At 40.1% G+C, this 72,089-nt stretch overlaps 1 protein-coding gene across 1 annotated transcript; it reads left to right on the forward strand.

Moving 5' to 3' along the window:
- The first annotated feature begins 18,280 nt into the window (after positions 1-18,280).
- LOC130704728 (formin-2-like) lies at positions 18,281-55,870 on the forward strand. The gene is made up of 4 exons (XM_057527652.1): positions 18,281-18,388; positions 20,726-20,873; positions 33,925-33,980; positions 54,584-55,870. The coding sequence occupies exons 1-4, from the start codon at positions 18,281-18,283 to the stop codon at positions 55,868-55,870; spliced, it is 1,599 nt and encodes a 532-aa protein (XP_057383635.1).
- The last annotated feature ends 16,219 nt before the right edge of the window (positions 55,871-72,089 follow it).

A 72,089-nucleotide genomic window follows, 5' to 3' on the forward strand; every position in this document is an offset into this window, starting at 1 on the left:
AAACAGAGATCAGGGTGGAATAGTCATGCTTATTTGCCGAGCAGAACCCTTCAATGGCTTCTTTATGTTTGTGGAATTTCCCTCCTTTTGTCTCCTGTCTTGCAAGGTAGAAGTCAGAACCTCACCTTTCCAGTTTCTCTCACAGCTATGGTGCAAAGACTATCAATCAGATGCAATCATTCAACCTTTGTGGACTCCATTCTGGGGAAGCCTGAGGGAGGCCACAGTGGCAAGAGTCCCAGGGGCAGCATCCTTGGACTCTTGTCACTCTGGCCTCCCTCAGGCTTACCCAGGGGTAACGTTTCCATAATGTTACAGAAACATTAACTGCATTATGTGACGCGTGAAATTAATCCAGGTTTTTTTTTTTTAACATCTTTATTGGAGTATAATTGTTTTACAATGGTGTGTTAGTTTCTGCTTTATAACAAAGTGAATCAGCTATACATATACATATATCCCCATATCTCCTCCCTCTTGCGTCTCCATCTCCCTCCCCTTCCTCTAGGTGGTCACAAAGCACCGAGCTGGATTACTCTGCACATGGTGGTCACTTAGGGCCTCTCGGAGAAGTCAGACTTACCCTCCAAACCTGATTTTCTGACCTTCCCAGATTCTGTGAATTATCTAATATCTTTTAATACATTCCTTTTCTGCTTAAGCTAGCTAGAATTTGCAAAAAGAATCCTGACTGAAAACAGTTTATAAAAGGACACAGAAAGAGCAAGACACTTTGATATGGGGGAAGGGGGAAAGCAGGGAGTGCTCTTTGATCAGAAAAGTAGGAACAAGTTAATGTTTATATTAGATGTAGATTTGTACCGGTTTATTAAGCTATGTTACACTGGTGCTTTCTCATTCGCTGCCTTATTTGATGCTCCCTACAATTTCATGAGAATAGTATGCTCATTATTTTAATAGGAAGAGATGTAAGACTCAAAGAATTTAAGTGTGGAGACAATTGGCAGGTGAATCCAGGCCCCAGCCTTTGAGTCTCACGGTCTCCGTGCTACACACCAAAACACCATTCACTGTAGAGTTCCAGCAGAGTCACTAAAAAGAATGTTATGTTTCAATTTCAATTTTAAGGCTCCTGGGCACCAACAGGTAGGTGCTTTTGCTAGATAACTAAATAATTGGACCTTTTCTTTTTTGTTAATATGTACTTCAATTTAAAGTAGTTTCACCAAGTTTTATTCAATGTGTTTGACTACAAACAAATCTCAGCAAACCAGATGTGGGATTGTTCAAGTAATAGCTATCTGCCAGCTACTCCACACAGGCCAGAAAATCTCATCAAAAAGGAAGATCATGCTATAACAGCATTTATATTACATTCAGAACTTTTCTCAGAGAAGAATAGTAATTTAAGCCATAAAATTTTTTATCATTTTTTGGAATATAAAAATACCTGGTTGAAATCCCTAAGTCCCTGGGATTTAAACTGAAATTATTTTGTTCCATCTTCAGAAATCTTCTTTGACAAGAAGTCTGCATTCACTGAGAGCATAACAAATTTGATACTTCTCTATGTCTGCTTAAGGAATAACACATAAGAACGTACATTGATGTTTTTTAAAAAACAGGCAGCTTACCTGAAGGGAAAAGGTATAAATTAAAGTGAAAAGAGAATTGACTAGAACCTAGCACACAATGAGAGTTTTTTTTCTTTTCTTTCCTTTTTAGAGTTTTTCCTTTTAAGGTCAATATGATCAGTTGATTCCTCACCAATCATCAGGAGAATGCATAGCAAAATCACAATGAGATATCACTTCACACCTGTCAGAATGACCATTATCAAAAAGGCAACAAATAACAAATGTTGCCAAGGATACAGAGAAAAGGAAATCCTCATGCATTGTTGGCGGGAATGTAAATCGGTGCAGCTACTGTGGAAAACAATATGGAGATTCCTCAATAAATTAAGAATAGAACTACCTTATGATCCAGCAATTCCACTCTTGGGTATTTTTCCAAAGAAAATGAAAACATGAATTTGGAAAGATATATGCACCCCTATGTTCATTACAGCATTATTTGTAAATAGCTTGGCTACTTGTAAACAGCCAAGATATGGAAGCAACCTAAGTGCCCATGAATAGATGAATAGATATAGAAGATGTGGTATATATATACAATGGGATGTTACTCAGCCATAATAAAGAATGAAATCTTGCCATTTGTGACAACATGGATGGACCTAGAAGGTATAATTCTAAGTGAAAAAAATCAGACAAAGACAAATCCTGTATGATTTAACTTATATGTGAAATTTAAAAACAAAAAACAAATGAACAAACATAACTAAACAGAATCAGAGTTATAGATACAGAGAACAAAGAGATGGTGGCCAAAAGGGAGAAGAAGTGGGGGCTTGAGAGAAATAGGTGAGGGAGATTAAGAGGTACAAACTTCCAGTTGCAAAATAAATAATTCATGAGTATGAAGTGTACAGTGTAGGAGATATAATCAATAACTATTTAATATCTTAGTATGGTGACATATCATAACTAGAGTTATCATGATGATCATTCTGAAATGTACAGAAATATTGAATCACTATGTTGTGTACCTGGAACTAATGTCATGCTGTAGGTCAATTATACTTGAAAGATAAACAATGTATTAAAATACTAATAACATATGCATTTACAATCACATGGCTTACATGTGAATATATTTAAGTCAACAGATATTAAGTACAGGCTCAATATCAGTGGGGAGAGGAGAGAGGAGCATTGAAAATATATAATATTACTGACATCTATGGGTATATTCAAGAGCCTTTAGAAATATGAAACTATGGAAACATTACATGCATTATGGGATGCCTGAAATTAATCCAGGTTTTAAAAATTCTGGATTAGTCTACAATGCATTTGGAATAAATAGTCTGAAAAGGACTAAAAAAGAAATATTTACTATTTAACAAACCATGAAAGGATAAAAAAAAAATCTAGCTATAATTTTTTACTTATTTGGAGGTTTATGTAAATGAATCAGATTATAAAAACCTCTAAAACATCTAAAAATTAAATAAATTCAACAAAGAGCTAAATTTATTTCTTTATTTTTTTAACATCTTTATTGGAGTATAATTGCTTTACAATGGTGTGTTACTTTCTGCTTTATAACAAAATGAATCAGTTATACATATACATATGTCCCCATATCTCTTTCCTCTTGCGTCTCCTTCCCTCCCACCCTCCCTATCCCACCCCTCTAGGTGGTCACAAAGCGCTGAGCTGATCTCCCTGTGCTATGCGTCTGCTTCCCACTAGCTATCTATTTTACATTTGGTAGTGTATATATGTCCATACCACTCCCTCACTTTGTCCCAGTTTACCCTTCCCCTTCCCCCTGTATCCTTAAGTCCATTCTCTAGTAGGTCTGTGTCTTTATTCTCATCTTGCCCCTAGGTTCTTCATGACCCTTTTTTTTTTTTTTTTTTTAGATTCCATATATATGTGTTAGCATACGGTATTTGTTTTTCTCTTTCTGACTTACTTCACTCTGTATGACAGACTCTAACTCCATCCACCTCACTACAAATACCTCCATTTTGTTTCTTTTTATGGCTGAGTAATATTCCATTGTATGTATGTGCCACATCTTCTTTATCCATTCATCTGTCAATGGACACTTAGGTTGCTTCCATGTCTTGGCTATTGTAAAAAGAGCTGCAACGAACATTTTGGTACATGACTCTTTTTGAATTATGGTTTTCTCAGGGTATATGCCCAGTAGTGGGATTGCTGGGTCGTATGGTAGTTCTATTTGTAGTTTTTTAAGGAACCTCCATACTGTTCTCCATAGTGGCCGTATCAATTTACATTCCCACCAAGAGTGCAAAATGGTTCCCTTTTCTCCACACCCTCTCCAGCTTTTATTGTTTGTAGATTTTTTGATGATGGCCATTCTGACTGGTGTGAGATGATATCTCATTGTAGTTTTGATTTGCATTTCTCTAATGATTAATGATGTTGAGCATTCTTTCATGTGTTTGTTGGCAATCTGTATATCTTCTTAAGAGAAATGTCTATTTAGGTCTTCTGTCCATTTTTGGATTGGGTTGTTTGTTTTTTTGATATTGAGCCGCATGGGCCGCTTGTAAATTTTGGAGATTAATCCTTTGTCAGTTGCTTCATTTGCAACTATTTTCTCCCATTCTGAGGGTTGTTTTTTGTTCTTGTTTATGGTTTCCTTTGCTGTGCAAAAACTTTTAAGTTTCATTAGGTCCCATTTGTTTATTTTTGCTTTTATTTCCATTTCTCTAGGAGGTGAGTCAAAAAGGATCTTCCTGTGATTTATTTCTGAGATCACTAGGAAACATATACACCAAATCAGTTTTTATGAAGTAATCAGAAATTATTATTCTTTAGTGTCCACAGTGAAAAAGGATAGTTAGATTTTTTAAAGTTTACAAGTGCTTTTTATTTTTATTTACTTTTATTTTTTAAACGAACCTTTTATTTTAGAACAGTTTTATATTTACAGAAAAATTGCAGAGATACTGCACAGAGTACCATAAATCTCACACCCAATATCACTTATTCTTAATATCTTAGTATGTCTATTTGTTATAATTAATGAACCACTATAGATACATTATTATTAAGCAAAGTACATACTTTATACAAATTTGCTTAGTTTTTCCATAATATCCTTTTTTTAAAATGGAAATAAAATTGACCTACAACACTATGTTCGTTCCAGGTGCACAAAACAGTGCTTTGATATATCTATACATCACAAAATGATCACCATATGAGTCTAGTAACCATTTGTCATCATAAAAAGTTATTATAGTATTATTGACTCTATTCCTCATGCTGTATATTTCATTCCTGTGACTCATTTTGAAACTGGACCTCTTAATCTTTCTCACCTATTTTACTCATCCCCAACCCTCCCACTCCCACAACCACCTGTTTATTCTCTTTATCTATGATTCTGAAATTTTTCTTTCTCTGTTTGACATTTCAGTTAACATAATACCCTCTAAGTCCATCTATATTGTTGCAAATGGCAAGATTTCATCCTTTTTAAATGGCTGAGTAATATCCCATTGTGTACGTATATGCCACATCTTCTTTATCCCTTCATTTATTGATATATGCTTAGGTGGCTTCCATATCTTGGCTATTGTAAATAATGCTGCAATGAGCAATGGGGTGTATATGTCTTTTCAAATTATTGTTTTTGTTTTCTTTAGAAAAATACCCAGAGGTGGAATTGCTGGATCACATGGTAATCCTATTTTTAATTTTTTGAGGAAACTCCATAATGTTTTTCACAGTGGCTGCACCAATTTACATTCCCACCAACAGTGTATGAGGGCTCCCTTTTCTCCACCTTCTCACCAACATTTGTTATTTGTTATCTTTTTGATAACAGCCATTCTGACAGGTATGAGGTGATTTTTTGTGTGTGTTTTAAAAAAAATTATTTATTTTATTTATTTATTTTTGGCTGTGTTGGGTCATTGCTGCACACGGGCTTTCTCTAGTGGTGGTGAGCAGGAGCTAATCTTCATTGCAGTGCATAGGCTTCTCATTGCAGTGGCTTCTCTTGTTGCGGAGCACGGGCTCTAGGCACCCGGGTTTCAGTGGTTGTGGGTCACGGGCTCTAGAGTGTAGGCTCAGTAGTTGTGCCACAAGGGCTTAGTTGCTCTGTGGCATGCAGGATCTTTCTGGACCAGGGCTTGAACCCATGTCCCCTGCATTGGCAGGCAGATTCTCAACCACTGAGCCACCAGCAAAGCCCCTTGTTGTGTTTTGATATGCATTTCCCTGATGATTAGTGATATTGAGTATATTTTCATGTATCTGCTGGTCATCTGTATGTCTTCTTTGGAAAAATGTGTATGCAGGTCCTCAGTTCATTTTTTAATAGGGTTATTTGGTGTTTATTTGATGTTGAGTTGTATGAGTTCTTTGTATATATTGAATTTTAACCCTCTATCATTAACCACTATTATCATTTGCAAGCATCTTTCCCCATTTATCAGTAGGCTGCCTTTTCATTTTATTGATATGTACAAAAGTTTTTTAGTTTGATGTAGTACCACTTGTTTATTTTTGCTTTTGTTGCCCTTGCCTAAGGGGACATATCCAGAAACATATTGCTAAGACTTATGTCAAAGAGTATACTACCTGTGTTTTCTTCTAGGAGATTTATGGTGTCAGGTATTACATTTAAGTTTTTAATCTATTTTGAGTTTACTTTCGTATATGATGTGAGAAAGTAGTCCAGTTTAATTCTTTTGCATGTAGCTGTCCAGTTTTTCCAACCCATTGTATAGTCTTGACTCCTTTGCCATAAGTTAGTTTAACATATAAGTGTGGGTTTATTTCTGGGTTCTCTGTTCTGCTCCATTGATCTATGTGCCTGGTTTTTTGCCAGTACCATACTGTTTTGGTTATTGTAGCTTTGTAGTATAGTTTGAAATCAGGGAGCATGATACCTGCAGCTTTGATCTTTTTCTTATCAAGATTGCTTTGGTTATTTGGGGTCTTTTTGTTTCCATTCAAATTTTAGAATTATTTGTTGTAGTTCTGTGAATACCATTGGTATTTTGATAGGGATTGCAGTGAATCTGTAGATTGCCTTGGGGAGTTTGTTCATTCTAATAATGTTAATTCTTCCAATCCATGGGACAACATATCTTTCCATTTGTTCATGTCATCTTCAATTTCTTTCATCAATGCCTTATAGTTTTCCAAGTATAAGTCTTTTAACTCCTTGGTTAGATTTATTCTTAGGTATTTTATTCTTTTTGATGTGACTGTAAATGGGATTGTTTTCTTAATTTCTTTTTCTGATAGTTCATTATTTGTATACAGAAATGTGACAGATTTATGTATATTAATTTTGTTTCCTTCAACTTTACTGAATTCCTTTGTTAGTTCTAATGTTTTTTTGGTGACATCTTTAGTATTTTCTATGTTTAGTATCATGTCATCTGCAAATAGTGACAGTTTTACTACTTCCTTTTCAATTTGAATTTTTAAATTTCTTTTCCTTGTCTGATTGCTAGGGCTTCCAATACTATGTAATAAAAGTGGCGAGAGCGGTCATGCTTGTCTTGTTCCTGATCTTAGAGAAAAGTATTTTCTGCTTGATGAGTATGATGGTCATATATGGCCTTTATTATGTTGAGGTATGTTCCCTCTCTGCTCATTTTGTTGAGAGCTTTTAGCATAAATGGATATTTAATTTTGTCAAAAGTTGTTTCTACATCTATTGAGATGATCATATGATTTTTATTATACAATTTGTTAATGAGGTGTACAACATTGATTGATCTGTGAGCACTGAAACATACTTCATCCTTTGGAAATAATCCTGCTTGATCATGGTGTATTATCCTTTTAATGAATTGTTGAATTTGGTCTGCTAATATTTTCTTGAGAATTTAAAAATCTATGTTCAAAATTGGCCTGTCGTGTGTGTGTGTGTGTGTGTGTGTGTGTGTGTGTGTGTGTGTGATATTTTTGTCCTGTTTTGGCATCAGGGTGATGCTGGCTTTGAGGACTGAGTTTGGAAGCATTCCTTCCTCTTTAATTTTTTGGAGTAGTTTGAAAGGATAGGTGTTAACTCTTCTTTAAATGTTTTGTAGAATCCTCCTTTGAAGCCATCTGTTCTTTTGTTTGTTGGGAGGTTTTTGATTACTGATTCAAGTTCATTACTAGTAATTGGTCTATTCCTATTTTCTATTTCTTCCTGATTCAGTCTTGGGAAATTGTTTGTTTCTGGGAATGTATCCATTTATTCTAGGTTGCCCTTTTCTTTGGGCATATGATTGTAGTAGTCTATTATAATCCTTTGTATTCCTATAGTGCTATTTGTAACTTCTGTTTCATCTCTGATTTTGTATTTGGGCCCTCTTTCTCTTTTGCTTGGGGAGTCTGGATAAAGTGTTACCAATATTGCTTATCTTTTCAAAGAAACACCTCTTAGTTTCATTGATCTTTTCTATTGCTTTTTTAAGTTTCTATTTCATTTATTTCTGCTCTGATCCTTATTATTTGTTTCCTTCTGCTATGTTTGGGTGTTGTTTGCTCTTCTTTTTCTAGTTCCTTTAGGTGTAAGGTTAGGTTGTTTATTTGTCATTTTCTTGTTCCCTGAGGTAGGATTGTATCGCTACAAGCTTCTCTCTTAGAACTGCTTTTGCTGCATCTCATAGATTTTGGGTCATTGTGTTTCCGTTTTCATTTGTCCCCAAGAATTTTAAATTTTCTTTTCAATATCTTCAGTGACCCATTGGTTGTTTAGTGGCATATTATTTAACCTCTATATATTTGTGGTTTTTTGCAGTTTTTTTCTTGTAATTTATTTCTAGTCTCATAGTGTTGTGGTTGGAATAGATGCTTGATATGATTTCAATTTTCTGAAATTTACTGAGATTTTTTTGTGGCCCAGCATGTGATCTATCCTGGAGAATGCTCCAGGTCCATTTGAAAGGAATGTGTATTCTGCTGCTTTTGGATGGAATGTGCTACACATACATATTATGTTCGTCTGATCTAACGTGTCATTTAAGGGCAGTGTTTCTATATTGATTTTCTGTCTGGATTACCAATTCACTGATGTAAGTAGGGTGTTAAAGCCCCTACTATCATTGTGTTACTGTGAATTTCTCCCTTAATGTCTGTTAATATTTGCTTTATGTACTTAGGTGTTCCTATGTTGGGTGCATATATATTTAGAATAGAATATCTTGTAAAATTGATCCCTTTATCATTATATAATACTTTTCTTTGTCCTTCTTACAGTCTTTGTTTTGAAGTCTATTTTGTCTAAGTATTTCTGCCTCAGCTTTCTTTTCCTTTCCATTTCTTTGAATACCATTTTCAATCTCATCACTTTCAGTCTGTGTGTGTCTTTAGTACTGAAGTGAGTCTTTTATAGGCAGCATATATATGGGTCTTGTTTTTGCATCAATTTAGCCACTCTATGTGTTATGATCAGAGCACCTAGTTCATTAATAAAGTAATTATTGATATGTACTTTTTGCCAATTTTTTAATGTTTTGGGGGATTTTGTAGTTTTTGTTTGTTTCATTCCTCCTCTTTTGTTCTCTTCCTTTTTAACTTGATGACTATATTTACTATATATTTTCCTTCAGTGATGAGATTTTTTTGTTTTGGAATTTTCACATTTCTAGTTGTGGTAATTTATTTTCTGCTCAGAGAAATCCCTTTAATATTTCTTGTAAAGCCAGTTTAGTCGTGCTGAACTCTAACTTTTTGCTTGTCTGTAAAATTTTGATCTCTTCTTCAAATCTGATTGGTCATTTTTCCAGGTAGAATACTCTTGGTTATAGGTTTTTCCCTTTCATAATTTTAAATATATCATGCCACTCCCTATTCTCTGCAAAGTTTCTGCTGAAAAGTCATCTCATGGTCTAATGGGAGCTCCCTTGTACATAACTTGTTGCTTTTCCCTTGCTAATTTTAATACTCTCTCTTTATCCTTGCTGTAGATAGTTGCTCTGTAAATAGTTTAAATTTTGGTGTACCCATGGGAGAAGGTGAATTCAGGGTCTTCTTACTCCACTAATTTAGCTGGTTAGATTTTCAATTGCTATTGATGTTAGATATCAAATAGCATTTCTATTCAATTTATTAAATATTTAGTTTTGAGAGCCATTTGTTACTGAAGAGGAAGGTACAAAGCTTTGTTGAGGATTAGTTGACCATAGGTGTGTGGGTTTATTTCTGAGCTACCTATTCTGTTCCATTGATCTATATGCCTGTTTTTGTGCCAATACCATGCTGTTTTGATTGCTGTAGATTTATAATATTGTCTGAAGTCTGGGAGGGTTCTGCCTCTAGCTTTGTTCTTTTTTTTCAGGATTGCTTTGGCAATTTTGGGCCTTTTGTAGTTCCATATAAAGTTTAAGATTATTTGCTCTAGTTCTTTGGAAAATGTCATGGGTAATTTGATAAGGATTGCATTAAATCTGCAGATTGCTTTGGGTAGTATGGCCATTTTAACAATATTAATTTTCCAATCCAAGAGCACAGGATAACTTTCCATTCTTTGAATCATCTTCAGTTTCCTTTATCTACATTTTACATTTCTCAGTGTATGTCTTTCACCTCCTTGGTTCAGTTTATTCCTTAGTTTTTGTTTTGTTTTGGTTTTTTGGATGTGATTTTTAAAGGGATTTTTTTTTTTACTTTCTCTTTCTGATATTTCATTGTTTGTGTAAAGAAATGCTACAGTTTTCTGTATATTGATTGTATATCCTGTCACCTTGCTGAATTCATTTATCAGTTCTAGTATTTTTTGTATGGAGTCTTCAAGGTTTTCTATATGTAGTATCATGTCATCTGCATATAATGGCAGCTTTACCTCTTCCTTTCCAATTTGAATACGTTTTATTTCTTTTTCTTGTCTGATTGCTGTGACTAGGACTTCCACTACAATGTTGAATAGAAGTGGTGAGAGTGGGCATCCTTGCCTTGTTCCAGATTTTAGCAGGAAGATTTACAGCCTTTTCACTGTTGAGTATTATGTTGGCTGTGGATTTGTCATAAATGGCTTTTACTATGTTGAGATATGTTCCCTCTATACCCACTTTGGTACGAAATTTTATCATGAATGGAAGTTGAATTGTATCAATATTTAAATTCTTTTGCTATTCAATTCCCTTTCAGAAAGTTTGCACAAATTTGCAGTCTCAAAAGTAGTATGTCAGTGCTTGTTTTCAACATAGTTAAGAAAACACCCATTTATATTATCATGAAACATTTTCAGAGACCTCGGATTGTCTTTAGATTTAGTCTTCTTAGTGTTACTCTAATTATTCATTTTTATGTACTCAGTTGACCCTCAAATAATGTAGGAGATAATCTCGCTGTACTTTATAGTCGGCCCCATATCTGTGGTTCCTGTGCATCTACAGATTCAATCAGCCACAGACCATGGAGCATGGCAGTATTTATAACCCCGTGTAAGTGGACCCTCTCAATTTAAACCCACATTGTTCAAGGGTCAGTGTCCTCTTCCAGGGTTGTAATTTCTTATTTAATTATGAACCAAGGGTGTTTTGGGCAGTCACATTCATGTGTTCTGTCAAGAGCTGATTAAATGGCTACAGTATAATATTAACTGTGTCATGATTGTGACAAAAATATAAATTATCTGTGTGAAAATGATGCAATAGTTTAAAAAAGTCTACAGTATGTTATTATGAAATCATGTGCAGTATGATTACAGCTGTATAATATATTAAAGGAAGGATTAGAAAATATTATATCCAGTGGATGCTGTTGTGTATAGTATTGATTAGTTATTGTTTTTTATCTTTCCTATTTCAAAGCAACTGTATATAGTTGTGCTGCTGTTTTTTAATGATTAAATGATCAATGCAAACCAAAATATCGTGAGCCCAATTCAGTCTACTCTCAGTACATCTACCGTTTATCCTTCCAGTCATAAAAAGTTCAAGGGAGTGAAAGTAGATAAATAAATAGATTTTCCATCATTTCTGTAATATTAATAATGTGTTCATCACCACCTAATTCCAAATAGTACTTACAATGATTAGTAAAAAAAGTAAAATACTGTAAAATAATAAAATTCAGCCATGAGTGCACCAAAAAAAAAAAAAAAAAAAAAAAAAGACAAAACTAAACTGCAGGGGGAACATAAATGGAGGTAGGAATGAGGCTAATCAGAAGCATACATTTTGGAACCAGAAAACACCTGGTATGCGGGCCATATACCTATTTCAGATTTTCCAATAGCCAGAACAAAAAGCACATCACATCCGTGGGATTAACAGAGCACAAATAAACTCAATACCATCCAGGTATTTAATTCTTCAAATGAAGATGTAAAGTTCCAAGATGAGACCTTTGATCCTCAGAACCCTTCTCCGGAGAGTGCTGTGGAAGGGGATGGACACACCCTCCATGTACTCTCTGAGGGCCTGGCTGTCTTGTTCTTAGTGGTCACACCCTGGTTCAGCTCGGCTAGAACAGTTCTTGAGGTCAGTGTGACCAGGTGTGGGGTGACAGCCGTCTGCTGGCTTGACACAGATATTTCTCTGTACTCCAGGGATGGATAGCGTGCATGTAAAGAAAAGGTTGCATGCCGTACTTTGTGGCAATTTTTTACTTTTGTTACCCTCAGTCAAACAGTCGATGTTTGTTAGGAGAATGCACTTCCTGGGATGTCTGGAATACACAGACTATATTTACCACTTAAATAGAGACCCTTTGGCCTTGAAAGACAGACACTGGAGCTGGGGCAGTGATGAGAGCTGAGGAGGTGTGGAGCCCAGACTAGGATTGTTCCCACAGGCAGGGCAGCCCATGTCCACGTGCTGACAAGTCCTAGGAGTGTCGATGGGAAGGGCAGCCATGCCTCTCAGGGAGTAATTTAGATCCTCCCTCAGGCACAGAGTGAAGGGGATGAAATCTCCTGTATACTGCACCATCAACAGAAACGTTACCAAGCATTGTCTTAAGGTGACAACCAAACCCTCATCTTGACTACAGCAGTTTCAACAAAGCACTCTTAGAATGCCTCACTTCAGTTGTTACAATCTTCTAGTGGGCCCTCTAAAATAAACTATTTGTGAATTACAGCTCTGAGTTATTAGGGTGGTTATTATTTATAGTCCAGTTAAAAGATGGGGAAGTATCTGCTAAAAGAAACTGTTTTCTTTTTTGAGATTTCTAGCTTGTGGCCTACTTATGCCACTTTCAGATTGTGATTTTAAATCTTCTGATCTGCCTAAGGTTGAAAGCTTGTATCTGTTTTCTTTAATAGGAAAAAATGATCCATTTCAACAAAAATCAAAACAGACTTTAAGAATTTAAGGCAGTGGAGTAGTGCCAGGGAGAAGTGTTCCTGTTTTAACTCATATAAAACTATGGTGTAATTTGTTAAAAGACAACTTTTTTTTTTTGACAACTTTTATTGGTATTGACCTTTGTAGTTCCTTAATACTCATTGTGTGTCTGTTACATATACAGAATAAAACTGGGGGAAAACAAGGTGTATAGGATGTGGTTGGTGACTGGTGGCAGGAAGCTTGCACATCTTACTTGGGAAAATAATAAATACATTTCAGAAATGTTAAACAGAAATACAACAGGGAAAAAGACATACATGGGTGGTTGAGGAAATGCGACAGGGCAGTTGTTAATTGAATTCAAAACTTAGTGACAATCAGCACAAATGTCAAGGGAACTATGCCTGCTACAGTTTGCTCACCTAGCTTCTCAAAATAAAGCTAATATTTAGTGCTGGTTCTATGGAGGTGTTCTGTACATATGATGACAATATTTAATTCCTCTAAAAAGGAGTTTTCAAAATAAAGGAAATGTGTGATTATTCTAATCAAACATAGATTAAATAAATCAAAACAAGTAGTAGTCGTGGTGGTTATACTTGAATCACAGTATGTAGTTTTCATAGCTCTTTCCACATAGTGTTTGCCCCGCCTCACTCCAGTCCTGTGAAAAACACAAGAGAAGCCAGTTTTCCTGAATTATCGGTGAGAACACTGAGGCCTCATAAAGTTATGAGATTTGTCTGCAGTAGAGCACTGATTATATCCTAGGAGTTTTGTCTGCTCCATATTTTTCTTTATATGGTATAGTTGTGAATAGGTTTAGATATAATGGATCACTTGATGCATTTGTTTTCCATTTGAGGCACAAAAAGTACCCCTCTGGTACCTTGTTAATAAGCAAATGAAGAACGCATTAATAGTAGGGGATGTTAACACCCCACTTTCAACAATGGACAGATCATTCAAAATGAAAATAAATAAGGAAACACAAACTTTAAATGATACATTAAACAAAATAGAATTAATTGATATCTATAGGACATTCCATCTAAAAACAACAGAATACACTTTCTTCTCAAGTGCTTATGGAACATTCTCCAGGATATATCATATCCTGGGTCACAAATCAAGCCTTGATAAATTTAAGAAAATTGAAATCATATCAAGTATCTTTTCTGACCACAATGCTATGAGACTAGAAATCAATTACAGGAAAAAATCAGTAAAAACACAAATACATGGAGGCTAAACAATACACTATTTAAATAAAGGAAATGCGTGATCACTGAAGAAATCAAAGAGGAAATCAAAAAATATCTAGAAACAAATGACAGTGAAAACATGATGACCCGAAACCTATGGGATGCAGCAAAAGCAGTTCTAAGAGGGAAGTTTACAGCAATACCACCTTACCTCAAGAAACAAGAAACATCTCAAATAAACAACCTAACCTTACACCTAAAGTAATTAGAGAAAGGAGAAAAAAACAAAGAAACCCAAAGTTAGCCAAAGGAAAGATCATAAAGGTCAGATCAGAAATAAATGAAAAAGAAATGAGGGAAATGATAGCAAAGATCAATACAACTAAAAGCTGGTTCTTTGAGAAGATAAACAAAATCGATAAACCATTAGCCAAACTCATCAAGAAAAAAAGGGAGAAGACTCAAATCAATAGAATTAGAAATGAAAAGGAGAAGTAACAACTGATATTGCAGAAGTACAAAGGATCATGAGGGATTACTACAAGCAACTATATGCCAATAAAATGGACAACCTGGAAGAAATGGACAAATTCTTAGAAAGGAACAATGTTCTGAGACTGAACCAGGAAGAAATAGAAAATATAAACAGACCAATCACAAACACTGAAGTTGAAACTGTGATTAAAAATCTTCCAACAAAAAGCCCAGGACCAGAGGGCTTCACAGGTGAATTCTATCAAACATTTAGAAAAGACCTAACACTTATCCTTCTCAAACTCTTCCAAAATATTGCAGAGGGAGGAACACTCCCCAACTCGTTCTGAGGCCACCATCATCCTGATATCAAAACCAGAGAAAGATGTCACAAAGAAAGAAAACAACAGGCCAATATCACTGGTGGACATAGATGCAAAAATCCTCAACAAAATACTAGCAAACAGAATCCAACAGCACATTAAAAGGATCATACACCATGTTCAAGTGGGGTTTATCCCAGGAAAGCAAGGATTCTTCAATACACAAAAATCAATCAATGTGATACACCATATTAACAAATTGAAGAATAAAAATCATATGATCATCTCAATAGATGCAGGAAAAGCTTTTGACAAAATTCAACACCCATTTATGATAAAACCCTCCAGAAAATAGACATAGAAGGAACTTATCTCAACATAATAAAGTCCATATATGACAAACCCACAGCCAATATTGTTCTCAATGGTGAAAAACTGAAACCATTTCCACTAAGATCAGGAACAAGACAAGGTTGCCCACTCTCACCACTATTATTCAACATAGTTTTGGAAGTTTTAGCCACAGCAATCAGAGAAGAAAAAGAAATAAAAGGAAACCAAATTGGAAAAGAAGAAGTAAAGCTGTCACTCTTTGCAGATGACATAATATTATACATAGAGAATTCTAAAGATGCTACCAGAAAACTACTAGAGCTAATCAATTTATTTGGTAAGGCAGCAGGATACAAAATTAATGCACAGAAATCTCTTGCATTCCTATACACAAATGATGAAAATTCTGAAAGAGAAATTATGGAAACACTTCCATTGACCACTGCAACAAAAAGAATAAAATACCTAGGAATAAACCTACCTAGGGAGACAAAAGACCTGTATGCAGAAAACTATAAGACACTGATGAAAGAAAGATGATACAAACAGTTGGAGAGATATACCATGTTCTTGGATTGGAAGAATCAACATTGTGAAAATGACTATACTACCCAAAGTAATCTACAGATTCAATTCAATCCCTATCGAACTACCAATGGCATTTGTCACAGAAGTAGAACAAAAAATTTCACCATTTGTATGGAAACACAAAAGACCCTGAATAGCCAAAGCAATCTTGAGAAAGAAAAATGGAGCTGGAGGAATCAGGCTCCCTGACTTCAGACTATACTACAAAGCTACAGTAATCAAGACAGTATGGTCCTGGCACAAAAACAGAAATATAGATCAATGGAACAGGATAGAAAGCCCAGAGGTAAACCCACGCACATATCATCACCTTATTTTTGATAAAAGAAGCAAGAATATACAGTGGAGAAAAGACAGCCTCTTCAATAAGTGGTGCTGGGAAAACTGGACAGCTACACATGAAAGAATGAAATTAGAACACTCCCTAACACCATGCACAAAAATACACTCAAAATGAATTAAACACCTAATTATAAGGCCAGACAGGATAAAACGCTAGAGCAAAACATAGGCAGAACACTCTATTACATAAATCACAGCAAGATCCTTTTTGACCCACCTCCTAGAGAAATGGAAATAAAAACAAAAATAACAAATGAGACTTAATGAAGTTTAAAAGCTTTTGCAGAGCAAAGAAACCGTAAACAAGACAAAAAGACAACCCTTGGAATGGGAAAAAATATTTGCAAAGGAAGCAACTGACCAACGTTTAATCTCCAAAATTTACAAGCAGCACATCAGCTCAATATCAAAAAACAAGCAACCCAATCCAAAAACAGGCAGAAGACCTAAATAGACATTTGTCCAAAGAAGATATACAGATTGCCAACAAACACATGAAAGGATGCTCAACATCAGTAATCATTAGAGAAATGCTAATCAGAACTACAATGGGGTATCACCTCACACCAGTCAGAATGGCCATCATCAGAAAGTCTACAAGCAATAAATGCTGGAGAGGGTGTGGAGAAAAGGGAACCCTCTTGCACTGTGGGTGGGAATGTAAATTGATACAGCCACTATGGAGAACGGTATGGAGGTTCCTTAAAAAACTAAGAAGTACTATCATACGACCCAGTAATCCCACTACTGGACATATACCCCGAGAAAACCATAATTCAAAGAGTCATGTACCACAATGTTCATTGCAGCATTATTTACAATAGCCAGGCCATGGAAGCAACCTAAGTGTCCATCAACAGACGAATGGGTAAAGAAGATGTGGCACATATATACAATGGAATATTACTTAGCCATAAAGAGAAACGAAATTGAGTTATTTGCAGTGAGGTGGATGGAGTTAGAGTCTGTCATACAGAGTGAAGTAAGTCAGGAGGAGAAAAACAAATTCCAATATATATGCTAACACATATATATGGAATCTAAAAATAAAAAAAAATGGTTATGAAGAACCTTGGGGCAGGACGGCAATAAAGATTCAGACCTACTAGAGAATGGACTTGGTGACACGGGGAGGGGGATGGGTAAGCTGGGACGAAGTGAGAGAGTGGCATGGACTTATATATATTACCAAATTAAAATATATATCTTGTGGGAAGCAGCCGCATAGCACAGGTAGATCAGCTCCGTGCTTTGTGAGCACATAGAGGGGTGGGATAGGGAGGGTGGGAGAGAGACGCAAGAGGGAAGAGATATGGGGACATATGTATAGCTGATTCACTTTGTTATAAAGCAAAAACTAACACATCATTGTAAAGCAATTATACTGCAATAAAGATGTTAAAAAAAAAGCAAGTGTAGAAAATGAGATTCCCCAGCTCCAGTTGCTGTTCATGTTGACAAACCAACTCTTTTGTTTTTTCTTTTTATGTGACAAATGCGTCGGTTCAGTAGATATTAAGTGGCTTTTATGGAGTCTTAACATTGTGAAGTGCTCAGGGAGATTTACAGGACTTGTGTACACACCTCATATCCTGAAGGAGTTCAAGCAGTTGAGGGGTGACAAGCTACACTCAGGACCATGTTCAGCCACTGATTTGGATCATGTGCTGGTAGCTGTCAACATGAGGGGTGGCCAGCCTGTCAGCGCTGTGACTTTGGAGTGGGGAGGGGACACCCCAGCTAGACTTAATCATCGGTTAGATTCCATGGGTGGGGAGGTGAAGTGGGGCCTTCTAGTGGAGTGGAGCTTGATTTAGGAAACTCGGGGAGATGAATCTGGGGGGCTGAATGGGAGGAATATAGAAAAACTTAAGCGACAGTTCAAAGAGTTGACATCTGATTCTGTAGATGTTAAAGAGCCACGAAAAAGCTTTGTGGTTGCTTTTCTGCTCGTGGAGCCACACGGTGAAGGAGAGGTTTTGTCATCACAGGGCTGTAACGTATTCCAGTCCTGGGGTGGGGCTGATAGACTGCAGGACTGGCCAGGCTGTTCTGGCTTTTGCAGAGTGCTTGTGGCAAACTTCGTTTTTCAGTGAGTGATGAAATCCTGAGTGCAACCATTTATCCCCTTAGCTGCTGGTGCTGCCTCTTTTATATGGAGCAGATGAAGTCCGAGGCTGAATGGGTTTACTATTAGGATGATGACGCTAAGTCAGAGTTCCCCTTTTAGGGAACATACATCTCGCTCCCCTGGCAGCGAGTGCTTGACTGCTCCTTACGTGGAAGGTTCAGGTGATGTGGACATGAGGGCGACAGGATTCTGTGCTGAGTGGTTGCCGACAGCCTGGGAGTTGCTTCCTAGACCAGCACTGGATGCAGCACCATCAGGGCATTGAGCCTTGACATCGCCACTTGCTCACGTCTTACCTTGTTCTTTTAAGAATGAGGATATTCTCTGATGTTTTTGCTGGTCCACATTCATTGAATTCCTTTACTTTTACCAATGAGAGCTCATTTCTAATATCATGCCAATTAAACCACTTATTTTGCCAATGAAAAGCTACTTTTTTTTTATTGAAGTAGATTTGATTTACAATGTTGTGCCACTCTGCTGTACAGCAAAGTGTATCAGTTATACACATAGAGACTTTTTAAAATATTTTTTTCCATTATGGTTTATAACAGGATATTCAATATAGTTCCCTGTGCTATACAGTAAGACCTTGTTGTTTATCCATTCTAAGTGTAATAGTTTGCATCTACCAACCCTAAACTCCCAATCCATCCCTCCCCCACTCCCCTCCCCCTTGGCAACCACAAGTTTGTTCTCTATGTCTATGAGTCTGCTTCTGTTTCATAGATAAGTTCATTTGTGTCATATTTTAGATTTTACATATAAGTGATATCATATGATATTTGTCTTTCTCTTTCTGACTTACTTCACTTAGTATGATAATCTCTAGGTCCGTCCATGTTGCTGCAAATGGCATTATTTCATTCCTTTTTATGGTTGAGTAATATTCCATTGTATATATGTACCACATCTTCTTTATCCATTTATCTGTTGATGGATATTTAGGTTGATCCCATGTTTTGGCTATTGTCAACAGTGCTGGAAAAGCTACTTTTAATATTCAGCAGCACAAATAGCAAAGCCGCTGGTGTCAATCAAGGTATGAATACTTGGGGGCTTCGCTGGTGGCGCAGTGGTTGAGAATTTGCCTGCTAACGCAGGGGACACGGGTTTGAGCCCTGGTCTGGGAAGATCCCACATGCCACGGAGCAATTAGGCCCGTGAGTCACAACTACTGAGCCTGCACGTCTGGATCCTGTGCTCCGCAACAAGAGGGGTCACGATAGTGAGAGGCCCATGCACCGCAATGAAGAGTGGCCCCCGCTTGCCGCAACTAGAGAAAGCCCTAGCACAGAAACGAAGACCCAACATAGCAATCAATCAATTAAAAAAAAAAAGGTATGAATACTTGAAAGATGTGACTGACTGAAATGCTGGCCAGGTCTGCATTGGGACACTTCCAATTCAATAACACTGACCCGGGAATCTGAGTTCTCAGTTAGGGTCAGTGACTGTCCCTAAAGGTGTAGCTTAAACTAACTGATCTATACATTGTATTTTACTGTTGACACTGAAGAATATTTTATGAAGTTCTTAAATTAACTTGTTAAACAAATTACGGAACTATCAGTGCCTCTCCATCGGTTCAGTCAAGTTCACAATCTCAGCATGGTGGTTACAGCATGTTTTTCTGTTATTCTCTCTGCTTTACTTTTTATGTTGGTCAAAAGGTTTAGGGAAATACACCTGTAAGGAGGGAAGACGTCACGAAGAGAACCCAGGGCTTGTGTACATTGAGCACCTGCGTCCTGAAGCAACTGCTAACCTGCAGTCCTAGCGGGCAGTTTCCCAAGTTGTTCACAGGCCTCAGTGTGGCCTGCTTTGTGAGGTTCCCTCTTGGCTTCCTGGCACGAGGTGTAGTTACAAGCCTGCTTCTCATTCTGTCTGGATTCTGTAGGTCTGCAGCTTGGAAGAGCTTTCTCTGCCAGATCCCTGCACAGTTCTTTTTTTCTTGGCAGGTTCATTTATTTTATTTTCATAGTTTGTCTCCCAAACAGTCCTCAACCTGGACGCACGATAATCAGTTTCCTGGGCTTTCTGCTGTTGAAGGTGAGGAAGCTTTTATTATCCTGGGTGCCAAGCGCTGCCTGTCCTCTGACTTTGCCACAAGTGTTTAAACAGATTTCAAAGGGACAGCATATTCCAGTGCATTGAAGATGCCTCATCAGGGGGCTCTGTGACTGAGTGGATTTTCTGAATTTGTAATTATCTGCAGGCCCACATGGCCTCCTACCACCAAAGAAAGAGACTTACATCTTACCATAGAATAGAAGTTGAAACACGTATGGTTATGAAAATGAAAAGACTGTGTGAAGGAATGTTTATGTGATGAATCTACATTGACTAGTATAAAATGCTGTTTAATGTTTTATGCATATTTGCTTGTATATATATGCACACCACACGTATGTTTATGATAGAAATGATGTTGCAAATATCAATCAAGAAGACTCCAGTTTTTTCATGATTGAATTTAAATAGCTTAATTTTTTTTTTTTTTTTGGAAATATAGCAAGATCAACTTTACACCTGGGATGCAGTTAGTCAACCCACACACTCACTGGATTATATAGAAGGTCAGTTCCCCAGGAGAGTCCCAGCTGCTTGGCCACCATCTAAACCTCCTGATGAAGAACACAGGCCCAAGGATACGGACACAGGTAGGCCCCTGGGAAGAGTGAATATTCTGAAAGTAACATCGAATACCTCTGAAACACCTACTGCATACTGAGTCTGGGTTTCTCTTCCAAGTATTTCTTAGATTATAATCTGCATATAACTCAGGCTAAATCACTGTGAAGCTTGTTAAATTGAAAATTCTTATGCCCCATCTTCAAGGCTGCTGAGTTCTGGGGAAGAGGGCACTGGGTTGTCCAGTTACTACAGTGTATATGAAGTCCGAGAACCACTGCTTCAGGGTCCAGCTGTGGCCACCACCCGGGGGGAAGCTGCGCACCTTGCATGGGCTGAGAGCTCATAAGAAATTTCTGCCTACTGGCTTCAAGGGTGGCAGCCACCATACCTCTTTCCCCTGTCTCTTCCCTCACTGCTTTCTTTGAAATTTTCTTCGTTTTTTCCTTTGCCTTCAGAGATAACTGACAGAGGCAAAATAGAGATACACGTTTTACTAAATTAAAATTTTAAGTAATTAAAAAATTATTCAGTGTTCAGATGTAATATTTTTCTAAAAAATATTTCTTTTTGGTTGCTTTTTCTCTTTGTCCTTGTGTCATACTAAAGTATTTTGTGTTATTTTTGAAGTATTTTGAAGGTAACATGAGATTAATGTCACCTTTATATGGAGCCTGAAACTAGGAAAGCACTTTATATTTACTGTATTGAATTAAGAATCCTATTTCTGTAAAAACGTTTTTATGGAATTTGGTTTATTACTTGCTTCTTTTTTCATTTCAGCATAATAAATTCCCAGCTTCTTGGTGGATTGATTAGGAATATTGACATGTGATCCATAAGTGAAGAGTAAATAGAAGGGCATTATTACAATTCAGAAATGTCTCCCTCACCCCATTTTCATAAATGGTAGCATGGGTGTTATGAATTTGATATTTCCAAACCCGCATTGGCTTATTGAGAGAAAGATGCTGGGTAGAAGCCTAATCGGGACTTGTAGTGAAGAGTTTAGCTTAAGAGCAGGGAGCTTGGGCTCTGCCACACTTCAGCTTTGTGACCTTGGGCAAGGTTCCTAACCGCTGTACTTGGTTTCTTCCCCTGTACAGTGTAGTGAGGTTAACACCTACCACACAGGGATACTTTAAGAACTGTCTGAGTGTGTTAAAGTGTAGACTGGCATTCAGAATGCACTCATTATCTAACTCATGAGTTTCCTTTAAAGCCAACAATGACCCACACTGTCAGGGACTTTATTCTAGGCTCCTGCCCAAAGGTCTGCAGAGGGGCCTAGTGCTTATAACCTCTGTTTTTCTCCCAGTCCTGGAGCGATGCATTTACCTGTTTCTTCTCTGCACTGAGGCACTGAATGGGGGCCCACACCCAACCCTGCATGTCCCTCTTTTACTGTCCAATGCTTTTGAAACACTGCTTAGTATTTACTTGGTGGACTATACTCTCTGAAATGAACCACATACAAGAGATACAATGTAGGACACGTGTTCTGTGTAGGGCTCTGAGTTTCCTGTGTTACAGAGAACAGTTGATCAAGGGCCAAGGTAGACATTCAGAGACGAGGGGGTGCTGACATAATAACACCTGAAAAAAACAAACACATAAAATCATATTTAGTTTTAAAAGGAAAAGCATATAACTAAAAGTATTGATCCCATTAAATACACTATTTTATTGTTTACGTTAAAAATTACTTACTGGTTAAGCAATCCCACTACTGGGTATAAACCCTGAGAAAACCATAATTCACAGAGACTTGTACCACAATGTTTATTGCAGCACTATTTACAACAGCCAGGACATGGAAGCAACCTAAGTGTCCATTGACAGATGAATGGATAAAGAAGATGTGGCACATATATACAATGGAATATTACTCAGCCATAGAAAGAAACAAAATTGAGTTATCTGTAGTGAGGTGGATGGACCTAGAGTCTGTCATACAGAGTGAAGTAAGTCAGAAAGAGAAAAACAAATACCATATGCTAACACATATATATGAAATCTAAAAAAAAAAAAAAAAAAAAAAAACAGGTTCTGAAGAACCTAGGGGCAGGACAGGAATAAAGATGTAGATGTAGAGCATGGACTTGAGGACATGGAGAGGGGGAAGGGTAAGCTGAGACAAAGTGAGAGAGTGGCATGGACATATATACATCAGCAAATGTAGAATAGATAGCTAGTGGGAAGCAGTCACATAGCACAGGGAGATCAGCTCGGTGCTTTGTGTCCACCTAGAGGGAGGGGATAGGGAGGGTGGGAGGGAGATGCAAGTGGGAGGAGATATGGGGATATATGTTTATCTATAGCTGATTCACTTTGTTATACAGCAGAAACTAACACCATTGTAAAGCAATTATACTCCAATAAAGATGTTTTTTTAAAAAAGAAATAAACCCTAGCAAAAAAAAAAATTACTTACTGGTTAGGAAATAGCTAGGAGTAGATATAGTAGAATCGATCAATTTCAATGTTATTTTTTTAAATTTAATTTTATTTTTTTATACAGCAGGTTCTTATTAGTTATCCATTTTACACATATCAGTGTATACATGTCAATCCCAATCTCCCACTTCATCACACTACCTCTCCCCCCTCCACTTTCCCCCCTTGGTGTCCATATGCTTGTTCTCTACATCTGTGTCTCCATTTCTGCCCTGCAAACCAGTTCATCTGTACCATTTTTCTATGTTCCACATATATGTGTTAATATACGATATTTGTTTTTCTCCTTCTGACTTACTTCAGTCTGTATGACAGTCTCTAGATCCATCCATGTCTCTAAAAATGACCCAATTTCATTCCTTTTTATGGCTGAGTAATATTCCATTGTATATATGTGCCACATCTTCTTTATCCATTCATCTGTCAGTGGACACTTAGGTTGCTTCCATGTCCTGGCTATTGTAAATAGTGCTGCAGTGAACATTGTGGTACATGACTCTTTTTGAATTATGGTTTTCTCAGGGTATATGCCCAGTACTGGGATTGCTGGGTCGTATGGTAGTTCTATTTTTAACTTTTTAAGGAACCTCCATACTGTTCTCCATAGTGGCTGTATCAATTTACATTCCCACCAAGAGTGCAAGAGGGTTCCCTTTTCTCCACACCCTCTCCAGCATTTATTGTTTGTAGATTTTCTGATGATGCCCATTCTAACTGGTGTGAGGTGATACCTCATTGTAGTTTTGAATTGCATTTCTCTAATAATTAGTGATGTTGAGAAGTTTTTCATGTGCTTCTTGGCCATTTGTATGTCTTCTTTGGAGAAATGTCTATTTAGGTCTTCTGCCCATTTTTGGATTGGGTTGTTTGTTTTTTTAATATTGAGCTGCATGTGCTGTTTATATATTTTGGAGATTGATCCTTTGTTCGATGATTCATTTGCAAATATTATCTCCCATTCTGAGGGTTACCTTTTCGTCTTGTTTATGGTTTCCTTTGTTGTGCAAAAGCTTTGAAGTTTCATTAGGTCCCATTTGTTTACTTTTCTTTTTATTTCTATTACTTTAGGAGGTGGATCAAAAAAGATCTTGCTGTGATTTATGTCAAAGAGTGTTCTTCCTATGTTTTCCTCTAAGAGTTTGATAGTGTCCAGTCTTAGATTTAGGTCTCTAAACCATTTTGAGTTTATTTTTGTGTATGGTGTTAGGGAGTGTTCTAATTTCATTCTTTTTTTTTTTAACATCTTTATTGGAGTATAATTGCTTTACAATGGTGTGTTAGTTTCTGTTTATAGTTTCTGTTTATAACAAAGTGAATCAGTTATACATACACATATGTTTCCATATCTCTTCCCTCTTGTATCTCCCTCCCTCCCACCCTCCCTATCGCACCCCTCTAGGTGGTCACAAAGCACAGAGCTGATCTCCCTGTGCTATGCGGTTGCTTCCCACTAGCTATCTATTTTACATTTGGTAGTGTATATATGTCCATGCCACTCTCTCACATTGTCACATCTTACCCTTCCTGCTCCCTATATCCTCAAGTCCATTCTCTAGTAGGTCTGTGTCTTTATTCCCATCTTGCCACTAGGTTCTTCATGACCCCTTTTATTTTTCCTTAGATTCCATATATATGTGTTAGCATACTGTATTTGTTTTTCTTTTTCTGACTTACTTCACCCTGTATGACAGACTCTAACTCCATCCACCTCACTGCAAATAACTCCATTTCGTTTCTTTTTATGGCTGAGTAATATTCCATTGTATATATGTGCCACACCTTCTTTATCCATTCATCTGATGAAGGACACTTAGGTTGCTCCCATGTCCTGGCTATTGTAAATAGAGCTGCAATGAACATTTTGGTACATGACTCTTTTTGAACAATGGTTTTCTCAGGGTATACGCCCGGTAGTGGGATTGCTGGGTCATATGGTAGTTCTATTTTTAGTTTTTAAAGGAACCTCCATAGTTTTCTCCATAGTGGCTGTATCAATTTACATTCCTACCAACAGTGCAAGAGTGTTCCCTTTCCTCCACACCCTCTCCAGCATTTATTGTTTGTAGAATTTTTGATGATGGCCATTCTGACTGGTGTGAGACGATATCTCATTGTAGTTTTGTTTTGCATTTCTCTAACGATTAATGATGTTGAGCATTCTTTCCTGTGTTTGTTGGCAATCTGTATATCTTCTTTAGAGAAATGTCTATTTAGGTCTTCTGCCCATTTTTGGATTGGGTTGTTTGTTTTTTTTGTTATTGAGCTGAATGAGCTGCTTGTAAATTTTGGAGATTAATCCTTTGTCAGTTCCTTCATTTGCAAATATTTTCTCCTATTCTGAGTCTTGTCTTTTGTTCTTGTTTATGGTTTCCTTTGCTGTGCAAAAGCTTTTAAGTTTCATTAGGTCCCATTTGTTTATTTTTGTTTTTACTTCCATTTCTTTAGGGACTGTGTCAAAAAGGATCTTGCTGTGATTTATGTCATAGAGTGCTCTGCCTATGTTTTCCCCTAAGGGTTTGACAGTATTTGGCCTTACATTTAAGTCTTTAATCCATTTTGAGTTTATTTTTGTGTATGGTGTTGGGGAATGTTCTAATTTCATACTTTTACATGTACCTGTCCAGTTTTCCCAGCTCCACTTATTGAAGAGGCTGTCTTTTCTCCACTGTATATGCTTGCCTCCTTTATCAAAGATAAGGTGACCATATGTGCTTTGGTTTATCTCTGGGCTTTCTATCTTGTTACATTGATCTATATTTCTGTTTTTGTGCCAGTACCATATTGTCTTGATTACTGTAGCTTTGTAGTATAGTCTGAAGTCAGGGAGTCTGATTCCTCCAGCTCCATTTCTTTCCCTCAAGACTGCTTTGGCTATTCTGGGTCTTTTGTGTCTCCATACATATTTTAATATTTTTTTGTTCTAGTTCCATAAAAAATGCCATTGGTAATTTGATAGCGATTGCATTGAATCTGTAGATTGTTTTGGGTAGTATAGTCATTTTCACAATATTGATTCTTCCAATGCAGGAACATGGTATATCTCTCCACCTTTTTGTACCATCTTTAATTACTTTCATCAGTGTCTTATAGTTTTCTGCATACAGGTCTTTTGTCTCCTTAGGTAGGTTTGTTCCTAGGTATTTTATTCTTTTTTTTGCAATGGTAAATGGGAGTGTTTCCTTAATTTCTCTTTCAAATATTTCATCATTACTGTATAGGAATGCAAAAGACTTCTGTGCATTAATCTTGTATCCTGATACTTTACCAAATTCATTGATTAGATTTGGTAGTTTTCTGGTGGCATCTTTAGGATTCTCTATGTATAGTATCATGTAATCTGCAAATAGTGACAGTTTTACCTCTTTTCCAATTTGTATTCCTTTTATTTCTTTTTCTTCTCTGATTGCTGTGTCTAGGACTTCCAAAACTATGTTGAATAATAGTGGTGAGAGTGGACATCCTTTTCTTGTTCTTGATCTTATAGAAAATGCTTTCAGTTTTTCACCATTGAGAATGATGTTTTCTGTGGGTTTGTCGTATATGGCCTTTATTATGTTGAGGTAGGTTCCCTCTATGTCCACTTTTTGCAGAGTTTTTATCGTAAATTGGTATTGAATTTTCTCAAAAGCTTTTTCTGAATCTACTGAGATTATCATATGATTTTTATCTTTCAATTTGTTAATATGGTGTATCATATTGATTGATTTGCACATATTGAAGCATCTTTGTATCCCTTTAATAAATTCCACTTGATCTTGGTGTATCGTCCTTTTAATGTGCTGTTGGATTCTGTTTGCCAATATTTTGTTGAGGATTTTTGCATCTATATTCATCAGTGATATTGGTGTGTAATTTTCCTTTTTTGTAGTATCTTTGTCTGGTGTTGGTATCAGGGTGATGGTCGCCTCGTAGAATGAGTTTTGGTGTGTTCCTTCCTCTGCAATTTTTTGGAAGAGTTTGAGAAGGATTGGTGTTAGCTCTTCTCTAAATGTTTGATAGAATTCACCTGTGAAGCCAGCTGGTCCTGGACTTTTGTTTGTTGGAAGATTTTTAATCACAGTTTCAATTTCATTACTTGTGATTGGTCTGTTCATATTTTCTGATTCTTCCTGGTTCAGTCTTGGAAGGTTATACCTTTCTAAGAATTTGTCCATTTCTTCCAGGTTGTCTATTTTATTGGCATAGAGTTGCTTGTAGTAGTCTCTTAGGATACTTTGTATTTCTGCGGTGTCTGTTGTAACTTCTACTTTTTCATTTCTAATTTTATTGGTTTGAGTCCTCGCTCTCTTTTTCTTGATGAGTCTGGCTAATGGTTTATTAATTTTGTTTATCTTCTCAAAGAACCAACTTTTAGTTTTATTGATCTTTGCTATTGTTTTCTTTGTTTTTATTTCATTTATTTCTGCTCTGATCATTATGATTTTTTTCCTTCTGCTAACTTTGGGTTTTGTTTGTTCTTCTTTCTCTAGTTCCTTTATGTGTAAGGTTACATTGTTTATTTGAGATTTTTCTTGTTTCTTGAGGTAGGCTTGTATAGCTACAAACTTCCCTCTTATAACTGCTTTTGCTGCATCCCATAGGTTTTGGATCATCGTGTTTTCATGGTCACTTGTCTCTGGATAATTTTTGATTTCCTCTCTGATTTCTTCAGTGATCTCTTGGTTATTTAGTAACATATTGTTTAGCTTCCATGTTTCTGATTTTTACTTTTTTCCCCTGTAATTGATTTCTATTCTCATAGCATTGTGGTCAGAAAAGATGCTTGATATGATTTCAATTTTCTTAAATTTACTGAGGCTTGATTTGTGACCCAAGATGAGATCTATCCTGGAAAATGTTCCATGTGCACTTGGGAAGAAATTGTAATCTGCTGTTTTTGGATGGAATGTCCTGTAAAAATCAATTAAATCTATCTGGTATATTTTGTCATTAAAGTTTCTATTTCCTTATTTATTTTCATTTTGGATGATCTGTCCATTGGTGTAAGTGATGTGTTAAAGTCCCCCACTATTATTGTGTTACTTTTGATTTCCCCTTTTATAGCTGTTAGCAGTTGCCTTATGTATTGAGGTGCTCCTATGTTGGGTACATATATATTTATAATTTTTATATCTTCTTCTTGGATTGATCCCTTGATCATTATGTAGTGTCCTTCCTTGTCTCCTGTAACATTCTTTATTTTAAAGTCTATTTTATCTGATATGAGTATTGCTACTCTAGCTTTCCTTTGATTTCCATTTGCATGGAATGTCTTTTTCCATCCCCACACTTTCAGTCTGTATGTGTCCCTAGGTCTAAAGTGGGTCTCTTGTAGACAGCATATATATGGGTCTTGTTTTTGTATCCATTCAGCAAGCCTGTGTCTTTTGGTTGGAGCATTTAATCCATTCACGTTTAAGGTTATTATCGATATGTATGTTCCTATGACCATTTTCTTAATTGTTTTGGGTTTGTTTTTGTAGTTCATTTTCTTCTCTTGTGTTTCCCACTTAGAGAAGTTCCTTTAGCATTTGTTGTACAGCTGGTTTGGTGGTGCTGAATTCTCTTAGCTTTTGCTTGTCTTTAAAGTTTTTGATTTCTCCATCAAATCTGAAAGAGATCCTTGCTGGGTAGAGTAATCTTGGTTGTAGGTTCTTCCCTTTCATCAATTTAAGTATATCATGCCACTCGCTTCTAGCTTGTAGAGTTTCTGCTGAGAAATCAGCTGTTAACCTTATGGGAATTCCCTTGTATGTTATTTGTCGTTTTTCCCTTGCTGCTTTCAATAATTTTTGTTTGTCTTTAATTTTTGTCAATTTTATTATGATGTGTCTCGGGGTGTTTCTCCTTGGGTTTGCCCTGTATGGGACTCTCTGCACTTCCTCCACTTGGTGGCTATTTCCTTTCCCGTATTAGGGAATTTTCGACTATAATCTCTTCAAATATTTTCTCTGGTGCTTTCTCTCTCTCTTCTCCTCCTGGGACCCCTATAATGCGAATGTTGTTGCGTTTAATGTTGTTCCAGGGGTCTCTTAGGCTGTCTTCATTTCTTTTCACTCTGTTTTCTTTAGTCTGTTGCACATCAGTGAATTCCACCATTCTGTCTTCCAGGTCACTTAAACGTTCTTCTGCCTCAGTTATTCTGCTATTGATTCCTTCTATGTAGTTTTTATTTCAGTTATTGTATTGTTCATCTCTGTTTGTTTGTTCTTTAATTCTTCTAGGTCTTTGTTAAACATTTCTTGCATCTTCTTGATCCTTGCCTCCATTTTTTTCTGAGGTCCTGGATCACCTTCACTATCATTATTCTGAATTCTTTTACTGGAAGTTTGCCTATCTCCACTTCATTTAGTTGTTTTTCTGGGGTTTTATCTTGTTCCTTCATCTGATACATAGCCCTCTGCCTTTTCATCTTGTCTATCTTTCTTTGAATGTGGTTTTTGTTCCACAGGCTGCAGGATTGTAGTTCTTCTTGCTTATGCTGTCTGCCCTCTTGTGGATGAGGTTATCTAAGAGGTCTGTGCAAGTTTCCTGATGGGAGGGACTGGCGTCCTGAATTCTTTACATTCTTTGCTCTTTATTCTGCTCTTCTGTAGTTATTTCCACTATTTTATCTTCCAGGTCACTTATCCGTTCTTCTGCCTCAGTTATTCTGTTATTGATTTGTTCTAGAGAATTTTAAATTTCATTTATTATGTTGTTCATTATTGTTTGTTTGGTCTTTAGTTTTTCTAGGTTTTGTTAAACGTTTCTTGTATTTTCTCCATTCTATTTCAAAGATTTTGGATCATCTTCACTATCATTACTCTGAATTATTTTTCAGGTAGACTGCCTATTTCCTCCTCATTTTTTTGGTCTGGTGGATTTTTCCCTTGCTCCTTCATCTGCTGTGTGTTTCTCTGTCTTCTCATTGTGCTTAACTTACTGTGTTTGGGGTCTCCTTTTCGCAGGCTGCAGGTTCGTAGTTCCTGTTGTTTTTGGTATCTGCCCCCAGTGGCTATGTGTGGTTCAGTGGGTTTTGCAGGCTTCCTGGTGGAGGGCATGGTGACTATGTTCTCATGGATGAGGCTGGATCTTGTCTTTCTGGTGGACAGGTCCGCATCTGGTGGTGTGTTTTGAGGTGTCTATGACCTTATTATGATTTTAGGCAGCCTTTCTGCTATTGGGTGGGTTTGTGTTCCTGTCTTGCCAGTTGTCTGGCATAGGGTGTCCAGCACTGTAGCTTGCTCATCATTAAGTGGAGCTGGGTCTTGGCGTTGAGATGGAGGTCTCTGGGAGATTTTCACCGTTTGATATTATGTGCAGCTGTGAGGTCTCTGGTGGACCAATATCCTGAACTCAGCTCTCCCACCTCAGAGGCACAGGCCTGATACCTGGCTGGAGCACCAAGACCCTGTCATCTACATGGCTCAGAATAAAAGGGAGAAATAAAAAAGAAGGAAAGAAAAATAAAATTAAATTAAAGTTATTAAAATAAAAATAAAAAATAATTATTAAAAATTAAAAAATAAAAAGTAATAAAAAAAAGAAAGAGGCAAAGAAAGAAGAGAGCAACCATACCAAAAAACAAATCCACCTATGATAACAAGTGCTAAAACTATACTAAAAAAAAAAAAAAAAGGACAGAAAGAACCCTAGGACAAATGGTAAAAGCCAAGCTATACTGACAAAATCACACACAGAAGCACAGACATACACACTCACAAAAAGAGAAAAAGGAAAAAAAATATATATATATTGTTGCTTCCCAAATCCACTGCCTAATTTAGGATGATTTGTTGTCTATTCAGGTATTCTACAGATGCAGGGTTCAAGTTGATTGTGGAGATTTAATCCTCTGCTCCTGAGGCTGCTGGGAGAAATTTCCCTTTCTCTTCTTTGTTTGCACAGCCCCTGTGTTCATCTTTGGATTTGGCCCCGTCTCTGCATGTAGGTCACCTGAGGGTGTCTGTTCTTCATTCAGACAGGACGGGGTTAAAGTAACAGCTGATTAGGGGGCTTTGGCTCATTCAGGCCAGGGGGAGGGATGGGTATGGAATGTAGGGTGAGCCTGCGGTGGCAGAGGCCAGCATGACATTGCAACAGCCTGAGGTGCACTGTGTTTTTTCCCGGGGAAGTTGTCTCTGGATCACGGGACCCTGGCAGTGGCGGGCTGCACAGGCTCCCAGGAGGGGAGGTGTGGATAGTGACCTGTGCTTGCACACAGGCTTCTTGGTGGCTGTAGCAGCAGCCTTAGCATCTCATGGGGTCTGCACTGATACCGCAGCTTGCTCCCGTCTCTGGAGCTCGGTTAGGTGGTTCTCTGTATCCCCTCTCCTCGTACACTGTGAAACGAAGAGACAAGAAAAAGTCTCTTGCCTGTTCGGCAGTTCCAGACTTTTTCCCGGACTCCCTCCTGGTTAGCTGTGGCACACTAGCCCCCTTCAGGCTGTTCACACAGCCAACCCCAGTCCTCTCCCTGAGATCTGACCTCTGAAGCCCGAGCCTTAGCTCCCAGCCCCCACCCTTCCTGGCAGGTGAGCAGACAATCCTCTCGGGCTGGTGAGTGCTGGTCGGCACCCATCCTCTGTGCAGGAATCTCTCCGCTTTGCCCTCTGCACCCCTGTTGCTGCACTCTCCTCTGTGACTCTGAAGCTTCCACCCCACCTACCCCCCGTCTCCGCCAGTGAAGGGGCTTCCTAGTGTGTGGAAACTTTTCCTCCTTCACAGCTCCCTCCCAGAGGTACAGGTCCCATCCCTATTATTTTGTCTCTGTTTTTTCTTTTTTCTTTTGCCCTACCCTGGTACGTGGGGAGTTTCTTGTCTTTTGGGAAGTCTGAGGTCTTCTTCCAGCATTCAGTAGGTGTTTTGTAGGAGTTGTTCCACAGGTAAATGTATATCTGATGTATTTGTGGGGAGGAAGATGATCTCCATGTCTTACTCCTCCACCATCTTGAAGGTCTCCACTGTCTTTGCTTTGATGTTAAAGCTCTTTCTTCAAAACTGGCCAACTCTGGTGTTGAGTTCAGAGTAGAAATTTGTCAGGGTAAGAGACAAATGTTTTGATTAACTTAGTGAAATGCAGTATTTGGGAAAATGCCTGCAGTGTTAATATTCTGTTGCCACAGTGACACGTGTTGGTGAGTGATTACGTCATGCTGTTCTCAGTGATTTTGTTCTGAAAGATGCTCTCTGAGCTCAGGTGCAGGCCTAATGACTGCCCAGTGCCCACTTTCCTGGGGCTGCTGCTTCGCTTCCATGGTTTCTTCATTCTTTGATCTCTCCTTTCATCCCCTCCCACAACTACTCAACACATATTTTTAACATCTGTGGTGCGCCAGGCACTGTTGTGGGTGCTGGGGACTCATTAAGGAAGAATCTACAAACTCTCTCTCTTCACAGCGTTTGACTTAGTCGAGGTGAGAGTGAGGTCAGCAAACAAGTGAGTTCTGCAGACTTTCCTTAGAGGATCCACACTGTGGAGAGAGAGAGGGAACGGGGGGCTCCCGGGAGCGGGTGGTGGCGAGGGCAGACATTCTCCCCCTGACTCCGTGGGAGATCCTGTGGCTGGAGCGGGACTGGCGTGTTACAGGGTGGCAGGAAGGCCAGTGTGGCCAGAGCCCTGTGAGCGGGTGTCTAGCCAGAGAGGTAGGGGTATGGGCAGGTGGAAGGAGGTCCGTGGGCCTAGGTGGAGACGATGCTTTAATCCAAGTGAAATGAGAACTTTCTATGTAGTTTAGCAATATGTTGTACGATTTAAACCACGAATGCCTTTTACTTTTTCTATGCATTGTCACATACATGAACTAAAATGCTGCTGAACTGGGAAGGTCTGAAGTATTCCCCAGAGCGACAGCTGTGTGCTGTCAGTTGTCTGGTCTGCATGCCAGTTGAGGGCAGGGAGCAGAGTGAAGGTCAGGAGACAGATTCGTCTTTGTATCGCCACCAGCCGCTGTGTCAGGGCCTCGGTTCCTCACCGCAGATGCCCAGGATGGGCAAGGGGAGTCGTTCTCAGACTCCCATCCACAGAGTGCTGGGGGTTCCTGGAGGTTCTCTCAGGTTTTTATGTAACTCCCGTGCAAGCTTCACTTAGAAGAAAGTATCCCCTACCTTAAAAAACAAAAGAAAACATGGCCTTGGTTATCCCTTAGGTTTTCCAGCATGAAGAATTTTCAGTCCTGTAGGTTCTCAAGTGACAATTACTCATTGCCTCTTGGTGAGCACTCATTACCTCTCACTGAAAGTGGAAGGTCAGTTGTCAATAGTCAGGTAAGGCATCCAAGATCCCACCCTTCCAGACTGGGGAGTTGGCTTCTGTCACTGTACAGACTTAAGTGAATAATATGAACTGTGAATGTCTTGGCAGATACTTCCTGGAACAAAGTAGAAACTAGCTATTGAGGCAAATTATCATGACTGATGTGTAAAGAAGGGGGTAGGGCTAATTTAAAAAATGCCTAATGACATGAGTGTGTCATTTTGTGTGTTACATGTACTCAAAAGCAATCATGTCCTCATAACACGGAGGTATAACTGAAAGGTAGCCTGGGTGTTTGTGTGCTTATTACAGCTGAAGGTATATTATAGTTAGTTTCATTTTGCAATCGAAGAAATGGGAAAATTTTATCTTTAACATATTGCCTGTCTTCTTCCTTTTCAGCCCAGAGTCTCAATCTGCTGTTTTAGAAACTCTGAAAAAATGTTCAGATACTGCTCAGCAGGTAAGAAGATTTAATTAGGATATCAGATCCCTTTCTCTCTTATTTGCCTCTGCTTTATCTTTCCATCTGCCCAGACAGCTAGGCGGCCGTGTTTCTCAGCTTGCAGGGGACTCCAGTCAGGTGGGAGGGGGTTTTCTTCCATTCAGACTTCGTGAAGGAAATCAGCCTGGAAGTGGCACTGGGCACAAACTCCTCAGCATCCATATTGTTCCATGTCCTGCTGGAGAGCTGGGCCCACAAGTGCTGGCTTCAGCAGGAAACAGCAGCCACTGTTGCACAGAATGGACCTGGTTGCACTAATAATCACGTGGATATGATTTTTTTAAAGATGTGCCAGGGCTTTTCTAAAACCAAATAATATTCTTAAGTTGCTTTGGTGGGTGAAACATTAGTTAGTGTGTGTTTAATTTCAGCAGAAACTTTCTTATTCTGTTACTAAAGAAGCCACATTAAAGCCTTTGTTTCTTGCACCAAAATGCACTTCCTGCAAAAATAGGAAACACTTATATGGAATAGTAATTGTGGTTAGCAATTGCTCTTTGGGGTATAAAACCATTTTTAAAATTTATTTATACATTCCTCAACTCTACCTTTGAAAATACCTTAGTGTTAGAAATTGCCACCAAGAAGCGTGTTTTTTGGAGTGGGGTCTGAGTAGAAAATGAGATGGCTGCTTCCTCGGTTCCAGGCCCCCCTCAGTTTCTGGTCAGTTTGTGACAACATACTCAGGCTATCTGGGACACAGTGTTCTTCTCTGAAAAATCAAAGAATATGATGATTTTTGAGAACTTTTCAAAGTATAAAATGACTTCCCTTTTCAAAATAAGCAGCCCTGCATCATACATGAAAGTTTGCTTCTCTTGGAGGATAAATAAGGAAATAAATTGGTTGAGAACTTCGTTTTATAGATTATCTGGTGCTTTTCAGAAATATAGCTAGACTGGTCACTTTCATAAGAGTAAAGTTACTCTTAAGGATAATGTCATAAAACAGGTTTTCCCAGCTTCTTCTTTTTTTGTTGTTTTTTTGTTTTTTTTTGTTTTTTGTTTTTTGTTTTGTTTTTTAGAGCAGAGACTTCCGTCAGGCTGGGGCACTTGCAGAGCCCTGGTGGACTTAGCTGGTAGTTCATTAACTGTGTCATGATTAGCCAGTAGTGAATACAATGAAGAAAAATAAAAAGAGGTTAAGAGAAATAATTAAGAAAAATAGTGCCCTCAGAATATCTTCTCATTATTTTTGCAACACATTTTTTGGCATGACTAAGTTGTGATATGGGATAATATGTTAGATTTTTCTAGTTCATATTTCCAGGGCGTATATTACTGAATTCTCTGTTATACTGATAACGCCAAAGAAAACCTGGACAAAAAGTATTCTATACTATCAACAGTGACCAAACACCAGCAACATTGCTCTGTGTATTAAGATTCCAGCTGGAATAATTCAAAGTAGATATTCATGTGTGTAAAATTATAATGATTTTCTATGTTTCTTGAGCTCTGAACCAATAATAAGTGGAAAACCTGATGAACTGGGTAATTTTAAAACACCTGAGATTACAGCTTGGAAACTCAAGGGGGAAATAGATTGATTTAAATTTCACACCTTCTCATTTCCTTGTTGCCAGTGAAGTGTCTAGAAGCTAGAAAATATAATAAATTAATTGGGTGGTAACATTATTGGGAAGCAGTTGAAGCCGAGCACTCAGTAATTACATCATGTACTCTTGGAATCAGTGACTCTTTATCAATCATAAGTTTACTTAGGGACTGGTTCGTTTCTGAGATGATGTGTGTCTCTTTCATAAGAGCCTAAAGTAACCACCATAAAAGGGATTCAGGAAACTAGAATTAATTACCTATGTACTGTGCACCTGTTCTTTTACTGCATTATCTTATGCGATTCTTATAATAACCCTTTAAAGTAACTACTATAATTCATATTTAACTGATAAGAAAATGATGTTTATAGGGGTTAACTTGCTTCAGGTCAAAAATTGATAAAGGGTAAGAGCCATGGTATGAACATAGGTCTGTTTGACTTTATACTTCCTGTTATCTCCACTATGACAAAAATTAGACTTTTGCACGTGTAATCACCCTGTGGCTATTTAATACCATCTCATGCCAAAATCATCAAATAGATGAGGTGAGAAGTTTATTTTAAGTTATTCTACTGTATTTATACCATTTATAAGAGACTGATGTCAAGATATGTTTTAGAGGCATAGATTGAAGCTGATTACATCACAGACACATGTTTAACTTTGTGTTAAATTGTGTCGATTTTACTAACTTTAGTGTTTCACTACTCTTTAAAAAAAAGTACAGTTCTGTTTTTCACAGAGTGCCTTGCTTCTTTTTTTTTATATTAAACATCTTTATTGTAGTATAATTGCTTTACAATGGTGTGTTAGTTTCTGCTATATAACAAAGTGAATCAGTTATACATATACATATGTTCCCATATCACTTGTTTCTTGCATCTCCCTCCTTCCCACCATCCCTATCCCATCCCTGAAGGTGGTCACAAAGCACTGCGCTGATCTCCCTGTGCTATGCGGCTGCTTCCCACTAGCTATCTATTTTATGTTTGGTAGTGTATGTATGTCCATGCCACTCTCTCACTTTGTCACAGCTTACCCTTCCTCTCCCCATATCCTCAAGTCCATTCTCTAGTAGGTCTGTGTCTTTATTCCCATCTTGCCCCTAGGTTCTTCATGACCGTTTTTTTTTTTTTAGATTCCATATATATGTGTTAGCATACGGTATTTGTTTTTCTCTTTCTGACTTACTTCACTCTGTATGACAGACTCTAGGCCCATCCACGTCAATACAAATAATTCAATTTCGTTTCTTTTTATGGCTGAGTAATATTCCATTGTATATACGTGCCACACCTTCTTTATCCATTCATCTGATGATGGACACTTAGGTTGCGTCCATGTCCTGGCTATTGTAAATATAGCTGCAATGAACATTTTGGTACATGACTCTTTTTGAATTATGGTTTTCTCAGGGTATATGCCCGGTAGTGGGATTGCTGGGTCGTATGGTAGTTCTATTTTTAGTTTTTTAAGGAACCTCCATAGTTTTCTCCATAGTGGCTGTATCAATTTACATTCCCACCAACAGTGCAAGAGGGTTCCCTTTTCTCCACACCCTCTCCAGCTTTCATTGTTTGTAGATTATTTGATGGTGGCCATTCTGACTGGTGTGAGATGATATCTCATTGTAGTTTTGATTTGTATTTCTCTAATGATTAATGATGTTGAGCATTCTTTCATGTGTTTGTTGGCAATCTGTATATCTTCTTAAGAGAAATGTCTATTTAGGTCTTCTGCCCATTTTTGGATTGGGTTGTTTGTTTTTTTGTTATTGAGCTAATTGACCTGCTTGTAAATTTTGGAGATTAATCCTTTGTTAGTTGCTTCATTTGCAAATATTTTCTCCCATTCTGAGGGTTGTCTTTTGTTCTTGTTTATAGTTTCCTTTGCTGTGCAAAGGATTTTAAGTTTCATTAGGTCCCATTTGTTTATTTTTGTTTTTATTTCCAGTTCTCTAGGAGCTGGGTCAAAAAGGATCTTGCTGTGATTTATATCATAGAGTGTTCTGCCTATGTTTTCCTCTAAGAGTTTGATAGTGTCTGGCCTTACATTTAAGTCCTTAATCCATTTTGAGTTTATTTTTGTGTATGGTGTTAGGGAGTGTTTTAATTTCATACTTTTACATGTACCTGTCCAGTTTTCCCAGCACCACTTATTGAACAGGTTGTCTTTTCTCCACTGTATATTCTTGCCTCCTTTATCAAAGATAAGGTGACCATATATACGTGGGCTTATCTCTGAGCTTTCTATCCTGTTCCATTGATCTATATTTTTGTATTTGTGCCAGTACCATATTGTCTTGATTACTGTAGCTTTGTAGTATAGTCTGAAGTCAGGGAGCCTGATTCCTCCAGCTCCGTTTTTCTTTCTCAAGATTGCTTTGGCTATTCAGAGTCTTTTGTGTTTCCATACAAATAGTGAAATTTTTTGTTCTAGTTCTGTGAAAAATGCCAGTGGTAGTTTGATAGGGATTGCATTGAATCTGTAGATTGCTTTGGGTAGTATAGTCATTTTCACAATGTTGATTCTTCCCATCTAAGAACATCATATATCTCTCCATCTATTTGTATTATTTTTAATTTCTTTCATCAGTGTCTTATAATTTTCTGCATGCAGGACTTTTGTCTCCTTAGGTAGGTTTATTCCTAGATATTTTATTCTTTTTGTTGCAATGGAAAATGGGAGTGTTTTCTTAATTTCACTTTCAGATTTTTCATTATTAGTGTATAGGAATGCTAGAGATTTCTGTGCATTCATTTTGTATCCTGCTACTTTACCAAATTCATTGATTAGCTCTAGTAGTGTTCTGGTAGCATCTTTAGGATTCTCTATGAATGTCATGTCATATGCAATTCTCATGTCATCTGCAAACAGTGACAGTTTTACTTCTTATTTTCTGATCTGGATTCCTTTTATTTCTTTTTCTTCTCTGATTGCTGTGGCTAAAACTTCCAAAACTACGGTGAATAATAGTGGTAAGAGTGGGCAACCTTGTCTTCTTCCTGATCTTAGTGGAAATGGTTTCAGTTTTTCACCATTGAGGACGATGTTGGCTGTGGGTTTGTCATATATGGCCTTTACTGCGTTGAGGAAACTTCCCTCTATGCCTACTTTCTGCAGGGTTTTTATCATAAATGGATGTTGAATTTTGTTGAAAGCTTTCTCTGCATCAATTGAAATGATCATATGGTTTTTCTCCTTAATTTGTTAATATGGTGTATCACATTTGTTGATTTGCGTATATTGAAGAATCCTTGCATTCCTGGTATAAACCCCACTTGATCATGGTGTATGATCCTTTTAATGTGCTGTCAGATTCTGTTTCTTGGTATTTTGTTGAGGATTTTTGCATCTATGTTCATCAGTGATATTGGCCTGTAGTTTTCTTTCTTTGTGACATCTTTGTCTGGTTTTGGTATCAGGGTGATGGTGGCCTTGTAGAATGAGTTTGGGAGTGTTCCTCCCTCTGCTATATTTTGGAAGAGTTTGAGAAGTATAGGTGTTAGCACATCTCTAAATATTTGATAGAATTTGCCTGTGAAACCATCTGGTCCTGGGCTTTTTTGTTTGTTGGAAGATTTTTAATCACAGTTTCAATTTCAGTGCTTGTGATTGGTCTGTTTATATTTTCTATTTCTTCCTGGTTCAGTCTAGGAAAGTTGTGCATTTCTAAGAATTTGTCCATTTCTTCCAGGTTGTCCATTTTATTGGCATAGAGTTGCTTGTAATAATCTCTCATGATCCTTTGTATTTCTGCAGTGTCAATTGTTCTCCTTTTTCATTTCTAATTCTATTGATTTGAGTCTTCTCCCTTTTTTTCTTGATGAGTCTGGCTAATGGTTTATCAATTTTGTTTATCTTCGCAAAGAACCAGGTTTTAGTTTTATTGACCTTTGCTATCATTTCCCTCATTTCTTTTTCATTTATTTCTGATCTGATCTTTTTGATTTCTTTCCTTCTAATAATTTTGGGGTTATTTTGTTCTTCTTTCTCTAATTGCTTTAGGTGTAAGGTTAGGTTGTTTATTTGAGATGTTTCTTATTTCTCAAGGTAGGATTGTATTGCTATAAACTTCCCTCTTAGAACTGCTTTTGCTGCATCCCACACCTTTTGGGTCTTCGTGTTTTCATTGTCATTTGTTTCTAAGTATTTTTTTATTTCCTCTTTGATATCTTCAGTGATCTCTTGGTTATTAAGTAGTGTATTGTTTAGCGTCTGTATGCTTGTATTTTTTACAGGTTTTTTTCCTTTAATTGATATCTAGTTTCATAGCGTTGTGGTCAGAAAGGATACTTGATACGATTTCAATTTTCTTAAATTTATGAAAGCTTGATTTGTGACCCAAGATAAAATCTATCCTGGAGAATGTTTAATGAGCATGTGAGAAGAATATGTATTCTGTTGTTTTTGGATGGAATGTCCTATAAATATCAATTAAGTCCATCTATTTTAATGTAACATTTAAAGCTTGTGTTTCCTTATTTATTTTCATTTTGGATGATCTGTCCATTGGTGAAAGTGGGGTGTTAAAATCCCCTACAATGATTGTGATACTGTCGATTTCCCCTTTTATGGCTGTTAGTATTTGCCTTATGTATTGAGGTGCTCCTATATTGGGTGCATAAATATTTACAATTGTTATACCTTCTTCTTGGATCAATCCCTTGATCATTATATAGTGTCCTTCTTTGTCTCTTGTAATCGTCTTTATTTTAAAGTCTATTTTGTCTGATATGAGAATTGCTACTCCAGCTTTCTTTTGATTTCCATTTGCATGGAATATCTTTTTCCATCCCCTCACTTTCAGTCTGTATTTGTCTCTAGGTCTGAAGTGGGTCTCTTGTAGACAGCATATATACAGATTTTGCTTTTGTATCCATTTAGCCAGTCTATATCTTTTGGTTGGAGCATTTAATCCATTTACATTTAGGTGATTATCGATATGTATGTTCCTATTCCCATTTTCTTAAATGTTTTGGGTTTGTTATTGTGGTCTTTTCCTTCTCTTGTGTTTCCTGCCTAGAGAAGTTCCTTTAGCATTTGTTGTAAAGCTGGTTTGGTGGTGCTGAATTTTCTTAGCTCTTGCTTGTCAGTAAAGGTTTTAATTTCTCCATCAAATCTGAATGAGATCCTTGCTGGGTAGAGTAATCTTGGTTGTATGTTTTTCTCCTTCATCACTTTAAATATGTCCTGCCACTCCCTTCTGGCTTGCAGAGTTTCTGCTGAAAGATCAGCTGTTAACCTTATGGGGATTCCCTTGTGTGTTATTTGTGGTTTTTTCCCTTGCTGCTTTTAATATTTTTTCTTTGTATTTAATTTTTGATAGTTTGATTAATATGTGTCTTGACGTGTTGCTCCTTGGATTAATCCTGTATGGGACTCTCTGTGCTTCTTGGACTTCATTGACTATTTCCTTTCCCATATTAGGGACGTTTTCAACTATAATCTCTTCAAGTATTTTCTCAGTCCCTTTCTTTTTGTCTTTTTCTTCTGGGATTCCTATAATTCAAATGTTGGTGCATTTAATGTTGTCCCAGAGGTCTCTGAGACTCTCCTCAGTTCTTTTCATTCTTTTTTCTTTATTCTGCTCTGCAGTAGTTTCTTCCACTATTTTATCTTCCAGGTCACCTATCTGTTCTTCTGCCTCAGTTATTCTGCTATTGATCCCTTGTAGAGAATTTCTAATTTCATTTATTGTGTTGTTCATCATTGTTTGTTTGCTCTTTAGTTCTTCTAGGTCCTTGTTATACATTTCTTGTATTTTCTCTATTCTATTTCCAAGATTTTGGATCAGCTTTACTATCATTATTCTGAATTCTTTTTCAGGTAGACTGCCTATTTCCTCTTCATTTGTTAGGTCTGGTGGGTTTTCACCTTGCTCCTTCATCTGCTGTGTGTTTTTCTGTCTTCTCATTTTGCTTAACTTACTGTGTTTGGGGTCTCCTTTTCACAGGCTGCAGGTTCGTAGTTCCCTTTGTTTTTGGTGTCTGTCCCAAGTGGCTCAGGTTGGTTCAGTAGGTTGTGTAGGCTTCCTGGTGGAGGGGACTAGTGCCTGTGTTATGCTGGATGAGGCTGGATCTTGTCTTTCTGGTGCATAGGTCCACATCTGGTGGTGTGTTCTGGGGTGCCTGTGGCCTTATTATGATTTTAGGCTGCCTCTCTACTAATGGATGGGGTTATGTTCCTGTCTTGCTAGTTGTTTGGCATAGGGTGTCCAGCACTGTAGCTTGCTTGTCATTGAGTGAAGCTGGGTCTTGTTGTTGAGATGGAGATCTCTGGGAGATTTTCACCATTTGATATTATGTGGATCTGGGAGGTCTCTTGTGGACCAGTTGGCTCTCCCACCTCAGAGACACGGCCCTGACACCTGGCTTGAGCACCAAGAGCCTTTCATTCACATGGCTCAGCATAAAAGGGAGAAAAAATAGAAAGAATGAAAGAAATAAGATAAAATAAAACAGAAAAATAAAGTAAAATAAAATAGAATAAATTTATTAAAATAAAAAGTAAAAAAAAAATAATTATTAAGGAAAAAAAAATTTTTAAGTAAAAAAAAACCAAAAAATGGACGGATAGAACCCTAAGACAAATGGTAAAAGCAAAACTATACAGACAAAATCACACACAGAAGCACACACATACACACTCACAAATAGAGAAAAAGGGGAAAAAATATATATCTTTGCTCCCAAAGTCCACCTCCTAAATTTGGGATGATTTGTTGTTTATTCTGGTATTCCACAGATGCAGGGTACATCAAGTTGACTGTGGAGATTTAATCTGCTGCTCCTGAGGCTGCTGAGAGAAATTTCCCTTTCTCTTCTTTGTTCACACAGCTCCTGGGATTCAGCTTTGGATTTGGACCCGCCTCTGTGTGTAGGTGGCCTGAGGGCGTCTCTTTGCTCAGACAGGACAGGGTTAAAGGAGCAACTGATTCCAGGGCTCTGGCTCACTCAGGCCGGGGGAAGGGAGGGGCACGGATTTGGGGTGAGTCTGTGGCAGCAGAGACCAGTGTGACATTGCACCAGACTGAGGTGCACAGTGCGTTCTCCTGGGGAAGTTGTCCCTGGATCACAGGACCCTGGCAGTGGCGGGCTGCACAGGCTCCCAGGAGGGGCGGTGTGGAGAGTGACCTGTGCTTGCACATAGGCTTCTTGGTAGCGGCAGCAGCAGCCTTAGCATTTCATGCCCGTCTCTGGGGTCCGCGCTGATTGCTGCGGCTCGTGCCCATCTCTGGAGCTCATTTAGGCAGTGCTCTGAATCCCCTCTCCTCACGCACCCCGAAACAATGGTCTCTTGCCTCTTCGGCAGCTCCAGACCTTTTCCCGGACTCCCTCCTGGCTAGCCGTGGTGCACTAGCCCCTTCAGGCTGTGTTCGCGCAGCCCCCCCCAGTCCTCTCCCTGCGATCCGACCGAAGCCCGAGCCTCAGCTCCCAGCCCCCACCCGCCCCGGCGGTTGAGCAGACAAGCCTCTCGGGCTGGTGAGTGCTGGTCAGCACCGATCCTCTGTGCGGGAACCTCTCCACTTTGTCCTCCGCACCCCTGTGGCTGCGCTTTCCTCCATGGGTCCAAAGCTCCCCCACTCCGCCACCCACAGCCTCCGCCCATGAAGGGACTTCCTAGTGTGTGGACACCTTTCCTCCTTCACAGCTCCCTCCCACTGGTGCAGGTCCCATCCCTATTCTTTTGTCTCTGTTTTTTCTTTTTTCTTTTGCCCTACCCAGGTACGTGTGGAGTTTCTTGCCTTTTGTGAGGTCTGAGGTCTTCTGCCAGTGTTCAGTGGGTGTTCTGTAGGAGCCATTCTGCATGTAGATGTATTTCTGATGTATCTGTGGGGAGGAAGGTGATCTCCACGTCTTACTCTTCCGCCATCTTGAAGCTCCTCCGAATGCCTTGCTTCTTAGTTACTAAACAGCAGTCTCTCTGTCTGTAAGCTGCCCCTGCAGAGGAAGTGGGGGGGCTTCCGGGGGGTTTGCTGTGTGACTGATGAACGTGAGGCACCCAGAGGGTGGGGTCCTCCGCAGAGGTGAAGCACATCCTGCACTCTCGGTTTTCTTTAGGTACGCGTCCAGGCACCTGTTCTCTCCATCCGAGCATGCTGGAATTTATGGAATTGGTTTTGTCTTTTGTTCTCTCCCTGTAGTGAATAATTCTGAGAGCTCCATATCCCTAGACAAAACACATAATTCCTAAAGCCTTTTCTCAGCTGGGAGGAGTGGAAGGTGCGGAGATACTCTTCGCCTGTGGAGTGAGACACTTGGCCGCCCCCGAGCACTGTCACCCATGGTCCCGTGGGATCAGGAAGTTGTAAAACAAAACTGCTTTCTTTAGATCTCACTTACTGATTAATTTCAAATAATATGCTCTAAAATCTGCTCTATCTAAAGAGTTATTTCATAAAACGGAAACAGGACTGTCTAAAGTCTGTTTTTTATTCTTTGGCATTTGAAATACTATTTAAACTGTAAATCCTTTTGCATTCTACAATATATAAATAGCCAAATATCAATTACATTCTCTAGAAACGTTTACTTCTACGTTAAAGATTAATATATGGTAGCTAAACTGGTTACCACCCAGTTTTTAACTTATTTTAAAATTATATAAATTATTTTAAATTAATAATAATTAATAATTTTGAAATTATATATAAAATGTGTGCTTCGAAGTATTTTCCTAAAGCTCTCAACACCTTTCTGATGTAAATGTACTAGTTGAAAGGTAAATAGAATAGAGTTTGATCTTTGAAAACTCTAGCTTTGGGTAGGAATTGGTACATCAAGCAATTGAAAGTTGGGTCTTCCTACACATTCCGGTATGGATTAATTGAGAACAGCCACGTCTATTACAGAGTGTTGGATAATGAAAAGAAATTAATCAAGATCAACACTCTCTTACCACATATGTTGTATGCAAATAAATTCTCAAATGTCAGAAAAAAGTGTATGATTTGAGGTAAGTGGCAAAATCTTATTTCAGTCCAGTTTTAACCTCCTTCGAAATTGGCTTAAAACTCTTCCCCCAGGATCCTGCTCTGATCAGTCCTCCTGGGTCCTCTCAATGCCTAATAGGGTTATAAACTTAACTGAGGAATTGAGTATTCTTTTCTATTGGTCCTCCTTTCAGAGTATCTTTTCTAGTGCTCTTTATACAATGGCCACTCACTACAATTTATTGTTAGTTTCAGAAACATGTTTATTTAGGAGAGAATGAAAGGAATGCATATGAACGAAGTGTGGTGGCCTGGTTGACGGCACTTGAGGGTTACTCACCTGTGTCTTGGCAGAGGCAAGTTCAGAGAGTAAAACAGAATTGGTCAGATCAAAAGAGAGTTGTGGGGAACATAGTTCTGAAGGAATAGTGATGGAGACACAGAAACAAACCACTCGAATTGCATGAGAATGTATTAGACATATCAAAGGTTGGGGTAAACGTATGTTTCTTCTGAACTCTAAGACAAAATGTGATATGAATTCACATGTGAATTATAAACCCAGCACACAACAATTTCCAAGGTGAGTAAACAACTAAAATACAGACCAGAGTAAGAAAAAGAGGGATTAAAGGGGAGGGAAAAGACTTGGTTGCAGTCCAAAATTACAGGTTAGTCTTCCTTGAAGTTTGCCTCAGACTGTGAACGTTCTTAGGTACCATGACAAACACTTTGGCACAATGACGGAGGAGTAGTCGGGAAGCGGGGAGACACAGTGAAACCCCATGGAGGCACCGACTTGGGAAATGGTGACATTTTTGGAAGGTGTTCACCGTGATGCATTACGGGGAAGACAGGGTTTTTCTGAAAAATACATTTTCATTTTATGGAAACCCCACCTAGCTCAGAGGAAAAATATTAGACATTTTAATTTTAGAAGTAAAGAAAAAAGAGAAATTGGTTTGTCAGTTTTAAGAGTGAAAACCAGCAGGCATCTGGAAAGCAGTTACAGTTTGAGGTGAGAATGTCAGAAAAGCATTAGAGGTCACACATTGTTTTTGCTTTTCTCTGGGGCAGTAGGACTTGCAGGTGAAATGAAGTTGTGTCTTTGTTCTACTGAGCTTTAGCGGGTGTAAAATCCCTTTGTGCTGGGCAACATTGTTGATGACCTGTGGAGAAGGGCAAACAGTTCAAGCAGCTGCTTTAAAGCAGCGGTACCCAACCTTTTTGGTACCAGGGACCGGTTTCGTGGAAGACAATTTTTCCATGGATGGGGTGGGGGGTTTAGGCAGTAATGTGAGTGATGGGGAGCGATGGGGAGAGGAAGATGAAGCTTCGCTCGCTCGCCCACCACTCACCTCCTTCTGTGCGACCCAGTTCCTAACAGGCCGCAGACTGGTACTGGTCTGCAGCCTGGGGGTTGGGGACTCCTGCTCTAAAGGGATAGCTGAGCTGATAAAAGTTCATAGCTTATAAAGGATGCTTCTTGGACATGTGCTGACATGCCGTGTGCAAGGTATTTGTGGTAGGTATTGAAGGAAATACAAAGAATTGTACGGTCTGGGGCTCTTCTGTATACATGAAATGATCTGCAAGCTGTAATGTAATTCGGCCAAGGTATTTAGTGTATGTTGTATTACAGAATTTAAAAAAATGGGAACATTGTTGAGAACTTGTAATTAAGGACAGCTTCTTAGGAAAGGGGAAACTTAGAGCAGGTTCTCAAAGTGATCATTTTTGGACAGAAGAGGGGAGGAGAGAGAGCATTTCAGATGGAGGAGAGATTGAAGATCCAGATGCAGAAATGAGCATGCATCGCGGTGGGAGGACATAGCAAATGTGGGAGTCCTGGTGACGTGAGGGGCCGCACCCCCCATCCCTCCAGGCTCGCTGCAGCCCTGTTGGGTCCCTGCAGTGGTCTCCCAGCACGTCTGGTCACTCCAGTCTCAGTCCCTTCTGATCTGCCCTCCACAGCCTTCCAGAGCTGTCCTTCTAGGAGCCAAATGTACTCATGCCTGCTCTCTGCTCATGGTGTTTGAGAGAAGAGTCAGACCCCCGGGTGACATGCAAGGCTTTCCCTTGCCATCCTCTGCCTTTAGCCTCATCACCCACTATTTCCTACGTGTTTGGCTTCTTACAGCCTTAAAATGACACCCTTGTTTTCTAGGAGTTAGCATCCTTCATAACTGTCTTTGGTATCTTTTCCTTCTCACTCCTACTGCCACATTTTAATTCACTGAATTCCTATTTCTTAATCTAAACTCATGTCAAACTTCACTCCCTCTTCAGCACGTCCCCAGAGAGGCCTCCATCTAGAGACCCCTTTTGATGCCTCTGCTCTGGGACCCTATACTTACCTTGCTTTTCCATAATTGTTGTGTTACGCATGTCTCATAGACAGTTGACCTCCTTAAAGCTAAGACTCTCCTTATTCTACTTGTCCCTCCAATATCTAACATAGCACCTGACATTTTTGGGCAGATCAGAAAATGTTTGATGAGTGAAGAAATATATGGGGACCACACTGTCTATAGCAGAGGTGCTCGTTGGGGAGTCATAGAAATCCTTCTTCTGTTCACCCCATAGTGACTGAGGATTGGGCTTTGGACCAGTTTTCCTGGGCACAAATCCCAGTTACCCCACTGTTACCTGAGGAATCTCAGCAATGTATTCTATTCTCCGTGCCTTAATTTCCTCTTCTACAAAATGGGGATGATGATAACTCTGGTCTCATAGGGTTTTGTGAGATTTAAATGCACTAATTTTTATAAAGTGCTTAGAAGAGCTCCTGGCCCATAGTAGGGCACTTCAAATGTTAGCTGTTGCCTTGTCATTATTATCGTATGTCTGGGCAATACTCTGGCTTCCAAAGTTGCTGTCTTGATGTAGTGTTGATCCTCATTATTTATAGATTCTGTATTTGCAAACCTGACAACCAGCTAGAATTTATTTACAGCTCCCAGATCACTGCTTGCAGGGCTTTCCCTTCATTTGCAGACACGTGCATACACCCCTGAGCCACTCCACCAGACTTGCTGTGAGCTCTGTTCTTTAGAAGTTTAATGACCTTAGAGGCTAGTTGTATGTTGGTGCAGAGGGTGGTGAGAAGGTGAGATGTTTATCCACAGGTCATCACTGAAGGAAAATTGCGATAAGACTGTTTTTCTTCCTTGCACTAATTGGGAGAGTTGAGGAATATTTTGCTTTAGAGTTAGTGCAGAACCTTGCTGCAATTCAAGTAGTGAGAGAGAGCATTCAGAAGATGTGAGGGAACCAAAAAGGTTGTTTATTTCCATTTTTTCTGACCCCTTTCCCAGACATGTTGTTTATTACTTCCACTTTGGTTATTCACTAATGATGGTAACTGTACCTTCCCATCAATCAGATTATCAATCAGTGCCATAGATGTCAAAAGTTACACCATCAATGATGATTTCTAACTGAACACCCACCCCGCACCCCATATTTCTCATCTATGCAATGAAGGGGTTGGAAGACACTTGTCGTTTCCATTCAGAAATATTCCATTTTCAGTAATTCCTTATCTTTTTCATTGTAAGGATTGCAGAGATGCTATTTTAGCTCTCTGTGTGATACTCTTCTTTTCCATAATATGTTCTACTTTAAGGAGCCTGAGGTGAGTTATTTACCAGCCACCATATATTCTGATAGTTCCTTCTTTCTTGAAATTCGTTTTCAAACTTGAAATTCCGCTTTGAACTTGAAATCGATTGCACTTTATTTCTGTGCATAATATTATCGATTTAAAATCTGGGTTTCTTTTCCTATAGGATTATGTACAGCATGTGTTGCCTTATTGTAAATCTGGAATCTCATTGGCTTTCTCCAAAGCCGTAGAATGTTTTAGAACTCAGAGCATGAGACATAGAGAATTTGTAGGCTTCTGTGAAGAGTAGAATTCAAATATTAGAGATGTCTACAGTAACGTGGCCTTAGAATTTAGCAGAACTTGAAAATCTGAATATTGTAGAAAATGAATTGCATATCTCATATTAACATTTATAGAATAAACTATCACAGTGTTAGCTTACTTATAAGTGGTTTTATATTCTAGGCTCTGAAAGTATCTTGCTTACACAGTAAACATAATAACGTTTCAAAGATGAGCAAATTAAGTTTTCAGCAAAAGCTTTCCTTGAATGTATCTTGGCTTTCTTTTTGACAGTTTTAGCCTTAATACAGTAATGTTTCTTTTTCTGGGAATCAGATAATCTTGTATTTTGAAAAATACTTTGGTGAACATATTATTTTTAATGACAACTTGTCTTTTGTGATATGTAAGTATTCAAACAATTTATAAGAACTAACCAACACCACCCACATATAAAATTATACAGAAATGGAAGCATTTTGGCTGACTTATTGTATATAATTGTTCGTCCAAAGTGGATGGCAGACTCTACCACTTGTAACAATTTAGAGGTTTGAAGCAATATTTTAAAATATAAATAATCTCAAAATTAGTGATATATAAGATATATTACTGTGTTGACTAAAATAGATTTGTTATCTTTCCTCCATTTATAAGGATTCACTCATATAGATTCTGTACAGAATTGCAAAGATCACTTTTTTCCTTTTCTCTTTTAATTTTCTTTCTTTTTTTCTTTTTTTTATTTTTGGCCGTGCCATGCAGCATGTGAGATCACAGTTCCCTGACCAGGGATCGAACCCTTGACCCCTACAGTGGAAGTGCAGAGTCTTAACCACTGGAATTCCCCCCTTTTCTACCTTTAAAACTAAATTTTAGTGAGAACCTGATTTAGGATCAGTCTCTTCTCCTTCTCTTCTTCTTCCCCCTCTTCTTCTTCATGGCTTTTAAGTTTTATACATTCTTTTATTATACTTAAACCTATGATGAAAAATAGCTGGCTGTGGTAATAACGTTTAAGAATTAAGTTTGGCAGACTCACAGACATAGAGAACAGACCTGGGGTTACCAAGGCGGGGGTGGGGGAGAGATGGAGTGGGAGGTTGGGGTAAGCATATGTAAACTATTATATAGAGAATGGATAAACAACAAAGACCAACCGTACAGCACAGGGAACTATATTCAATATCCTCTGATAAACTATAATGGAAAAGAACATAAAAAAGAATGTATATATATGTATAACTGAGTTACTTTGCTCTAAAGCAGAAATTAACACAACACTGTAAATCAACTATATTTCAATTAAAAAAAAAAGTTTGGGAGAAAATGTGTAAGATGGTAGAGTAGAAAGGCCCTAAGCTCACCTCCTCTCCCTGCAGTTCACCCTGCAGACATAGACACTGGTGGCAGCTGTTTGGGGAGCTTGTTCTATCATGTGGACATGGACACTGGTGCTGGCAAGGGCCATTTTGGCTCCAGTGCTGGGACACCTCAGGCTAAGTAACTAACTGGGCATGAACACAGCCTCATCCATCAGCAGACAGGCTGCCTTAAAACCCCTTGAGCCCATAGTTGTCTCTGGACCCAGTTCCACCCACCAGGGTGCAAACACTAGCTGTAAGAAAACCACAGCACTGCAGTCTGCGGACCAGCCATCCCACTAGAGAGCAGGCCCTGCCCAGTAGCAGGTCAACACAAGTTTCAAGAAAACTCGGGACCCACAGAAATCTTTGTTAGGAACTGGCCTCCTTCACCAGTGATCCGACACCTGCTCTAGGACCCCTGGGGCCCAGCAACCAGACCTCAGGGCCTGGTTCTGCCCACCAGTAGGCTGGTACTTGCCCTAGAACCTGACTTCACCCACCAGTGGGCAGGCAACAGCCCTGGCATCACCTGGAGCATGAGTCTGCCCACCAGATAGCCAGCACTAGCCCTGGGATTCCCTGAGGTTCTGCAGTCAACTGCCTCATGACCCATTTCTGCCAACCAGTGGCCAGCAGCCTCTGCACAATGCACACCAGGTAACTAAATAGACTGGGAGCCACCAAGCCTACTGGACCATAATCAGCCTGCCACAACAGAAAGACCCAAACAGACGTCATAGGGGGGACTCCTAGAGCATATGGCTCTGGTGATGATAGGGGAGCGTGCTGCTGGAACTCTGTCTCCCACCAAAGGTCCCTTCTCTAAGGTCAGGAAATGCACCTACCAGACCCATAAAAATAAAAACAGCAAGTTGGGGAAAATGAGGTGACAGGGAAAAATGTTCCAGATGAAGGTTCAAGATAAAAACCTCAGAAGAAGAACTGAGTGAAGTGGATATAGGAAATCTACCTAGGAAATAGTTCTTGGTAATGATTGTAAAGATGATCAAAGAACTTGGGAGAAGAATAGATGCACAGAGTGGGAAGTTAGAAGTTTTTAACGAAGAGTCAGAAAATATAAAAAACAACTAAACAGATGCAGAATACAATAACTGAAATGTAAAATATACTAGAAGGAATCAATAGTAAAGTAAATGATACAGAGGAATGGATCAGCAAGCTGGAAGACAGCAGTGGAAATTGCTGATGCTGAGTAGAAAAAAGAAAAAGAATGAAAAGAAATGAGGGCAGTTTAAGAGACCCCTGGGACAACATCAAGCATACTAATATTTGCATTGTAGGGGTCCCAAAAGGAGAAGAGAGAAGAGAAAGGGGCTGAGAACATAATTGAAGACATAATAGCTGAAAACTTCCCCAACCTGGGAAAAGGAAACAGTTGCCAAGTGCAGGAAGTGCAGAGTCCTATAGAGGACAAAGCCAAAGAGGAACACACCAAGACATATTGTAATTGGCAAAAACAAAAGGCAAAGAGAGAATATTAAACGCAACAAAGGGGAGTGAATCCTGACAGAGCAGCCAAGATGGTGGAGTAGAAGAACCCTAAGCTCACCTCCTCTCAGGAGGACACCAAAATCACAAAAATATGCAGAACAACCATTGTTGAAAATGTCTGAAACCTACCAGAAAATATCTCTACATTAAAGACATAAAGAAGGAAGCACAAAAAACTGGTAGGAGGGGTGGGGTTGTGATATAATAAAATCTGACACTCTCTGGGTGGATGACCCACAGACTGGGGAATAATTATATTACAGAGGTTTTCCCACAGGAGTGAGAGTTCTGAGCCCCACGTCAGGCCCCCCAGTGTGGGGGTCTGACACTGGGAAGAGGAGATCCCAGAGCATTTGGCTTAAGCCCAGTAGGGCTTGGTTGCAGGAGCTACACGGGATTGGGGAAAACAGAGGCTTCACTCTTATAGGGCGCACACAAAATCTCATGCACACCAGAAACAAGGGCAAAACCACAATTTCATAGGATCCTGGGACAGACTTACCTGCTGGTCTTGGAGGGTCTCCTGGGGAGGCCATGGAACAGAATAGAGAGTCCAGAAACAAACCTGAGCTTATATTGTCAAATTCTTCTACAGCAGAGGAGGTAAGAGTATACAGTGGAGAAGACAGTCTCTTCAATAAGTGGTGCTGGGAAAACTGGACAGCTACATGTAATAGAATGAAATTAGAACATTCTCTATCACCCTACACAAAAACAAACTCAAAATGGATTAAAGACCTAAATATCAATGTAAGACCAGAAACCATAAAATTCCTAGAAAAAAGATATGCAGAACACTCTTTAACACAAATGATAGCAATGTTTTTTTGGATCTGTCTTCTAAAGCAAAAGAAATAAAAACATAAACAGATGGGACCTAATTAATCTTAAAACTTTTGCATGGCAAAGGAAACCATTGACAAAATGAAAAGGCAACCTACTGAATGGGAGAAAATATTTGCAAATTATGTGACTGATAAGTGTTTAATATCCAGAATATATAAACAGCTCATACAACTGAACATCAAAAAACAAAAACCCTGAGACTTCCCTGGTGGTCTAGTGACTAAGACACTGTGCTCCCAATGCAGGGGGCCTGGGTTTGATCCCTGGTCAGGGAACTAGATCCCACGTACATGCTGCAACTAAAGATCCCGCATGCCAAAACGAAGTTCTTGCATGCCACACCTAAGACCCAGTGCAACCTAAATAAATATTAAAAACAAAAACCAAAAACCCCAATTTAAAAATAGGCAAAAGACCTGAATAGGCTGTTTTCTAAAGATGACATACAGATGGCCAACAGGCACATGAAAAGATACTCAACATCATTAGTCCTCAGAGAAATGAAAATCAAAACCACAATGAGATATCACCTCACACATGTCAGAATGGCTGTCATCAAAAAGAATACAATAGGGGGCTTCCCTGGTGGCGCAGTGGTTGAGAATCTGCCTGCTAATGCAGGGGACACGGGTTCGAGCCCTGGCCTGGGAAGATCCCACATGCCGCAGAGCGGCTGGGCCCGTGAGCCACAACTGCTGAGCCTGCGCGTCTGGAGCCTGTGCTCCGCAACGAGAGAGGCCCGCGCATCGCGATGAAGAGTGGCCCCCGCTTGCCACAACTGGAGAAAGCCCTCGCACAGAAACGAAGACCCAACACAGCCAAAATCAATCAATCAATCAATCAATCAAACATACGCATCTGATTCAAGATCCTCATTAAAAAAAAAAAAAAAAAAAAAGAACACAATAACTATATATATATATATATATATATATATATATATATATATACACAAAACTGAGTCACTTTGCTGTACAGAAGAAATTAACATGTTGTAAATCAACTATACTTCAATAAAATTTTCAAAACAATAATAAAAAAGAAAATGTAAAAAAAAAAAGAACACAATAACAAACGTTGGCGAGAATGTGGAGAAAACAGACCCCACATACACTGTTGGTGGGAATGTAAATTGGTGCAGGCACTACAGATAACGGTATGGAAGTTTCTCCAAAAAACTAAAACCTACCATGTGACCCAGCAATTTCACTCCTGTGTATTTATCTGAAAAAATAAAAATGAAAACAATAATTCAAAAAGATACATGCAGCCCAATGTTCGTAGCAACATTATTTATAATTGCCAAGTTATGGAAACAACCTAGGTTTCCATCAAGAGATGAAAAATCCTGAATGAACTTTTTGGCCAACCCAGTAGGTTTTGTCATCTTTGTATTAACCTCTTAATTATTCCTTCACTGTAGATGAAAAGAGGGGAAGGTAGTAGGTGTCTGTGCCATGGATGGTGGCTCCTCTTGGTGACATCTGTTGGCGTCATCTATGAAAAGCCCTGGATGCTCTGGAGAAGCAGTTCTGAACATGGGGACCTCCCCCCTCCCCTCTCATTCCAGCATTAAGGGAGCAGTTGAACCTGTGTGAGCAAGTGTGTGAGCCTGAGCTTCAGTCAGCTGGAGTCTGTCCCTGCTTCTCTCCTACCTCCTGTCCCTGCTTTCCTCCTTTTTCTCTACCCATTCCTCTTTCTTGTCTTTTCTTCTTACTCATCTGTTATTGGTAATCAGTTTACCCAGAGGACTCCCCCCTTTTCTCTACCCAAAGCACTTTTTCCTGAAAGTGTCCCTTTGGGAGAGGAAGACACTGTGTGCGTGTGAGGGCGACCCATACGGGGTCACAGTTGCTCTCAGCCATCTTCATAAATTGTGGTGACCAAAGGCATCCCTTTCTGAAATGCCTTGGATAAAATATTTGAATTGTAGTAAACGTGATGTAAGTTGTATACATGCACATAAGACATATGCATACGCCAGTATGGATATCAGAAATATTTTCCATGATCTTATTGGAGACTCTTTTAGAGATTACCTTTTAAAGGTTGTGATTACCTTTAAAACTCAGGATTTAAAATGTCTTTAGGGAACGTCCTAATATCAGACGTTACTGGGCAGGAAGAGAATAGCCTATCATGGCATTAAGTGGGTCTGTCACTCAGCCTCTTCTTCCCTCTTCTCAGCGGTCTGCCGGTCTTCCATGATTTCATTCGAAGATTAGACAAAGGCCTTAGGACTTCATGGTCACGTGTGTAAACCAGTTTGAAATCTGAGGCTGGAAAAGAAGGGACACGTGGAAGTAGCAATAGTGTCTTTCCGTGGAGGGAGCGTTTAGAAGTATTATAACAAACAAATACATTTTGCTTAATTTTGTAAAACTAGTTTTTGGTATTTTGAGTATTCCTTATTTTATATTTAACTGTGAAGTCTCTGTTGCCCCTCAGGAAGTTTGTGACATGAAATCTGAGTGTCAGGCCACTGTCATTCAGCAGCTGGAGCAGACCATTGAGGATCTGAGGACCAAAATAGCTGAGCTAGAGAAGCAGTACTCGGCCGCAGACCTGGAGGCGGCCGCCTCCGGAGACATGTGTCTGCGAGCTCTCACGTTGGGAGAAAAGGACTTAGGGCATCAAAGGATTTTACAGGCAAAGTCCATCCAGGCGTCCCCAACAGAGGAGGGTGGGACGCTGACTCGTCCTCCCATGGGCGCCCTGCCTGAGGCCACGAATGGAGACTCAGCCGGGCCGTCCTCACCTCCCGGACCTCAGACCAAATTCTGCACAGATATTTCTTTGGTGGTGTCTCCAAGGCGAATATCAGTTCAGCTCGACGCACATCTGTCCCTCCAGACTCCACCACCCGCGTCGCGGCCCTGGTCTGACTGTCAAGGACAGGTGAGCTCACAGCCTTCCCATCCTTCTCTTCACACGGAGTTTGAAACCAGCCACGAGCACTCTGCTTTCCCCTCCTCTGAAAACAGCCATGACATCCCCCCCGCGCTGCCTCTGTCTCCGAAGTCCTCCCACCAGATGCCTGATCTGAGCACCACGGCTCCCCAACCGCCCCCGCCCGGTGCCGCGCCCTGGTCTGCGCTGCCCAGCCCACTGTGCCCCTCACCTCCTCCTCCGCCTGGTCCAGAGATGCTGCCATCCCCTCCTCTACATTTGCCTGGTGAGGGAATTCCTGCTGCCCTACCTCCTCCCGGCGTGGGAATTCCTGCTGAGCCCCCATTCCCGGAGTGGGAATTCCTCCTGCCCCACCTATTCCCAGAGGGGGAATTCCTCCTGCCCCCTCTTCCCACAGTGGGAATCCCTCCTGCCCCCGTCTTCCCGCAGTGGGAATCCCTCCGGCCCCCCTCTTCCCAGAGTGGGTATTCCTCCTGCCCCACCTCTTCCTGGAGTGGGAATTCCTCCTGCCCCACTTCCTCTTTTGCCAGGTGTGGGGATTCAGCCTCCTCTAGCTCCTCCCCCTCCTCCCCCTCCTTGAACAGGTGCCGCCCCACTTCCCCACCCCCTCTGCTTCCTGGATCAGGTTTTCCTCTCCCACCACAAGCCGGGAGTAGCACTTCACCAACACCGCAGGCGTATGGATTTCTTCCTCCACCATTGCCAACTGGCTTGTTTGGATTCGGGTTGAACCAGGACAAAGGCAGCAGGAAGCAGCCAATAGAGACTTGTTGGCTGATGAAGCCTCTGTATTGGATGAGAATTCAGCTGCACAGTAAAAGATAACATGAACGGGGGCTCATCTTTGCACAATTTGTCAATATGAGGGAAGCATTTTCCTTTAAAACTCTGGGGGGAAATTATTAAAAATAAAATAAATAAAAATAAAACTTGCCTGTAGATGATTACATCAGTATTTAGTGAAGCAATTTTATTTATTTATTTATTTATTTATTTTTTTCCACACACACACACTGTATTTTATTTTTACAAGAGATAAATAGACTGACACCAAGCATTGTACATGGATGACCACAACAAAAGCAACAATGATTGCAATTACTAAACATGAAACACACTCATACTATGTCATAATATTGACATTCAGTCCAGTAATCCTCCACTGACACAGCTCCTTTACTTTGCAGTGAAAATTGATTTGTATATTCTTTGCCTCTGAGTCCTTGTGGGATTTTTTTTTTTTTAATTCAGACAGAAAGTCACAAAAATTATACTCATCCTCATCAGTTCACTCAGTCCCATGTAATTAATTTTTTTTTCATCTTGATCTTTTGTTAGCACTTTTATGAGTTCATCAGTTTTTCATTAAAGTTCTGAAAATGCTTATTCATTCAGTTCAGCAGTACAGTCAGTTACCAGAAACCTGTACTTGTCAGAGTCTTTTCCATGAATTTCTTGAAGATGAAACCCTTTTATAGGAACATATTTGCAAAATCATCAGAGTACACCCAGAACTGTCTGTAAATGACAAAAGACTTAAAAATGACCATGGTTAAAGAGTTGATGAAAGTTCATAATAATGCAGTTGACAAGAAAATTAGTTATTTATGAGATATACATTTTAAAGTAATAACTAGGATTATTACTTATAACATTATACCAGAACATATAAGATTTTTAGAAGTTTCCTGTAATGTCTGAAACATTTATATTAACATATTTCCATACATATTTCCATACAAATACAAATATAAGATTTTTAGAAATTTCATGTAATGTCTGAAACATTTATATTAACATATTTCCATACATATTTCCATACAAATACAAATATAAGATTTTTAGAAATTTCATGTAATGTCTGAAACATTTATATTAACATATTTCCATACAAATAACCCAATGAAAGTTTAGTATTAGCTGTTTTGTTTGTTTTTTTATACTGCAGGTTCTTATTAGGCATCAGTTTTATACACATCAGTGTATACATGTCAATCCCAATCGCCCAATTCAGCACACCACCATCCCCACCTCACCGCAGTTTTCCCCCCTTGGTGTCCATATGTCCATTCTCTACATCTGTGTCTCAACTTCTGCCCTGCAAACTGGCTCATCTGTACCATTTTTCTAGGTTCCACATACATGCATTAATATACGATATTTGTTTTTCTCTTTCTGACTTACTTCACTCTGTATGACAGTCTCTAGATCCATCCACGTCCCCACAAATGACTCAATTTCGTTCCTTTTTATGGCTGAGTAATATTCCATTGTATATATGTACCACAACTTCTTTATCCATTCGTCTGTTGATGGGCATTTAGGTTGCTTCCATGACCTGGCTATTGTAAATAGTGCTGCAATGAACATTCGGGTGCATGTGTCTTTTTGAATTACAGTTTTCTCTGGGTATATGCCCAGTAGTGGGATTGCTGGGTCATATGGTAATTCTATTTTTAGTTTTTTAAGGAACCTCCATATTGTTCTCCATAGTGGCTGTATCAATTTACATTCCCAACAGTGCAAGAGGGTTCCCTTTTCTCCACACCCTCTCCAGCATTTGTTGTTTGTAGATTTTCTGATGATGCCCATTCTAACAGGAGTGAGGTGATACCTCATTGTAGTTTTTTTTTTTTTTTTTTTTAATTTTTTTTTTTTTATAGCTACTTTATTTATTTATTTATTTATTTTTGGCTGTGTTGGGTCTTCGGTTCGTGCGAGGGCTTTCTCTAGTTGCGGCAAGTGGGGGCCACTCTTCATCGCGGTGTGGGGACCGCTCTTCATCGCGGTGCGCGGGCCTTTCACTATTGCGGCCCCTCCCGTTGCGGGGCACAGGCTCCAGACGCGCAGGCTCAGTAGTTGTGGCTCACGGGCCCAGCTGCTCCGTGGCATGTGGGATCTTCCCAGACCAGGGCTCGAACCCGTGTCCCCTGCATTAGCAGGCAGATTCTCAACCACTGCGCCACCAGGGAAGCCCCCTCATTGTAGTTTTGATTTGCATTTCTCTAACAATTAGTGATGTTGAGCATCTTTTCATGTGCTTCGTGGCCGTCTGTATGTCTTCTTTGGAGAAATGTCTATTTAGGTCTTCTGCCCATTTTTGGATTGGGGTGTTTGTTTCTTTGATATTGAGCTGAATGAGCTGTTTATATATTTTGGAGATTAATCCTTTGTCCATTGATTCATTTGCAAATATTTTCTCCCATTCTGAGGGTTGTCTTTTCGTCTTGTTTATGGTTTCCTTTGCTGTGCAAAAGCTTTGAAGTTTCATGAGGTCCCACTTGTTTATTTTTGTTTTTATTTCCATTACTCTAGGAGGTGGATCAAAAAAGATCCTGCTGTGATTTATGTCATAGAGTGTTCTGCCTATGTTTTCCTCTAAGAGTTTTATAGTGTCCAGTCTTATATTTAGGTCTCTAATCCATTTTGAGTTTATTTTTGTGTATGGTGTTAGGGAGTATTCTAATTTCATTCTTTTACATGTAGCTGTCCAGTTTTCCCAGCACCACTTATTGAAGAGACTGTCTTTTCTCCATTGTATATCCTTGCCTCCTTTGTCATAGATTAGTTGACCATAGGTGCGTGGGTTAATCTCTGGGCTTTCTATCTTGTTCCATTGATCTATGTTTCTGTTTTTGTGCCAGTACCATATTGTCTTGATTACTGTAGCTTTGTAGTATAGTCTGAAGTCAGGGAGTCTGATTCCTCCAGCTCCATTTTTTTGCCTCAAGACTGCTCTGGCTATTCGGGATCTTTTGTGTCTCCATACAAATTTTAAGATGATTTGTTCTAGCTCCGTAAAAAATGCCATTGGTAATTTGATAGGGATTGCATTGAATCTGTAGATTGCTTTGGGTAGTATACTCATTTTCACAATGTTGATTCTTCCAATCCAAGAACATGGTATATCTCTCCATCTGTTGGTATCATCTTTAATTTCTTTCATAAGTGTCTTATAGTTTACTGCATACAGGTCTTTTGTCTGCCTAGGTAGGTTTATTCCTAGGTATTTTATTCTTTTTGTTGCAATGGTAAATGGGAGTGTTTCCATAATTTCTCTTTCAGATTTTTCATCATTAGTGTATAGGAATGCAAGAGATTTCTGTGCATTAATTTTGTAACCTGCAACTTTACCATATTCATTAATTAGCTCTAGCAGTTTTCTGGTGGCAGTTTTAGGATTCTCTATGTATAGTATCATGTCATCCGCAAACAGTGACAGTTTTACTTCTTCTTTTCCAATTTGCATTCCTTTTATTTCTTTTTCTTCTCTGATTGCCGTGGATAGGACTTCCAGAACTATGTTGAATAATAGTGGTGAGAGTGGACATCCTTGTCTCGTTCCTGATCTTAGAGGAAATGCTTTCAGTTTTTCACCATTGAGAATGATGTTTGCTGTGGGTTTGTCATATATGGCCTTTATTATGTTGAGGTAGGTTCCCTCTATGCCCACTTTCTGTAGAGTTTTTATCAGAAATGGGTGTTGAATTTTGTCAAAAGCTTTTTCTGCATCTATTGAGATGATCATATGGTTTTTCTTCTTCAATTTGTTGATATGGTGTATCACATTGATTGATTTGCGTATATTGAAGAATCCTTGCATCCCTGGGATAAGTCCCACTTGATCGTGGTGTATGATCCTTTTAATGTGTTGTTGGATTCTGTTTGCTAGTATTTTGTTGAGGATTTTTGCATCTATATTCATCAGTGATATTGGTCTGTAATTTTCTTTTTTTGTAGTGTCTTTGTCTGGTTTTGGTATCAGGGTGATGGTGGCCTCATAGAATGAGTTTGGGAGTGTTCCTTCCTTAGTGAAGCAATTTTAGACTTTTCTCCAGAAGTATCAAATGGATAAAACAAATGACATGAATCAATGTACAGATTTCTGTCTATGTAGTTTTTGATTGACATTTTACAGATAGAGGGATATATTTTTCTTAGCATACATGCTCTGTTGCCTCATTGCAGAACCTCACTCTGACAAATATCTTATAAAAGTAAATCAAATACTTAGACAGACTGACTCTTGAGGATGTTTTCTGCATCCTTTGGAAGGCACAGTCTTGTTTTACTATTCAGAAATGTGCTACACAAAAATGCACACATCCACACCCCGTGTGTGAAATGATTTAGTTCTGAGCATTTCATGGCACTTCTGTAGATTATTGGCAACACTGTGAGGTCATAAAATCACAAACTTATATGATTTTTATAAAAGATATGATATTTGTAAAACAAGGCCTCCCAGCAGGTATGCTGCTGAGGTATTACTTATCCATGCATGTTCCGTAACCTGGTTCCGCGACCCCTGGGACAGTGCTGGGACATGGCTGTGGAATGTGCCAGTGCAAGAAAAAGCACGCCCTTTAAATTTCACTGGACTTCCTTGTCCCAAGTTCTCGTGACTCTTTGAATTTGTGTGTGTGTGTGTGTGTGTGTGTGTGTGTGTGTGTGTATGTGATGTGGCACAGATTTAGAAATAGTATATTTACCAGTTTCATTTTCATTTCTTATATTAATTTTCTCTTCACTGAATCATAATGGGGGAGAAATCTATCTATTTTGACTACTTCTGATTTTGCAGCTCATTCTCTGAGTAATTTGCCGGGTCACTTCTATGTGTCAAGGCATCATTTCCAACTGTGCCCCAAACACATTTTATCCATATGCAGTATAAGAAGTTCTTTTGTTCTGTTTTTTTTTTTTAAATAGATCTCCCCTTTTTAGGTGGTACTACATGACTCCACAGTCACTGAAGAGTCAGGTGACATGCAGTGATGGGCAGCGGTGGGGAGACAAAGATGCCTCTGTGGGCATGAAGTGAATCATTTTCAACCCACAAATAACCCACAAAGCTGATGGGTCAGGTTGGATTTGTGAGATATCAGACATTTCCTGCCTTGAGAGCCATACCGAGAGGGGTTGTTCTTTTATGTTTTAATATGGCGACTTGATGACTGAGAATTCCTGGAAATGACTCTTTCCAGGCAAAGGTCTCATTCTGTATTGATGCTGTTTCTCATCACGTTGATTAAACAAATGGTGATAGTATAGAAAAGAGTATCTTCTCCTCGATCTCCATCCATCCTCCACTGCCTGCTGTCCTCTCCCTGCTCCTCTGCTGCCTCTGTCCTCCCCGTCCCCATCTGTTCCCACTCACCATAATGTCCTGCAGTTTGGTTTGATGGCTCTCTCATGGGTCTTTTGCTTAACTTTACAGACTGCAGTGTTTCACTTTTTGGGAAAAAATTGAAGAGCCATCCATAGATTGTCATGAGTTTGAGGAATTATTTTCTAAAACTGTAAAGGAAAGGAAGAAACAGATTTCTGACACCATCACAAAGACCTAGGCTAAAAAAGTGAGTACTCATGTGTTTTCTGAAATTGGACAGTATTTTGGGCATAAGTGTGAACTTTCATTAGAGAAAAACATTGACATTGTTTTCTGGGCTGTGTACCCTCCACAGTCTGTAAGCAGGTAGCAGAGGTTAGCATTTTAGAACATGAGGTTAAGTAAGACTTTCCCAGATAGAACAACAAATAATCATCTCCACCAAGTGATCATGTTCTGATTACTTTATTTGTAGCCTCATGATACATATTTCCAAAATTTCAGCAATTGCTTGTTTCCAGAATTAATTGTCTAGAAACAAACTGTCACTTGATTGAAATCCAACTTAGTACTAGTATGGATGGAAAGAAAGGTAAGAGTGAGCAAAGGAAAGCAAGAAAAAATCCAGTCCTTAGTAACCAATCATGTGTTTGGTATTTTGTTGCTATTGTAATACCTGAGTGGATGTTCTGTAGAACACAGCTAAACAGTCACCTTGTACTTGACACAGGGAAGAGACTCTTGCATCCAGTTCCAACATCTCCATTCTGTGTCAGATCCTTTGATCTATCCTGTGACACCTGAGTCCTAAAGAGAAGGAAGAGTGCAATTGGAGGAAAACATTTTCATGCAATGTTTTTCCACTGATCCACCAAGTGGCCTTGATCATGAAATGATTTTGTAAGTTTCTCAAGGCGGCCATTCAGGAAAGTGTAGTAGTCTTAGAACAATGAGCCCAGAAGGAAGGTATTGCAGTTGGTGCCCATCCTTCACCCTGAAGCGGGGGGGGGTGGTTGTGGTGGGCAGCTCCTTCTTTTTGGGTGAAAGAAAGAGAGAGAAATGAGGCCTGAAGCTGGCACAGCTTCCCCAGGCGAGTGACAACTAAGGGGTGATGTGATTCTGTGAACTTTTGCTACTGACCTGGAAGTTGAGGCTAGACATCTGACACAGAGTTATTTTCATCCATATTTATTTCCAAACAGACAGCTGCCCCCAGATGGGCGCTGCGGAATCCAGCCTGGAGGGGTGGGTGTGAACGGAACCTCTAGCTGAGCTGGGGGCAGCCTCACCACAGGCATCTCTATTAATCTGACGATGACGCAAACCCAAATGTGATGCAGTTGCATTTTCAGAACCATTTATTATGATACAGCTGGTTGCTGGTGACTTTAGATCAGAAAAGGCACTTAACAAATAAACCAGCTGGCTGGAGGAGGAGGGCTTTATACATATCAGTGGCTATACCCAGTAATGATTAAAAGCCAGAAAATAACTCATCTCATAATAAGCAATACTGCCAAGGTGGATTTGTCAGTGGAATAAAGGTAAATGGAAAAACAAGTTTTTCTAGCAGAGGTAAATGTTCTAAAAATCTTTCCCAAGGCATATTTGCATATAGTACATGTAGGCTGAGTCATCACACCTCTTCCCATGGAACGTATCAGAGATGCAAATGCTGTCTGGGTGGGGAATACGGGCTGGGAGCACAGAGGCCAGGTAGAGCGAAGCAGCAGGGCCATCACCTGGTGAAGGGCAGGAGTGATGTGGGATGTCACTAGTCTAGGGATGAAATTCTCCAAAAGGCCAAGCACAACCTCCCCATCTCCTGTCACCACGTTTTTTCTGTTAAATGAACAGAGATGAGGAAGCTGCTTCATGTTACATACAAGTATAGGATTTCATGATTTTTTTTGACATAACGTTCAGTTTTTAAGCTTACTGAAATGAGATTTCTGTACAAGTCATGAAGACTTCAGACTCAGCTAGCTGGCATGAGATGGCCCCCTTGCACACGAACATCATGTGGAGTATCGTGTCTGCACAGTGGCCTCACCCTGTCATGAGCCCATCGGTAAACTGCGGGTATGAGCCTTTGCCAGTGCTGTCGTTTGAACCCTTTGGTGGTGACACACCTGTTGACCATCAGCTTAAAGAGTGTTTGTGGACCAGTCTCCATCCTGACTCCTGATGAGCTTGTCAGCATATCGTTGGCTAGGGTCTTGTACTCGGCTCTGCTATTCAGGTTTGTTTTTGGAGGGATAAGGTAATTTTTCCAGTATGTTGGTAAGAAAAAAACTGCTGCAAAGTGTTAGATGGCTGAAGAAAGCCAGTTTTATTTAACTCTGTTGTATTGGGAAGAAAAATTTACCCATTCCAAGTACTTGAGACATGTAAATTTTCATTTAAGGAAAACGTATTTTCCAAAGGCTTGCAAGCACTTTCAGTCCTGAGCAACATGGGCTTAGGGTGCCAACCTCCAGGCAGTCCAAGATTCCTGTATAAATTATAATCAGCCTATTGTATTTGGGGTCCCCCCCCATATCTGAGATTCCACATCCGTGGACACAACAACCCTCAGCTTGTGTAGTGCTACAGTATTTACTACTGAAAAGACTCTGTGTGTCACGGGATGTGCACGGCTCAAACCGTAGACCTATGGTTGCTCTTGTTATATGTGGACACTGATTTCCAGTGAGACAGAGAACCTTTGACCTGTGGCTGCCCTTGTTATATGTGGACCCTAATTCCCAGTGAAACTGATAGCCCTTGATGCCGTGGTAGACCTTGTTATATGTGGACAGTGATTTCAAGTGAGAATGATAGCCATTGACCTGTGGTTGCCCGTGTTATACGTGGACACTGATTTCCAGTGGGACTGATAGCCATTGATGCTGTGGTGGCCCTTGTTATATGTGGACAGTGATTTCCCGTGAGACATAGCTGTTGACCTGTATTTGCATTTGATATATCTGGACACTGATTTCCACTGAGAGTGATAGCCATTGATTATCTATTTTCCTTGTTATATGTGGACACTGATTACCAGTGAGGATGATAGCCTTGGATGCTGTGGTTGGACTATTTATAAGTGGACACTGATTTCCAGTGAGACTGATAGCCTTTGACATCTGGTTGCACTTGTTATACGTGGACACTTATTTCCAGGGGGACTGATAGCTGTTGATGCCGTGGTTGTCCTTGTTATAAGAGGACACAAATTTCCAGTGAGAAGGATCACCATTGATGCTGTGGCTGCCCATGTTATATGTGGGCAATGATTTCCATTGTGACTGATAGCCGTGGATGCTGTGGTTGCACTTTTTATATGTGGACACTGAGTTCCAGTGAGACTGACAGCCCTTGAGGCTGTGGTCGCCCTTGTTATAGGTGGACAGTGATTTCAAGTGAGACTGATAGCCGTTGTCCTGTAGTTGTCTGTGTTATATGTGGACACTGATTTCCAGTGGGAATGATAGCTGTTGATGCTGCACCTGCCCTTGTTACATAGGGACACAGATTACTAGTGAGATTGATAGCCATTGATGCTGTGGTTGCCCTTCTTATATGTGGACACTGATTTCCAGTGAGACTGATAGCCGTGGACCTGTGACTGCCTTTGTTATATGTGGACCCAGATTTCCAGTGAGACCGATAGCCGCTAATGCTGTGATTCCCCTTGTTTTATCTGTACACTGACTTCCAGTGAGACTGAAAACCTTTGTCCTGTAGTTGCCTGTGTTATGTGTGGACACTGGATTCCAGTGGGACTGATAGTTGTTGATGCTGTGACTGACCTTGTTATATATGGACATTGATTTCCAGTGAGACTGATAGCCGTTGACCTGTGGCTGTACTCATTATATGTGGACCCTGGTTTCCAGTGAGTCTGATAGCCGTTGATGCTGTGTTTGCCCTTGTAATACGTGGACAATGATTTCCAGTGAGAATGATACCCTTTGATGCTGTGGTTGGACTTGTTATATGTGGACACAGATTTCCAGTGAGAATGATAGCTGTTGACCTGTGGTTGCCCTTGTATATGTGGAAAGAGATTTTCACTGAGACATAGCCATTGACCTGTAGTTCCCCTTGTTATATATGGACACTGATTTCCAGTGAGACTTACAGCTGTTTAACTTTGTTTTGCCGTTGATATATCTGGACACTGATTTCCAGTGAGAATGACAGCCATTGATGTTGTTGGTGCCCCTGTTATATGTGGACACTGATTTACAGTGAGACTGATAGACAGTGATGCTGTGGCTGCCCTAGTTATATGTGGACAATGATTTCCAGTGAGGCTGATAGCCATTGACCTGTGGTTGTCCTTGATAAATGTGGACACTTAAATCCAGTGAGAGTGACAGCTGTTGATGTGACTGCCGTTGTTGTATGTGGACCTGATTTCCAGTGAGACTGATTGTGATTGATGCTGTGGTTGCCCTTTTTATATATGGACACTGATTTTCAGGTGTCTTGACAGGTTTTGATGCTGTGGTTGCCCTTTATATACGTGCAAAATGATTTCCAGTGAGACTGATTGCCCTTGATGCTGTGGTAACCCTTGTTATATATGAACAGTGATTACAAGTGGGACTGATAGCCATTGTCCTGTAGTTGCCCGTTTTATAAGTGCACACTGATTTCCAGGCAGACTGATAGTTGTTGATGCTGTGCCTGCACTTTTTATATATGGACACTGATTTCCATTTAGACTAAGAGCCGTTGATGCTGTGGATTCCCTTTTTATATGTGGACAGTGATTTCCATTGAGACTGATAGCCTTTGATGTTGTGGTTGCCCTTGTTATATCTGCACACTGATTTCCAGTGAGAATGATAGCCATTGATGCTGTTGGTGCCCTTGTTATCTGTGGACACTAATTTCCAGTGAGACTGATTGCTGTTATTTCTCTGGTTGCCCTTGTTATATGTGAACACTGATTGCCAGTAAGACTGATAGCTGTTGACTTCTGGTTGCCCTTGTTATACTTGGACACTGATTTCCAGTGGGACTGATATCCTTTGATGCAGTGGCTGCCCTTTTTATATGTGGGAAATGATTTCCAGTGAGACTGATAGCCTTTGATGCTGTGGTTGGACTTTTTATAAGTGGACACTGATTTCCAGTGAGACTGATTGCCGTTGATGCTCTGGTTGCCCTTGTTATATGCGGGCACTTATTTCCAGTGAGACTGACAGCCGTTGATGCTATGGTGCCCTTGTAATATGTGGACACTGATTTCCAGCTAGAGTCATATCCGTTGATGCAGTGGCTGAACTTGTTATATGTGGGCAAGGATTTTCAGTGAGACTGACAGCCATCGATGCTGTGGTTGCCCTTTTTATATGTGCACACGTATTTCCAGTAAGACTGATAGCCCTTGTTATATGTGGACACTGATTTCCAGCTAGAGTCATATCCGTTGATGCAGTGGCTGAACTTGTTATATGTGGGCAAGGATTTTCAGTGAGACTGACAGCCATCGATGCTGTGGTTGCCCTTTTTATATGTGCACACGTATTTCCAGTAAGACTGATAGCCCTTGTTGCTGTGGTAGCCCTTGTTATATGTGGACAGTGATTTCAAGAGAGACTGATAGCTGTTGTCCTGTAGTTGTGTGTGTTATATGTGGACACTGTTTTCCAGTAGGACTGATAGCTCTTGATGCTGTGCCTGCCTTTTTTTACATGTGGACACTGATTACCATTCAGAATAATAGCCATTGAAGCTGTGGTTACCCTTGTTACATCTGGACACTGATTTCCATTCAGACAGATAGCCAATGACCTGTGGCAGCCCTCGTTATGTGTGGACCCTAATTTCCAGTGAGACAGAGAGTTGTTGATACTGTGGCTGCCCTTGTTATATGTGGACACTGATATCCAGTGAGACTGATAGCTGTTGATGCTGTGGAACCAGCAAACAAAAGTCTATGTGCCCAATCCTGGGCTACGAAGAGAGCTCATCACAGCAGGTGCTGAATGGAGAACTGTGCCAAGCTTCCTACCAAGTTACGTGCAGGACCCGGAGCACACCAATGTAGAACACAAATGTGAGCAGGCCGGGACTGAATGCTGGGCACCACAGGATAAGCCCACAGAGGCTGGTATTACGTCTGAACCAAAGGCTGGCTTCAAACCTCCATCAGTGTGACTGCAATTTGCAACACATAACAAACAGATGATTGGTGTCAAAGGGGGGAAAGGACTGAAGGAACCCCCATCCCCTCAATCCCTCACTCCCAGCCAGAGCACAGTCACAGATAGTAGAGCAAATTACGGCCAGGATGGAGGGGCAGACAAACAGTGGTCCAGCTCAGCGAGCTGAGCCCTATTGGCCCTGGCCTAGTCCTGCCCTTCCTGGAGGACTCAGAGAGATGGAGAGGGAGAACAGATAAGAGGGCAGTTATTGCATACACCTAACCCTATCCCTGGCATGCTGGCTGCTTACATTCACCAAGCTGGAGTCAGTCCTCGCCATAATAATGGCATGGAAAGAAGAAAGAGGAATTACCCTCGGCAGAGGAAAAACTCCAATTGACCTGATTCTTTGCATAGAAAATACTGATGGCAACACCCCCTATAAAATAAAACAAAACAAAACAGAACAGAACTCATGAAACTCAGTTCGATTGCAGGGTACAAACTTCATTGATGCTACAGAAATAGGTTGCCTTTCTGTACACACAATACAAAGTATCTGAATGAGAAAGGAAGAAGACAACCCGGAGGACAACACAAAGAAAATATCTAGGAGTCCAACTAACCCATGACCTACAAGAACCGTAACTCAGAAAACGGGACAAGAGACATATCGATGAAAGAAAATGAAGATGACACACACCCAACATGGAAAGATATGTGGTGCTCATGGATCGGAAGAGTCTGTCTTGTGCAAATGATTCCACACCCTCGAGGATATCCAGAGATTCAATGCCACTCCTCTAAAAATACCCACGGATTTTCTCAGACAAGTACAACCAAGAATTCCCAAATGTGTCTGGAAACCCAAAAGAACCTCGAGATTGTCCATACACTCTTCAGAAAGAAGTGCAGACTTCGAATGTCCCAAGCTGCCTGCAACTTTCCAACTAGACTGCAAACCTAACATCATCAAGACTGCATGGTATTGGCACACAAGACATCCTCATAGACCCAAGGAAGAAAAGGCGAGCTCCGAAAGAAAGCCAAGCTTGTTCAGTCAAAGGAAGTGAGAAGGTCCGATGGGGACAAGATAGACTGTGCAATGAATGGTGCTGGGGTAACTGGACTGCTCCATGCACAAGCATCACACTAGTTTGTTTTCTCGTGCCACATACAACAAGAACCTCACACTAAATCGACTACCGCAATGTCAAACCTGAAGTCAGGCCAGGCCTAGAAGAAACACATAGGCTTTACCTTCTTGGGCCTCTGCCTTAGAAGCATGTCTGTGGATCAGCCTCCTCAGGCAAGGGAAACAGAAGCACAATAAAGGCAGTTGGGGCTCCAGGCGACTGAAAAGCATTTTGGAAGGCACAGGAAAATTGTCCATACGACAAAAAGGCAGTGGAGCGAACTAGAGAAAACATTGATTTTCCAGTGATGGAACTGATGAGGGGGATCATCTGGAAAACAAACCGAGAAGTCACACAATGTAAGCCTTCGAGACACAAAAACCCTAACCCGAAGCTGAACCCTAACAATGTGTCTGTGTTTACGTATGTGCACCTGTAGGTATTCTATACATATTATACCCAGATTATATATAATAAACATATTCTATATCATGAATTTATTATATAGAATAAGATTAGGATACATAAAATATATATTATAGGCAATATGTATAATATATATATTATGTATCATAAATTTTTCTACATAATATATATCTAGTACATACATATTATGTATCACACTTAGGGATACAAATACACGTGCGCTCACGTGTGCACACACGCACAAGTCACACAATCACAAGGGAGAGGAATTGAGTAGAAGTCATAGAATTTTCCTAACTCCATCTATAGACGAGGACCAAATCAACAATGTCCATCCATTTTGGAGGGGTGGGCATTTCCTCAAAGATATGTGATCTGGAGGCAAGACTGTCGGGAGCCAATGCAGGGGCAACCTACACCAGAGGCCAAGATGAGACACGTGAATGTGAATCAACTGCAACTGGGGGACCTCGAAGGTTGTAAGCCACAGGGGGTGATGTCTGAAATTTCTTGACTTTTAGCCCTCCCTTAGTGGGAGTGGGATGTAGGCTGTAGGATGAGTGACTCTCCTGAGATCCCAGAGTAGACCCAAGCCTGTTTCAGCTGGATTCTGCACTAGGCCAACCCTGAGGCAATCCTTCCTTTGTGCAGTGTGTACCTGTGCTCCATGTGATACCAGCCCTCCATATGATACCAGCCTAATGGTTTGACAGGCACTGTAGGTGCTTTTAGGTCTATCTGCCTAATGGTTTCCTTAGGAAGTCGATGCCAGAATGAGCGCCACCCTGAAGATGGGGAGACTCGGGAAGAGAGTCCCATGGTTTGTACATGGCAACATCCCAGATGACATGGAGGAGAGCCACCATATCTGAAAGCAGTTATGTCAACAGAGTCTGGGCCCTGGCTCTGCCCAGGCCATGTTGGTGTCACTGGTCTGGGCCAGGGAACCCCAGGAGGTAACCTCACTTCCCTGGCAATAGAGCCCAACAGAACCTGGAACCTGGGGAACGAGGCATCCACATCCTAGAGGAGCCCCCTCCCCAGCTCACGTGACTCTAAACATGGCTGTGCTGTGTTCCCATGTGCTGGGGCTGTGGCCTCAGGAAATGTCACAGTCAGGGTGTTCCTCCAGGGCTGTCGACGTTGGGTCAAGGCTCACGTGAGTAGCCTTGGGCCATTGTGTGAGAGGACCCCAAAGGCAAGCCTGAGAGCCCCAGGCCAGGCCACCACCCTGATGCCAGCTGGGTAGCACTCTGTCCCTTCCCTGGATGTGTGGAGTGGTGTTGGGGGTGGGTGTTCCTGTCCTGTGGGGTGGGTCTGCCTCCAGCATTGGCAGGCTGATGAGGGGTGAGAAGCCCGGTAGGCCAGAAACATCCACAGTGCTGTCCCAAGCTGGCTGGTCAGGATGGAACACGCCCAGGCAGTGCCCTTCAACCCGAAGTTTATACCAAACCCTCTAGGTGGATCTCTTTTGTCCCGGGTGATTATGTGATCTGGCCTAGGTCTGTGCCTGATCTGGGAGCAGAAGGTCGATTGCAGAAGAAGCAGTGATAATGGCCTGGCAGTGCCCTGATCCCTCTGGGCTGAGCAGTCTCATCTGTTGGTCACTGTCATGGCAGAGCTCCAAGTTGGAGATCAGCGAGGAGCTCATTGATCTGGACATCCAATGCATCTCCCCAAGTGTGGGGCCGGGTCCTCCCACCCCACCCCCAGTCCCCACTGCCCACGAGGGCCACAACAGGCTCTGGGTTAGTGTGACCATGGAGGTTTCTCTGGGACCATGGCCCAGGAGTCTACAGGGCCCAATCCAGGGCTACAAAGAGAGCTCAGCACAGGTGGATCTGAGCTGGGGCATCATGCCAAGCTTCCCCCTGAGTCAGCTACAGGACCCAGAGCACACCAAGGTAAAGCACAAGGGTGAGCAGGCTGGAGATGAATGCTGGGCCCCACAGGGTGAGCCCCCAGAGCCTGGTCTTGGGCCTGGACCAAAGGCTGGCCTTAGACCACCCATATGGTGGACTGTAATCTGACAACCCAGAACGAACAGAGGATTGGTCTCAAAGGAGGGAAAGGTCTGAAGGCTCCCCCACACCCTCAAACCCCACCACCAGCCACAGAAGAGTCACAGATGGTAGAGCAAATTATGCCTGGGACGGAGGGGCAGACGAACAGCAGTCCAGCTGACCAAGCTGAGCCCTATGGGTCCCTGGCCTAGTCCTGAGCTTCCTGGAGACCTCAGAGAGATGGAAAGGGTGGAAGGAGAAGAGGGCCAGTTATTGCATACGCATAACTCTAACCGTGGCATGCTGGCTGATTTCATTCACCCAGGTGGAGGAAGTCCTCGCCATAATAACGGCATGGAAAGAAAAAAGAAGAATTATCCGACGGCAGAGGAAAGACTCCAATGGACTTAATTCTCTGCACAGAAAATCCTGAAGGCGCTCCCCCACCCCCCACCCCCCAAAAAAGAAAACAAAACAGAACAGAACTCGGGAAATTCAGTTCGATCGTAGGGTACAAACTTCATCGACTGTACGGAAATCGGTTGCCTTTATGTACACTTACAACAAACTAACCGAATGAGAAAGGAAGGAGACAACCCCATGGAAAATGACGGTAACAACAGAAAGAAAATACCTAGGAGTTCATCCTACCTATGACCTACAAGACCCATAACTCAGAAAACCGGGTGAGATACATATTGATGAAAGAAAATGAACACGTCACACACCCAACGTGGAAAAATAGGCTGTGCTCATGGATCGGAACAGTCCATCTTGTGCAAATGATTCCACACCCCCAAGGCAATCTAGAGAGTCGATGCCATTCCTCTCAATATACCCACGGATTTTCTCAGACAAATATAACCCAGAAATCCAAAATGTGTCTGGAAACCCAAAAGAACATAGAGAGTGTCCATACGTTCTTCAGAAAGAAGTGCAGACTTCGGACGTCCCACGCTGCCTGATTTCCACCTAGACTGCAAACCTACCATCATCAAGACAGCATGATATTGGCACACAAGACACAATAGATCCAAGGAAGAGAACAGAGAGCTCCAAAAGAAAGCCAGACTTGTGCCTTCAAAGGAGGTGAGAAGGTCCCATGGGGACAAGATAGCCTTTGCAATGAATGGTGCTGGGGAAGCTGGACCACTCCATGCACAAGTATTAAATCCCCAGCCATCAGTGCAAGAAACAAAACATAACGTCTTGTCTCTGTCCGTT

The sequence above is a fragment of the Balaenoptera acutorostrata genome, chromosome 14, assembly GCF_949987535.1.
Source record: "Balaenoptera acutorostrata chromosome 14, mBalAcu1.1, whole genome shotgun sequence".
Lineage (NCBI taxonomy): Eukaryota > Metazoa > Chordata > Mammalia > Artiodactyla > Balaenopteridae > Balaenoptera > Balaenoptera acutorostrata.

Excerpts from the sequence above, each read along its gene's own strand:
- LOC130704728 (XM_057527652.1), top strand. The coding sequence starts at position 18,281 with ATGACGCTAAGTCAGAGTTCCCCTTTTAGGGAACATACATCTCGCTCC. Across the intron at positions 20,874-33,924 it reads GCCCAAGGATACGGACACAG|AGTCTCAATCTGCTGTTTTA; the intron begins GTAGGCCCCTGG and ends TTTTCAGCCCAG. Across the intron at positions 33,981-54,583 it reads GTTCAGATACTGCTCAGCAG|GAAGTTTGTGACATGAAATC; the intron begins GTAAGAAGATTT and ends GTTGCCCCTCAG.